Here is a 72,089-nt window from a genome sequence, read left to right as displayed (position 1 = left end):
GGACCAAGCCAGCATTAGCTAACCATAGTCATACTTTACCAATTCAATCTTTCAATATATATATATATGAGACGTTCCTCCCTGGAACGCTCGTCCAAAATCCAACATCATAAATTCAGTTCTCATAGTGTTCACACTTTAACTTATCATATTCCATCATCTTTTACATCATTAAGTTCAGGAGTCAAAAATAACGAACGCTCAATCCATTGAAGAAGTAGGACGAACGTCCAAATAAAGTTACTGGATACTCAGGGAAATATACAACAAACGTAATTTTCTATTTGGCCAGTTAGATGAACTGACTCGACTTGAAGTGTACTGGTACTTAGAAAATTATTTGTGATAAAAACTCGCACCAGATTTAATGCACAATGGAGGATCAAGAACACTTAGAATTATTTTTGAAGAAACTTGCATATGAAAACCACTGCCAGGAATTGAACGAATTTAAAGAAAATTGAATATTTATTACTTTGGACGAACGCTGTTTTATCAAATGATTATTCAATTAGAACGAACGCGAGGTATGAGACCAAGCGAGATTTAGAATGGACGCTCGTGATAAGACCGAACGCATTATTGAGAATGGACGTTCGACATAAGGCCGAACGCTATGAATGACGAATCGCTCGACATAAGGCCGAACAATATAAAGGACGAACGCTCGACATAAGGACGAACGTTCAACGGAAAGCCGAACGCTATTTAGGACGAACGCTTCGGTATAAGACCGAGCGTTACTTATTCATAAAGTTTTAAATATCTAAATATTGCTGAGCTAGACGAACGCTCAGACATGTAATTTGGTACGCTCGTTCATGAGCAGAATTCCTTCCAAATGAAAGAATCCCAATCTAAGTTACTTTACTGAAATGCCGAACGGTTTAAGACCGTACAGAGACGAACGTCATTTATCAGTGGAAAAGAATGAAATTTCAGATTCCTCAACCTTAGCAAAATTTTCCAGATTTACGATTTATAACTTTATAACTTTCATTCCAGATTTAATTCACCTTAAACATCATCCTCATACAGATTTCAACATTTGAATCATTCCAACTATACAATCATCATACTCCATTTATACAAGATCAGATCAACATGCATTTAATCAATAATCAAAAACAACATACATAATACATACAAGCAGTATTTGTCCATGACAGATTAAACCAACATCAGAAATCATATCAGATATCAGTAACCGTTCATAACAGCTCAAACATCAGACTTTACATACATGCAACTCAGATCACAAAATCAAGCAGTATGAATTAAACTTATAAGCTTCCCTTACCTGATCTAGCAGTGCACTTCCAAGGGCTTAGAGTTTCTCTCGTGCTCTCACGGCTTTCTATCAGAAATTCACTCAACCACTTCAACTTAATCTAACACACCAAAACCGTAAACAGATCAGACTTCTAACTCACGCATGCAACCAGAATTTTGGTTTGCAGGAACTAAATAGATGAAGGTGCAGAGACGAGAACTTACCAGTTCAGTTCTCAGTTCTGTTCGGTTCAGAAGAATGCTCACGGTGCAGAGAGGTTTCCTACGGTGTCTGAAATGAGATTGGAGGAGATGAAAGTGAGTTATCTTAGAGAGAATATGAAAGAGTTCAGGGAGAATGCAGAGAAGATGGAAGGCCAGAATTTCTTGAGGAAGAAGAAGATTGCATGGAAGGAAGAGAAGTGTTTTCAGAGAAATTGTTTTTCTCTTCCTCGTCAAACGATGGTGCACTCACATACTGCCACCTGATTTCCACTACAGCTTTTGGAAGCTTCCAACGTGACAGATGGCATTAGTGCATGCAGAGAGGAAAAGAGTGGAATTTGACGTGGCACAGTGCATTTAAAAGTGTGATCAGAGAATGGATTTGTATATATTAATTTATCAGGTTTTCACATTGATGCAATCAATAACCAACATATTTTAAATTATAATGCTGAATTTGGTTCTAGGTAAAATGTTTGGTGGATTACATTATAAACAACGACAAGGCCATTTTTTTTCCTGGCCTAACCTCAATAGTCCAAAGACATTAATGAGTTGCGATAACTAGTCTTCAAATACATCACAGAAAAAGTTAACCTGAAAGTTAATGATCAAGAGAATTTTAGGATTATTTCTATGGTAAAGGAAAGTATTTTGGTGGTTGAGTTTGTTTTCAACTAATACCAGACTTCATTAAAAAATATATTATAATACTAACTGTAACGTCCCAAAAATATACATCATGCATATATAATAAAGAGTCATCATACATAATATAAGAAAGCAGTCAAGAGTAATTTAAGGATTACAGTCATCCTTAGAATAGTGCGGAATTGACAACAAGAGTATTTAGAATTTCTCCATGAAAATCACAGAGAATTTAAAACTTAAAATACACACGAGTTATTCCAAACATTAAGAATTATGAAATAAGACTAGCTAATCTAGGCTGCAGCACTGCCGTCTTCATCAAGAGCTGCTTCCAAAGTATTCTCCTCGCCATCTGCTCCCATCCAAGTGGATGATCATCGCCAAAGAAACATACCCAAACAACACACAACACAAACAATGCAAGGGTGAGCTAGATATAAAAAACATGTTATACAATCCAACATGATATGCAAAAGTCACTCATACATGGTAAACTAACATCACAAGACTTGTTACATTAAACCCCGACTTGTTACTTTATAGACCGACTCGTCCGGACCAGAATGATTACCGAGCTATGGCGGGTTATGCACTCGTGGTGGCCTCTACTGCTTTGCAAAGCCATTGCCAATGGGTTCCACCCTACCACCCTCACGAGGTTAGTCCGTTTCGCGCCCTGGAGCATACTGGAAGCCTCCAAGACTAGGACCTCCTGCTACTCCTCACCACATGGATCAATCCTCTCTACTTGAGAATGAAAGACCATTGGAGCGTCAGGAAAACCCTCAAGAATGAGCTACCATGAAATCATTCTGTACACCCCAAATCACCACCATATATCCTCTCCTTGAGGATCATGGAATTACGTCCACCACCATGTATCCTCTCATGAGGATCATGGAATTACGTCCCTGAATCATATTGTTACTCCCGAATCACCAGATATCCATTTTATCACAGTAAATCCAACACACCTCATACATTCACATAAATCACTTCACAGTATATATTTTCCAAACCTTGCACGTAATTCAATTCAAGAGAAAATGAATTTAAAATCCAACATTTGCAGAATACTATTTGGACGAGCACTGTTCACCGAGCACAGTGGACGAACGTTACTGAACGAACACTACCTTCCAACCACTAGGCCGAACACTATTTGGACGTACGTTCGTTATCAATCACCAGGCCGAACGCTGTTGGACGAACGTTATCAAATCCTACACTATCAGGCCGAACGCTAAACCATCGAACACCAATACTAAATTCAACACTTGGACGAACGCGCAACGCTTGGAACCTAAGAATACTACTCAAGGCCGAACGCTCAACATTGCTATCCGAAAATACAATGTTAAGAACGATCGCTCAAACTCACTAATATTATAAGGCCGATCGTTAAAGATTTCAAATTATAATATCCAATTATGGCCGAACGCTCACAATCACAAATATCCATGAACGAACGCTTATGATCCAAACTAAGGAATCCAAATTAAAATCGAACGCTCAGAAGCGAGAATACCTTATCAAAACCGAACGTTCAACAGAATAAGACCGAACGCTCAAAATTCCAAAACTTAAAACTATCAAGCCAAGACCGAACGCTCACAATTAGAATCAAGGAAAGACCGAACGCTCACAATCAGAATTAAACCAAAACCGAACGCTCACAATGAGAATTAAACTATGACTGAACGGTCAAAATCCAATCCTAAGAATACCAACTAACGACCGAACGCTCACAATCACAATTAACCAAGGCCGAACGCTGACTAATACACCGAAACCGAACGTTTAGAGATCCAGACTTAATAGTATCAACTTAAGGTCGAACGATCAAGATTAAACTTAAGAATCCGTTAAGGACGAACGACTGCAATTTCTATTACCAAATACCGAACGCTCAAGATCACGTAAATATCAATTTAGGGACGAACGCCTAAAATTACTAATTCCTGTATACAGTTGGGACGAACGTCTAATATATCACTGCAAACGAACGAACGCTCGTTAACACAAAACCGAACGCTCATGCTATTTTGGCCGACCACTAATTGGTCGAGCCATTTGGACGAACGTCCAATTTGGCTCACCAAATTGGACGAACGCGCGATCTGCAGAATTCTGCAGAATCGCACCAGATTTTCGGAGAGAAACCAGAAACCCCATTTTCATCCCCTTCTTCCCAGATTTGCTTCAACAACAATATTCTACCATCACTCATACAGATTCATACACAACAAAGTCACTCTAAGTACGAAATTTGTTCATCAACGACACTATATTATAGATTTCACAACACACATACATGGTTCATAAAATCCAGAAAAAAGGATCTAGCTCCCCTTACCTCTTGAAGACCTCCTTGAATCTTGAATCTCTCTCCCAAGGTCTCCTTGAAATTCCAGAGCTCTCCTCTCACTCTTCAGATTTTTGCAGCAAAACTCCAATTCTTCTTTTCCCGAAATTGCAGCAAGCCTCTCCCTTCTCCAGATGCAGCATCCAACCCCTTCAATCCACGATTTCTACCTTTAAGAAGGAAGAAATGGTGCTCCCCATAGCCACTCCTCAGTGCTATGCCCACCAACAAAGGAGATGATGGTGTCTTTGGTGGCTGGAGCACTTTCAAAGTGGGAAGACCCCACCATCCACCAGCTGCTGTTGCCACTTGAAGCGCCCCCCACCACTACACGAACGTGCAGCCAGCCGCCCACTTCCATCGTGCAGCCGCCCCCTTCCACTTCCAGGAACGTGCCTCCCTTCCCCACCACTTCTCTGTTAGGTAGCCGCCCCTCCCACTTTCAAAAGAAAGTGGGACGTGCGGTCTTTACATTCTCCCCAACAACAAAAATTTTCGTCCTCGAAAATTAGGCTTTATCAGAACAAGTGTGGGTAGGTTTCTCTCATCTCGTCCTCTAACTCCCAGGTAGAGTCGCCCGTTCCACTGTTCCAGATAACTTTGACAAGTCTGACAGTTCTTCCTCTAAGTTGTTTGTTTTGACTCTCCTCAATCTTTATTGGTTGCACTTCAATTGACAAATCTTCTCTGACTTGCACATCGTCAACTTCAAGCACATGAGAAGGATCAGACATGTATTTTCTCAGTTGAGATACATGGAACACTGGATGCAAGTTTGCCAACCGAGGTGGCATGGTTATCTCATAAGCTACGGGTCCTACACGTCGTAGAATCTGGTAAGGACCAAGATATCTAGGAGATAGTTTCCTAGCACGAATGGCTCTTCCTACACCGGTAGTAGGAGTCACTCGTAGGAACACATGATCCCCAACTGCAAATTCTAACGGCTTGCGCCTCCGATCAGCATAGGACTTCTGTCTATTCTGAGACGCCCGCATCCTTTCTTGTATAAGCTTCACCTTCTCTGTAGTCTGCTGAACTATTTCTGGTCCCGTCAAAACTGCTTCTCCATCCTGAAACCAACAAAGAGGTGTTCTACAGTGCCTCCCATACAACGCTTCAAACGGTGCCATGCCGATACTAGTCTGATAGCTGTTGTTGTAAGTGAACTCAACTAGTGGCAATATCTCATCCCATACCCCTAGGTGATCCAAAATGCAAGTCCGCAACAAATCTTCAAGCGATTGGATTGTCCGCTCAGACTGTCCATCCGTTTGGGGATGATAAGCCGAGCTCATCTGAAGTCTGCTTCCCATCTCACTCTGAAGAGTTTGCCAAAACCTGGATGTGAACCTTGGGTCTCTATCTGATACAATACTCGAAGGTACCCCATGTAACCTCACTATTTCCTTAACATACAGTTGCGCCAACTTCGCCATAGACATCCTCAAATCGATTGCCAAGAAGTGGGCACTCTTGGTCAATCGGTCCACTATTACCCATATTGCATCATGTCTTCGAACAGTGCGTGGCAAATGGGTAACAAAGTCCATAGCGATGCTATCCCATTTCCATTCTGGAATTTCCAATGGCTGCAACAAACCTCCTGGTCTCTGATGCTCTATTTTAGCTTTCTGACAAGTTAAACAAGAGACAACAAACTGAGCTACATCTCTTTTCATACCGGACCACCAAAAAGACTCCTTCAGGTCTTGATACATTTTAGTCATGCCACGATGCATGCTAAAACGGCTTTTATGACCTTCCTCAAGGATTAACCTCTTCATTTCTGAATTGCTAGGGATACAGACTCTGCCTTTGAACCTTAAGATACCATCAGCCCCCAAGGCAAAATCCTTTCCCTGCTCAGTCCCAATCAAACTGGATGACGTTTGGAGCTCAACATCCTTCGACTGCTCTTCTTTAACACGCTTCAACAAGTCATTGGACACCACCAAATTACTGCATCTGATGCTGTCAGCTTCAAATTCTACCTGCAACCTCAAATCTCTGAAGCTTTCTACCAACTCTAACTCTCTGACCATTAAGGCTGAAATATGCACTGACTTCCTGCTCAATGCATCTGCCACCACATTAGCCTTCCCAGGGTGATAAAGGAGATCAAATTGAAAATCTTTAAGAAACTCCATCCATCGCCTTTGCCTCATATTAAGCTCCTTCTGATCAAAGAGGTATTTCAGGCTCTTATGATCACTGAACACCTGAAATTGCGTGCCATACAGATAGTGTCTCCAAATCTTCAAAGCAAATACCACAGGTGCCAACTCCAAGTCATGAGTGGGATAATTCTTCTCATGAACCTTAAGTTGTCTTGATGCATATGCCACTACCTTCTTCTCCTGCATCAGTACGCACCCTAATCCCTGATGAGAGGCATCACAAAAAACCTCAAAAGGTTTATCTGTGTCAGGGATAACCAAAACTGGTGCACTAGTCAATCTGTTCTTTAGCTCTTGGAAGCTAGTCTCACAACAGTCTGTCCAAACAAAAGGTTGATCCTTCCTAGTCAGTTTTGTTAACGGCGCCACAATCCGGGAAAAGCTCTCAATAAAACGACGATAGTAGCCCGCTAGACCCACAAAGCTCCTGATTTCTGTAACAGTCTTAGGTCTCTCCCATTGAAGTACTGCTTGCACCTTAGCGGGATCGACAACAATTCCTCCAGCTGAAATCACATGCCCAAGAAAAGGAACCTCTTCCATCCAAAATTCACACTTGGATAGCTTGGCATACAATCTTCTTTCCCTCAGCACTTCAAGCACTGCCCTAAGGTGATCTTCATGTTCTTCCCGAGTTTTAGAATAGACAAGTGTCGCAACCGGAATCGCGACGGGACAACGATCCGAAAAAGAAAACGCAGGGGTTTGAAAAAAAGATTTTTTGGGAGTCGCCACCATAGTTTATTCTGGAAAACTACGGAAAAATCATAAAATGATAAGGCATAGTCTGCGAAAATGAGATTCTAAATTCGGGAGTCGGTTACGTGTAGGGAAGGTATTAGCACCCTACAACGCCTGCCCTAGGGCAGTACCTTTAACTAAATATGCGAATGTGATGTGGTTTTCAAAATGTTTAACTATCCCCTAAAATAAAAATTCTAAAGAAACAAAATATTTTTTAGTTTTTTGTGCTCGACAAAGATTGACCTTGCTCCTACGTATTCTCATTCAGAATGAGAAATCAGGGTTACGTAGTTCTTGTAGAAAACTGCTTGAAAATTTGTTTGCAAATTGTTTGAAAGATTTGTTTGATTGATTATGGATAAATTTGGATTTTTGGGGAAATGAACCTGACAAGGACTAGCCTTGCTCCTACGTATCTCCACTTTTGATGGAGAATCAAGGATCACGTAGTTCTGGCCAGAAAGATTGTTTGTTGTTTGAAAATGTGGATGTTTTTGGTTTTTGAAGATTTTATATTTTTTTGGTATTTTTTGATGTAATATTTAAATTTTTGCGTAATGAGCACTAGGCTGATGCGTACGATCGCACGAGCACTCACACGGCTTTTTTCTCTTATTGTTTGCGTAATGAGCACTAGGCTGATGCGTACGATCGCACGAGCACTCACACGGCTTTGTTTGTTTTATTTTATTTTTTGTTTATATTTTTTATGAACAAACCCAACAAAATATAAGATGCAATATACAAGAGTGGAGTTATAACACAAAGGGCTACATAAAGAAATAAAAATTTAAGAACAAAGTGAGAGAAACAAACCAACAAGAATAGGGGGTGCAGAGATAAAAACCCGGAGTGCAGAGAGTAGATTTGAAGCTCCTTTGTCTGTCAGGGGTGTAAAAATGAAAACAGAAGGGCATCCTGAAACGTGTGTCAGATCCAATTCCCCTTTCCTTTTTCTTTCTTTTTTTTATTTTGTTTTCACATAATGGGCTTAAGCCCAAACAAAAACGGGGTGTGAAACATGAAACCGTGGGTGCAGATAAAGTTATTTTTTTTTGTTTAAGGGTTTGGATGGGTCTGAGTCCAGGGAATGGATGCGGGGGTGCGCGGGTGAGAAAACAGGGGGTGCGTGAAGGAGGAAAATGTTTTAGTATCATTATTTTGTTTTGATTTATTAGAGAGAGTTGGGTCGGAAAGAAATAAAAAAGAAAAGGCCCAAGGCCTTTCCATTCTTCAGCCAACATTCCTTGGGGTCTCCTTCATTCCACAATCTCAACTCAAAACAGAGACCTAGAGTCTTCTTCCAAAGTAGCCAACGGAGGTATCTCCACCCCGTCATGCACGCGCGCCACTGTCTCAGCCAGAAACGGCTGCCGCCAGCTGCGGCCCAAGCCGCCGCCAGTACGCCGACCACCCAGGAAGGGGTTCGTCTCCGATGTCTCTGTGCCGCGTCTGCCTAACTGGCCGCCGCCTCCTCCAAGCAGACCGTCGCGAGTTGCTTCTGGTCTCTCTCCCTCTCTTCTATCTATTTTCTGCTTCTGTGCTTGATTGTTTTGATTGGGTTACAATGTAGACAAAATGGTGATGCTTTCGGTGGTGGGTTTGTCCGAGTGGTTCTTGATGATTTCCAGTGAATACAAGTGAGTATTGTGAGGGGTGGAGAATTGAATTTTCAAGTTTTGATGTTGGGGAGATGAAGTGGAAGTTGGGTGGAAGGATGGTGATTGAAGATTGTGTGGTGGCCGTGAGGTCTGGATAAAATGATGATGGGTGTTGGCCCTGTTGACAGAGAATGGAGGAGGATTGAGTGTTGTGTGGAGATGATTCTGTGGAGTGAATGGGATAGGAGTATGTGTGGTGAATCCTGGTTTGGTGTTTGGCCGTGGAGTTGGGAGTGAAAAGGAAATGGTTTGCTGTGGTTACGGCTGAGAGGAGCCAGTGGCCCGCAAGGCTGTGGTGATGAGGTGTTGTGATGGCTGTGAGGATGAAGAATGAGATGAAGATGGAGATGGTAACGGGTGAGGGGCTCAGAGGGAGCCAATGCCCCTCGGCCCTCTTCCCCCTCCCTTTCCTCGTGTGAATTATGTAGGCTTCAGCACAGTAAGAGATGAGAGTGTCGGTAGCTATGATTGGAGGATGAGGAGTGTCGGTAGCTGCGATTGGAGGATGCAGAAATTATTGGGTTGGTGGAATAGTTGGAAGCATAATTGGATGGTTGGTGAAGTGGGAGAAGGTAGAAGTGGACCGTTGGCAGATTGTGGGAATCATTACTGGGGCCGTAGGGGAGACACGAGAGAGTGATCAGGACGATCGGTCAGGACGAGCGTTCAGGACGAACGGTATACGGCGGAGTGACCTGGACGAGCGGTAAAAGAGGAAAATGGGGTAAGGACGAACGATAGAATGACGAACGACCATGTAAAAAAATTATTACTGTTTGGGCGAACGCTAAAACAGGACCGAACGTTCACGAACGTTCAACAATAAACACTTTAAAACCGAACGTTCTACAACATCAAGACCGAACGTTCAACCACATTAAGACCGAACGTCCAATAGCAAGTAAACATGACCGAACGTTCACTAACAAATAGACCGAACGTTCAACCACAGACCGAATAGCTGAACAATTTAGGACGAGCGACCGAACGTCTTTGGGGTCGAATGGTTCGAGGCCGAGCGGCCGAACGCAATTGAGGTCGAACGTCCGTGAGGCTGAAAGTGTGGATACGTGAGACCAGTAAAGGACGAGCGTCTTGATATTGTCAACAACGAACGGTTACGCATGGTGGAGGACGAATGGTCGCTCAGAGTAGCGGACGAACGGTTGTGCAGAGTAGAAGACGAACGGTCGCTCAGAGAAGAGGACGAACGGCTCAGTCTCACAGCAAAAGGTCGAACGCTCTGTTCTTTTTTTTTATTTTATTATTTTGTTTTATTTTATTATTCATTATTTTTCATTTTTTTATTTTTTATTTTACACTCATGATGAAAATAAAATACAGCAAACCTATTAGTCCATCCGGACGAAATTGGGTGTTGACAACAAGTATGTCATCTATAAACACCACCACGAACTTGTCCAAGAAGGGTCTGAAAATTCGATTCATATAGTCCATGAATATGGCTGGAGCATTAGTCACACCAAAAGGCATAACCACATACTCATAGTGGCCATACCTGGATCTGAATGCTGTCTTCTGCACATCATCGTCTTTCACCAAAATTTGATGGTAACCCGACCTCAAATCAATCTTGGAGAATACCGTAGCCCCGTGTAATTGATCCATCAGATCATCAATCCTTGGTAAGGGATACTTGTTCTTGATCGTCAACTTATTTAGTTGTCGATAGTCAACGCACAACCTCGAGCTACCATCCTTCTTCTTTACTAGTAATACTGGCGCACCCCACGGCGAAGCACTCGGCTGGATAAACTTTTTCTCTAATAACTCTTCAATCTGCTTCTTCAACTCAACCAGCTCAGCTGGAGCCATCCGATAAGGGGCTATGGATACTGGTCCTGCTCCTGAGACCAGATCAATAAAGAACTCTACTTCTCGCGGAGGAGGTAAACCAGGAACTTCTTCAGGGAAAACATCCATGAAATCATTCACAACCAGAAGGTCTACACTCTGGTTCACAAGCGCTGAAGAATTTAAACTAGGAGTCCCGTCCTTATGGAACATGATTAGGAAACAGCTGGCACCCTCGAAGATGTCCTTCCTCAATACACCGAGCGATAATGACATGTCTTCATCTTCTTCGGGAAATATTAGCTTCTTACCACCGCAATCTAAAAGAATACGATTGGCTGCTAACCAATCCATTCCCAAAATTACCTCTAACTCCTGCAGAGGTAAGCAAATAAGGTTCACTCTGAACCTGCGACCCTCTACCTCAATAGGACACCTGGAGCACACATTAGATGTCCTGACTAACCCAGCTACTGGTGTAGACACCACCAGATCACACGGAAGCTCTCTGACAACTAAACCAAGCCTCTCCACACAAGCTTTAGACACAAAAGAATGTGTCGCCCCCGAATCAAACAACGTCACACACGAAGCTCCAAATAACAAACAACTGCTGACAATTAAATTACCTACGCTGGCTGCCTCAGTTCCGGTCAACGCATAGACTCTCCCTGCTGCCTGAGGTCTATGCCCATCCCTTGGCTTCGAATATCCTCTCCATGTCCCCGAACCAGTGATCAACTTCATCAGGGTTGCACTTGCCAGTAAATCTTGCTGGGCGATGTTGCAGAAAGCTCTCCAAGCTCCACTCTTGCGCAGGAATAACAACAGAAGAAACACTTGGAGGAGTCCTAGCATTAGTCATCATTTCCATGAACTCCCTCTGAGTGTTCTCGGAAGACACTCTTGCGTTCTCTGCCGATATCCTTGCGGCTTCAAGATTTTGTAATGCAAAGGTATTCTGTTGAACCAACGCAGCATTCTGCTGTTGCAACGTTTGGAGTACCGCATTCAGCATCTGATTAGAGTCAAGTTGATCGACTCGCGGAGGAGAACGATGAGGAGATGTAGGTGCCATCTTCTGTCCACACAGAGAGAAAGACCATTAGCTTGACTCAAACTAATACAACTTCCTATACGAGGTTAGAGTACGCAATCACAAACGAAGCACACTCACAACCTACAGGTTTCTAAGGAAGGAACTGCTCTGATACCATTAATGTAACGTCCCAAAAATATACATCATGCATATATAATAAAGACGTCATCATACATAATATAAGAAAGCAGTCAAGAGTAATTTAAGGATTACAGTCATCCTTAGAATAGTGTGGAATTGACAACAAGAGTATTTAGAATTTCTCCATGAAAATCACAGAGAATTTAAAACTTAAAATACACACGAGTTATTCCAAACATTAAGAATTATGAAATAAGACTAGCTAATCTAGGCTGCAGCACTGCAGCCTGTCGTCTTCATCAAGAGCTGCTTCCAAAGTATTCTCCTCGCCATCTGCTCCCATCCAAGTGGATGATTGTAAGACCCGTAAATTTTGGGAATGGTGGGGACATGGTGGGCACCACTTTTTCATTTATTGGGCTGCATTATTGAAGGGGCAGGGAGGAAGCTGAGAAAAGTGGGTGTCTTCATTTTGGCATGGGAGAGGGAGCGAGAAAGCAGCCAGAGGAAGGGAGCCTTCCTTCCTCCATTTCCAGCCGTCCAAAGAACACCATGGGAAGCTGTACCAACTTCGGAAGGGCTGAGAGGAGGAGCTGGGATGGGCATCTGGTGAGAATGGAGTCCTTGCAGTAAGATTTGGGAGAGGAAGTGAAGAATTATGGAGGATGCAAAGAGATCTTGATCTGCACGTCTGGAGGAAGATGGATCACAAATTTTACAAAGAAAGTCTTCAAGAGGTAAGGGGAGCTAGATCTTTTGTTTGATTGATTTTATATGCTTTGTATGATGCAAATATGGGAAGAAGGGGATGAAAATTTGAGGTTGTTCTTGGTTTCTGGGTTTTCTGGAAAACTTGTAGAAATTCTGCAGAAACGCCGTTCGTCCAATTTGATTTCAAATTGGACGTTCGTCCAAAATAGCTAACGTTGCTGAACGTTCGTCCAATTTTAGTGGGACGTTTTTGAACGTTCGGCCTTGGTCTCAAGACGAACGTCCATAGGTTGTAAGTATAGCGTTCGGCCTTGATTATTTTGGCATTCGGTCTTTATTGAGTAAAGTGATTTTAGCACGTTCGTACAATGGGCTTTGACCGTTCGTTGTTAAATTGTTATGCATAGGTTTCAATCTTGAGCGTTCGTTGGTAAATTGGTAACTGTAGCGTTCGGCTTAATTCGGTAGAATCAGGCTTGAATCTTAAAACGTCCGCTGTGTTGAAATAGTGATCATTGGCGTTCGTCCTCCAAATGGTGTCCGTCCTGATGTTGAACGATAGGTATTGGTTTAAGTCAGATTTTGAACGTTCGGCCTGATATTTGGAGATAACGTTCGTCCAGTTTATTTTGGTGACGTTCGGTCAAATGGTGTTCGGCCATTTACTTGTAAATGGCGTTCGTTCGTTTTGGTGAATAAGTAATTTTAGACGTTCGTTCTTATCTTAGTAGTTCAGGAAGCGAGCGTTAGATCTGGATAATAATTATTTTAAGTTGGTGATCGTTCATAACGAACGTTCGGTTTTGATGACGTTATGTTCAGATAGAATTCTCCATAAGCAGCGTTCGTCCAAGATAGTTTTGTGAGCGTTCGTCCAAGATAGTTTTGTGAGCGTTCGTCCTTGGTTTTGTTAGCGTTCGTCCTTGGTTTTGTGAGCGTTCGTCCTTGGTTTGTGAGCGTTCGGCCTGTTGATCTCATAGCGTTCGGCCAAATAGTGTTGAATCCAATATGACGTTCGGTTTTAGCGTTCCGCCTAATTGTGTTCAGGCGTTCAGTGTTAGCGTTCGGTCAGTTTTTGTTAGCGTTCGTCCAATTGGCATAGTGGCGTTCGGCTTATAACGCTCGGTGGAATAGTGTTCGTCCATCCAATGGTCTGCAAATGGTAACGGGTTCTAAGTTCCTTTGCTCTTGGATTGAATTATGTGTACCAATGTTTGGAATATATGCTGTAACGTGAAATATGTGAAAATATGTGAATGTATGAGATATGTTGGATTTGTTGTGATAATATGGTAGTATATGGTTATTCATGGCTTGGGTTAAGGTTCAAAGTAACAGTATGATTCATGGACGTAATTCCATGATCCTCAAGGAGAGGATACATGGTGGTGTTTTGGGGTTGTATAGAATGATTACATGGTAGCTCAGTTTTGGGGGTCATCCTGAATCTCCAATGGTCTTTCTTCTCATGTAGAGAGGATTGAACATGTGGTGAGGAGTAGCAGGAGGTCCTAGTCTTGGATGCTTCCAAGACTAGGACCTCCTGCTACTCCTCACCACATGGATCAATCCTCTCTACTTGAGAATGAAAGACCATTGGAGCGTCAGGAAAACCCCCAAGACTGAGCTACCATGAAATCATTCTGTACACCCTAAAGCACCACCATGTATCCTCTCCTTGAGGATCATGGAATTACGTCCACCACCATGTATCCTCTCATGAGGATCATGGAATTACGTCCATGAATCATATTGTTACTCCCGAATCACTAGATATCCATTTTATCACAGTAAATCCAACACACCTCATACATTCACATAAATCACTTCACAGTATATATTTTCCAAACCTTGCACGTAATTCAATTCAAGAGAAAATGAATTTAAAATCAAACATTTGCAGAATACTATTTGGACGAGCACTGTTCACCGAGCACAGTGGACGAACGTTACTGAACGAACACTACCTTCCAACCACTAGGCCGAACACTATTTGGACGTACGTTCGTTATCAATCAACAGGCCGAACGCTGTTGGACGAACGTTATCAAATCCTACACTATCAGGCCGAACGCTAAACCATCGAACACCAGTACTAAATTCAATACTTGGACGAACGCGCAACGCTTGGAACCTAAAAATACTACTCAAGGCCGAACGCTCAACATTGCTATACGAACAGGTTTAAACAAGTGACCTATTAAACCTATTTAGTGACCTATTTAAACACCGAACAGCGGAACCCTGCCTAGACTAGGCTCGTTTGCAGTGCGCGGACCAACTTCCGTTCTCGCCGTTGCCACACAGAGCGTAACAGCCACCGTCAAATCTCGCCGTCAGTCAGGTACTTTTCCTTTTCTCTCTCTCTGGTCATCAAAGTTCAAACCCTTTCAATGTTTGCGTTGTCATGTGTAGTGCCTTGCAGTGTCACCACTCACCACCCAATCCCTATTTTCTGTTAAACTCGTAAAAGTTGCTATGCTTTTCTAATTTAATCAATTCAACATTTACAACCAAGAAAAATGGAGTTTACGACAGCTTTGTATAAGCTTCAAACATTGAACATCTTGATAACCAATTACTCCTATACTATATCGTTCTCTCAATCAAACTTATAACCCTTCCTTGCCCTTTGTATCGATCTCACAAAAGCTCTTCTTAAAAATCCTGCACCTTGAACTTGCATACCACTCAACCATAAGATTGATCTATAGCATAACCGAGTCACTAAAATCATTGCTCTGTGTTATTAGTTTATTAAGTGGGAAGGGAACACTGTCCTTCTCATATATAATTGACCCAAATCTTTCTTCTGTAACTATTAAACTAAAAGCCTGCTCATTCTCCTTTAGAAATTTGTTGAAATTCGGGGAGTGCTAGAATAAAATAAAAATAATAACAGTATGCAGATTGAATTTGCTTCGAGAACCACCCCTTTACAATATCTTTCTGTCCGTGGTGTACTTTCCTCTTTTTCTTTGCTTGCAGTAAGATTAAGAGCAAACTTAAATGTTTAAAAGGGTAGGGACACGACCAGATTTATTTTCTTCAAATGCGTTGTTATTTTGTTGTTTGCTGATTTCTAATATTTATTTCTGCAATATTATTTACCTAGTGCCCCACTTATTGGGTAAATGTTTGTTGTTGTCTATATGATATTCATTCAAAGTTCAGATTGCTTGATTTTTTGTAACCTTGTTTTCATCCTAATCTTTACAGAGCAACTGGAGTTTGTTCGGTATGTTTTCAATTGAGCAGTGTTATTAATTCGAACTGCCCTCTCACTCATCTCACTGCATGACCCATAAACTACTTGAGCCAACACAAACTTTTAAATGGCTCAGATTCTGCAAAATCTCACCATTTTGTTTCAATAACTTTAGTAGAAAATATCATTTTTTTTGGAAGCCAAGAATATAAAGCAAAATAAAACAAAATCCAGCTGCTTATGTCTCATCTTTGTCTCCTTTTTGTCTCTGCCATAGATTGACCTGAGGATGGAATACGTCAGCCCAGAAGGACTTCGACTGGATGGTCGCAGACCTATGGAGGTACAACTATTATTTTTTTCTTGGGCTTTTTTTTTTCCTCCTTTTTTCTTCACTTAATATTCATTCCAAAAAAGGTTCCTTTAGATCTTTCAAGAATACTCATGAAGCGTATGAAATGCGGAGTATTAATAAATAATAATATCCTACATGAATTCTTACATAGTCATGAATTACTGAAGCTTTATGTTAATTAGTATATATAAGATCTGCAGATAGTTCTGCATATGGGTTATACATAGATGAGCCATGCCATGGGTAATGGAAATGTGTAAGGGAACATTTTGAACTGCAAAAAAACATATAAACATATTAGAAGCAGTCAATAACCTTAGTTCTGATAAACATTAAAACCTATCACTTAAAAGCTACAAATGTTGTAGTTTGCCAAATGATAAAAGTAAGAAAATGGAGGGTTCTAACCCTAAGGATGTCTAACCAACCTTTTTTAGTGAGATATATGAACTTGGTCCTATGACAAAATGAGCTAATTGAAAGCAGCATTTTAAGGTCTGGCCTATGGAATTCAGTCCTATTTAACAGCTGTGATTTGGACATGATTTTGGGATTCGACTATTTAAAATGAGGAGATGCACTTTAGAGGATAAGGTGAAGTTATTACTATTTATTAAAAATTTAGTATTTAAGAGTGTGATAAAATATATGTACATGTATAAGAAACTATGAAGTTATTAAAATCTCAATGACTATTACTGCAGTTTATCCTCTAAAGTGTTATTCCTTCACTGCAGAGGATCTAAATCTATGATTTTATATTTCTTTCTCTACTGATCTTTTGCCTTTAACTTTTTCTCCTCTCTTTATGGTATATTGTAGATGCGACAAATTCGTGCAGATGATTTGCTGTTTTTCTTTAGTAACTTCTCTGCATTTCAGGTGCAAAATAGAAGCCAAATAACCAACCATGCTCTGGTAGTTTTTTTTTTCTAAGTTATGTTGTCTGTATTTATATGAATTGTAACAAAAACTTAATTGTTGGTTATGTGCAATGTATGTCTATAGGTTGGGTGTGAGTACAGCATGGCTAATTTTAGCACTGGAGATCGCATGAGGAAATCAAAGGGTGACAGGTTTTGCTCATTTACTTGCTTTTGTTTAACTTCCTATTCTTTTTGACCTTTCACTTATTTTTTATATATTCGTAGTTTTATACTTATCAAAATGGTATTGGAGCATAGACTACTAGGATGATAGTGAATGTTGCATTAGTAGAATCTATCTTAAGAGTGCCTTGTAATTTGTAAATTGGACTTTTTGATCTTTTTACTGAGGTAAGAATTTAATAGCAATGGTGGTAATGCATGTTTAGACTTTTAGAGTATAAATTTTGATTATTAATTAGTAATATATATATATATATATATATATATATATATATATATATTGCATTTGTTCATGTGATACAGTATAATTTTTTTTTTAATCTTGCATTCATAATTTTCTATGTAACAACTATCTTGCTATCCACTAACGTATTGTAGTGTTTTTGGGGCTGGCTGCTCCATGCCTTTGATATAGCTGACTACAGGCTCAGCAATGGGTTATGTATCATAAAACAATGAAAAGCTTAACCCCATGCACCCTTTTACTGCCTTTTCTCATTTTTAATCTTTTTTGCAAGCTTTGACTTTTTTGAGTAATCTTTGGCCAAAACTCACTGAATAGTTTTGAATGGCTTAACCATCAATGTTTGCAGATATAAATGTTATCCTGTTTTGCTTTTCCTTCATAGTTTTAATATGGTTCTCATTGTAAGGTTCTCTTACAGAAGGATAATAGGATCACTTCTTATTTTTTACTACGTGATTTGAAGTTCTCATTCTACAGGAGATCAACTGAAATTTCCCTGGTTATTCGGCAAACCATGGAAGCATCTATATTGACACATCTATTGCCTCGATCTCAGGTTTTATTACACATTAAGAACTTATTTTGTCATGTGCTTTGCTTTCCCCTAGTCCTCCCTAATGTTTTACTTATTAAATTTGCAGATAGATATATATGTCCAAGTTCTCCAAGCAGATGGAGGTAACTAAGACTTGATAATGGGATCTTGTGATTCTCTTCTGTCATTGCCATTTTATTTTCTCTCTTTACTCATTTAATATGTACATTAATTTTGGGTGATGTTGACATGTCTTTTATAGGAACTAGATCTGCTTGTATAAATGCTGCAACTTTGGCCCTTGCCGATGCTGGGATCCCTATGCGTGATCTTGTAACATCCTGCAGTGCCGGATACCTTAACAGCACAAGTCTGCTTGGTATATATCTGTTTTTACTCTAAATTTGAACTGGCTAAATACAAGTGTGGTATGTCTGTTTTATTTCTGTCTACTTCTGATGCACGGGCTGCCCTAATTATTAAAGGTTTCTGAATGTGTACAGATTTGAACTATGTAGAAGACAATGCTGGAGGTCCTGATGTAACCCTAGGAATTCTGCCAAAGTTGGATAAAGTAACACTGCTTCAGGTTAATTCATGTCTTGTTATTTTCTCTGTATCTATTGTGTAGTCAACCAGGTAAATTAGTTCAACAGAAAGGAAAACTTTTTATTGCTCTCTCAGTCATTGGTACTCACGTAGTAAAGAGTCTGGTGGTGTTGAAGCTGTAATTCCTCTTCCTTCAAAAACTGTTCTTGTTATTAGAGATTTTGGAGAGAACAATAGAGTTTTAACCCTTGATTACTCGAGGGAATAGGTGCATGTTCGGAAATCCCCAAAAGAAGCTTATCTAAGCTCGCCTCAGATTTAACAACTTAATAGTTTGCTGTACACATGAATCTTTTTTCAAATATCAGTTGTTTTTTAATCAACAGATACTTCTTACGAAGGTTCCTGATAGAGTGATTTGCTGTTGTACCCTTTGATGGAGTTATGTCATGACAAATCTTCTTTTTAGTCTGAGTTAATGTTTGATCAAGTGTAACTTAATTTTCACTAGTATCATACTTGGTAACTCTTTATTTGGAATTCCAGTTCAGCATCTTTTACTTTTTTAGTTGCAGATCTTTTGTTGATACTTTAAATTTTGACTGAAGAAATATAGTTGATATATTCTTTCCGCCACCTTATTATAGGATGAAATTCATGTATGGTCCACAAAACAGAGAGGGAGGGTAACTTCATTTGGTGGGGCTGGCATAGATTTTTTCCAATGACAGTTTATCAGTCAGTTTATTGCTCCCATTCTTAGATTGATATTATGGAGTTAAATTTGTTTCGAACACGTGTGTAACATCCCAAAATACAGTAATTACCATATTACAGAATTAATTACAATTAACAGTAAACAATGCAGTCTTTATATACAGAAAAGATGTTCCAGAGCCGAACGGCTTCAGTACAAAAGAAACGCGCATAAACGCATACAAATGAAGCCTAGAACGAACAGCTAACTAAAAATAACGTACGCGCCAAAACAGAATCAGAGGTAATTAGGACGAACGACTTTACAAAATATTTAACCGAACGTCCAACTAAGCTAATATTCACATTCCTAATCTAACGAGCGCTCTAAGGCTCGGCCTTTACTTCCACTTCAACCAGATTTGCATCTTCCAAATTTCCTTCTTCCAGCATTTCTTCAAGAGATGCACCACCATCTGCTCACATCCACACGGATGATCATTGCAAGACAAGACGAACGTACATAGACAGGAGACAACACAATGGAAAATGCAAGGGTAAGCTTATATTATTTAATTCATACAATTAACACATACATTTAACACATCAATTCACACATACATCAGGTAACTTAATATAGAATAACATAGAGATATGTATATATATATGACAGACCGTCCGGACTGTATGAACCATGTAGTTACAAGCGTCCTTGCACCCGAGTGGTGTAGTAGCCGGGATATACCTAATCAGCTGCCACTCGAGGTTAATCCTTCGCCCATGCTAAGTGATGAACTAAGGACCTCCTGCCATTCCCACACATGACTACCCCCTTCTACGTGAAGATGAGTATCACGGAATATCAGGATGGACAGCGAGTCTTAACTTATCCATGTTCATACTTTACCAAATTTAATATTTAACTCATCTGAGACGTTCCTCCTTGGAACGCTCGTTCAAATTCCACAATCGTATAACCATTTAATATAGTGTTCGAACGTCTTAACATTTCATATTTTTAACATTTTCATTCTATGTTCCACTCTCTGAAAAAGACGAACGTTCAACTTTCTGAAGGAAGAGGACGAACGTTAAAAGCCAGATTTAAAAGAAACTCCTTTAAAACCATAAAGACTTCAGAATAATAAAGCCAACTCCAGAATATTTTTAAATACCAATAGATCAAATTAACTCAACTTGGATGAAGAGACATCCAGGAGAATACTTAACTATATAGGGAACCTTTTATTTGAAAGGGATTGGCTGCCAGTCAATAACCGAACGCGCCAACATCCATTTACTAAGTATTTGGACGAACGCTATTTACATTCGTTAAGGAATCAAAGATAAGGACGAGCGTTCAATCTAAGACCGAACACTTCATTAAAGCGAACGCTAGGTAAATGACCGAGCACCAAGTATGACGAACGCTTGGTGTATAAACCGAGCGCTATTTAGGACGAACGCTTCGGTATAAGACCGAGCGCTATTTAGGACGAACGCTCAATATAAGACCGAGCGCTACGTATTTAAAATTTTAACACATTTATGTACGACTGAGCTGAACCGAACGCTCAGACACATAGGGACGCTCGTTCTCGAGCAGAGTTCTTTCCAAATGAAAGAATTCCATTCTAAGTTATTTTAAGGAAAACCGAACGGTCTAAGACCGTACGGTGACGAGCGTCATTTATCATAGGGAATGATTTAAGTTTCAGGTTTTTCAACCCTAACAGATTTCCAGATTTCAACATTTCAATTCATACTGTATACTTCATATCATTTTCAAATTTATAAACTTTATAACTTCCATTTCCAAATTAATTCACCTTAAACATCATCATACAGATCTCATCATTTTAATCATTCCAACTATACAATAGTCATACTCCGTTCATACATATCCAAATTAACATGCATTTCAAACCACCAAAAACATATATAATTCATACAAGCAGTGCTCGTTCATGACAGATCAATCAGCATACGTTTTATACATCCAAATCATATCATACAACATGCAAGTATAAATTAAACATATAAGCTTCCCTTACCTGGATAGCAGTGTTCGCCCTAATGCAAGTTTATGGTGCTTCCTCTAACAGCGTTCTACTCCAAGGTTCACTCACTAAATTCCACTTAAGTTTCTTCCACTAAATCTAGCCAAAGGAATGTAGAAACGAATATCCAGAAACGATACCTAAGTTGGGAGACTTACCGTTTTCAGAACTGAGATTGGTTCGGTCCAAAATGAAGCTCACAGCGTAAGGATCGTTCCTACGGTTCTGAATGTTAAACGGAGAAGAGATGAATGAGTAACAGTAGAGAGAAGTTTTAAGGTTTCTAGAGAGAGGTTGGAGAAGATGAAAAGTTAAGTTCAGAGGTAGAAGATGAGTGGTGCAGGGGAGAGAAAGAGTTTTCGAAAATCTAGTTTTGTTTAACTCACGTTCGTTTGAACGAACGTCTCCCAAGCTGACACCTGCACACCAAACTCTGAATTGGAAGCTTCCAACGTGACAAGTGGCGTGTGTGCATGCACAGTTTGGTGCGTTTTTAATGTTTCAGAGGAATGATGTGGCTCGGCTTTCCGTGCACAACAGAGAGATGAAAAATTCAGAGTTGGGAGTGGGTTTTTAATTACCCGTAGCAGTGACGTGGAATGCGTATTAATGGTGATGTGACAGAGAATTTGCAGAGAAATTTCTAGGGTCTTATAACGTGCCACTATGTAAAGGCTGGTTGAGATTGTGAACCTTCAAAGTTTTAATCAGAAATTTACTACTATCATTATTATGAAAAGCATGCAATGCTTTTCTTTTCTCATCCAGCTTATTTCATTCGTTCACTCCCTGCCATATTCCGTAGTTTAGAATGGAAAAGCTCCTAGTTTAATTTTATTTGCACTAATTTCTGTTGTTACTGTCTATAGATGGATTCTAAACTACCAATTGACATTTTGGAAAATGTTATGCAACTAGCAATCGAAGGCTGCAAAGCAATAGCAAACTACATTCGAGAAGTAAGAACCTGCTGACACTTTTGTGATTATACTAAGAGGAGTCCAAACAAGTTTTACATTAATTTCACTGCTTAAATCCTGTTTCTTTGTTGGCTGGCAGATTTTGCTGGAGAACACAAAGCAACTGGAATATCGACGAGGTGTATAGTTTTTATAGCAGAAATGATGCTATGATTATTATTACCTGTGGTCACGGTTTTCCAGATTTGTAGGTCCGTTCTTTCAGCATTTGTGCTTTTTTTTGGTTATGGAGGAGAATTCTCTTGTATTTACGTGGAACAATTTTGTTTTTAGCATACGGTGCTGAATAAAACGGAAAATTGTTGTAGAATTCGTTTCTCATTTCTGTCACCTTATCACTATGAATAAAAGGTAGCAAAATTATGATTTATTTTGGGACCACTTTCTGAATTTCCACCAATCCCCCAAAATAAGACGTGTAGAATGGAACTAATGATCTGACACTTCAACGAATGAAGAATTAATGATTGAAGTTAGAATCAAAATAATCAGTGGGTTGGTTGAGTGTGTGTACATGGTGATTGCATCCTCAGAAAAAGCAATGACATCAGTATTGACAATTTAATTGCTAACTAATTTCAATGGTTAGTTTCCTAAATTTCCTTTTTGGGTACGATACAGTTTGATAAAGACAACTTTGGTGTTAAATGATTGTATTGCAGTTAAAGTCTTGATATAGCGAGTTAAACTGATTAATTATGTAAATATAAAAAGTAAATAATTTATAGTAATTTCTAAATCCTGGTAAATATAAAGTAGTTTAATTAAGTTAACATTTTTTTATTTCTTTTAAATACGTATGCTAGAGCGGAATACTGAAGTTTTTTGGTAGAGTTGAATACAGTAAGTTTGAAACATCACTAATACAGATTTAGAAGAAAAAAAAGTATTTGAAGTAATAATATTGTATGGAAAAATGTTAATTTTTCTGGGAAAAAAATTTCACAGAAAAAGTTAACCTGAAAGTTAATGATCAAGAGAATTTTAGGATTATTTCTATGGTAAAGGAAAGTATTTTGGTGGTTGAGTTTGTTTTCAACTAATACCAGACTTCATTAAAAAATATATTATAATACTAACTATTTATAAAAATAAGTTTGAAGTTATGAGAATTATGACTGGAGAGTGATATAACGAGAATATAATTGAACACAAAAATTTTACCTCTTAAAAGAAACCACTGGTAAATGATGAAAAAATTAAGATAATTATAAGTGCAGATGAACATATGAAGCTCAGTTGGAAAAAAGTAAATACCGATTCATAGTTTGAATAACCAACCGCAATGTCTCGAATCTCAGCAACTTCAACCTTTTAATGCACAGCCCATCGGTCCCATTTGTACAAAGCAGGAGAAGTGCTATTGCTTTTTGACGCACCACTTTTGACCCACTTTATTGAATACAGACATGAATTCAATTACATCACAGTCAACATCAGAATTCTTGACAATGTCATTCAATTGTAAACATCATTTATAATAAAAATATTGACTTCTAGATTACTTTAAAAGCCATTTATAGCATAATTCAGCCAACTAACCATGAAATAAAAACAGTGATAGTATACAAAATTTATGTGAAGGTTATTGAATTATGCACGTATCACTGTAAAATGGAAAATGCCAAAAAAAGATGCATGATCACATTGTCCACTAATCACTCGTTTTATCTCTGTCATGAGAGGCAGATCATAGCCGTAACCATCCAATATAAGCAAATTGGATCACCAAAGCTAAATTATCCATGCCGTGGAACATATCATCAAATCCATGGAGAGAATAAACTCGGCACCAACTCAACAAATCTAATGCTTAAAGAAGGAGCATCCATAGCAGAACAGAAGGAACCAACTGACTAATGACCTGGTAACACTTGAAAGCCATTCTCACAAAAAACATAGGCCTCTATAAAGCACTATTTCTAGCCTAAGATCATAACAACATAAAACCTGACACTCCTACTGAACAGCACTATTTCTAAAACTAGATGCTGCTACATTGCTGGATGTAGTAGCAGCATTAACTCAGACCCATTTTGTACAATTCCTCAAAGACCACTTCTGTCAAGACCAAGACGGTCACTGCAAAAACTTGATGGCACAACTGATAGCTGCAGCCGACCGGTCCATTCCTCTCCCGGCTTCAAGCTCACCGGTTTCTCTATCACCGCCCCGTCAACACAAAGCATCTGTTTGTACTCTTCATCACCAAAATCTACCATGGATTTTGATTTCTTTTCCCATGGATTCCACACAGCTGAACACACCATAAAAGTTAAGATGAAAAGGACTGATTTTATATTTTCTACAACTCGAAACCTTATCTACGTTTGTATTTTGTTTGTGGAAAAAATTTGCTACTTAGAGCTTACCAACATCAGGGAGACCTTCCTTCCTTATAACAAATGTTCGCTTCTTCTCATGATCTAGCACTGCAATTATGTTTGGAGAGCTAAGATAAACTCGATCCGCCTGCCATGAAGGAAGTATGGATATTAAAAACATCTTCATTAGCCTTCATTGTGTCAAAACCAAAAGACTTTAGTAGTGGATACTGTGTGTGATTGACAAAACTGCAGCATAGGCCAGGAATATAGTGCTCTATTTATCTCAACCTGAAGTAATAGCTTAAATTGCAGCATGGAACTATAAATGTCTACATTTTGTTAACATCAATATAACCTAGAAGGGTTTACCTCAGATTCAAATGTTATTGCATCTCCTTGTTCAGTAAATCGTTCTTTTTTGAAAAGGTTGTCTAGGTAGTCCAGTGTCTCCAGACCTTCAATCCTTATCTCACTATAAAAATTGTTAATGTGACGTTAATAATGATTGTCAATCTTAAAATAAAATTTCCTGTTCTAAAACAATCAAAAGAGAGGTAGTTCAAGTAAAAATATGTAAACAAGAATCTATATAGGTAACAAGCATTGCAAACAGTAGTTTGCTTCAAATGCTTACAAATTCTATAGGCTGTGTAAGAACTTTGTACTTTCATTACGACTGATCACTTGTTTACATATTTCCCGATAACTGACATGAATAAAACTCATAATTCCAGTATTCGGAGAAGAATCCACCTAATATATAGAGTATCCATGCTAGTTTCAAATGATTAGAGTGTAAGTTGTTATTAGTTTCTAAAGAAGAGAAACAGTCCTCTAAGATCTGCTTGAATGTTAAAATCCCACAATTTAAAGCATTCAGCAAATGCAGAAACTACACGTTTCAGAACAAAAACCAAATATATTTGTCTACTATAAATATTGAACAAGGAAGTACCATTAGTGCTAATAAAACTCCGATCAAGTGTTCAGCAATCAATTTACTATGGAAAAGAAAAATGATGGTTGGACATCATCCCACACACTCAGAAAAGGGAATGCAGACCAAGTACAACAAAGAATTATCCATACCTAATGTCAGAAACCAATAAGTATGTGTGATCCGCGAATGAGAAACTAAATGGCTTGCCATTTATATTCCTGACTCTAGATATCAAAGTCAGGTCCCCATCTGCTGCAAGAGACACCCGAAGACGGAATTCAAAACTGGTACAATTATTAAACAATAGTTAGATTACTACTGCTTGAAATTTACTGCCAAACACAGGAAAAAGTAATATCGAGTGCATATATGCCAGATTCAAATTATCAAACACATGGAGAGTGGATATCCCTGTTATACTGTCACATCATGCTATTCATACCTGTGTGGCCAGCACTTCATATCTTCTTCAGATGATTTTAGCACCAGGTCAATGAAGGATTTCCCACTGGAGTCATTCCCAGGAAGAGGAGGAGGGTTTTCATCAATTGCCCACATTCTATTTCTTGCAAAACCATGCTGCTCCAGCGATCCACAGTTTCCAAACTGTGAAACAAATTCAGCTCAAGATATGTAAGTATGCATGTTACAAGTTATATAAAATGAACGTAAAAAGGAATAAGCTTGCCTGTGGAAAACACATGGGAATTCCTCCTCGAATTGCTTTTGGAGCCTTGAAAATTGCCTACAGATAATGGAAAAGGAAACAAAACAGTTAGTTATTACTACTTGCCTCTTTAAAAAGTATAATTGATTAAAGTTCTGTGTTCCTACAAAAGCATCAGTTAAGAAGTTGGTTTTGCCGTCAAAGTTTTTCATTATACCAGTATTCAACCCCAGTGGTTCCAAACGACAAAAGCACTACAATGCACCATTCTTCCCTGTTTTTCTCTTGCATCGATGTGATTGATGGACAGCATAGAATACTATGATTCATCAAAATCCAAACTCTTCTTAAATTTATTGATTATTTGGGCAAATGCCCTTCACATGCCAGTTGCAATATAATGCAGATTATCCCAAAATGAAAATTTTCAGAAAGCAAGATTATGAAATATTGACATGTTTTCCTTATCAGCGCTGACAACTAACAAAATTCATATAATTTAAAATGTACAAATTGATTTTCAATCAAAATTGAAAGACATACCTTGCTGCTTGTGAATAGAAGTTCTTCCCCGTGCTCATTCCGCCATGAAGTGACCTGCGCCCCATGTAAGCTTACCTAATTTCGAGAAAAAACAGTTAATCTAAGTAATCGTAGTAATTAAATTACTCAAACTACAAATATCTTGACAGACCAAGTTATCCACATCAAGAATTCGCATTGGATGTCATAGTAAATTTTAAAATCATAACTTTACCAAATGTTAAAATCGACACCAGTTTTGCAATGAACAATTTCTCACCCGTGCCGAAGAACCCCTTGGGGTCCGAAGCAGAACTTGATCAATTCCATTCCAGTCCTTTGTAATTTCAGTTGCTGCTCTATAGTCCCATACGGCTGCAGAATGCCCCATTCAAATTAATGCAGATCCTAAATTTCTTCAGCAAAATCCTATTAAGCTTCTCAAATTCGGAACATGCAAATGCCAGGGGTCTCCACCTCACACCTATACCGTAACAAACACGTGAATTAGCCTCCTCGTCAGTTAAATCCAAAATCCCAACACCCAATTTCACTCAAAATTTCTTCTCACTGGTATGATTCAGATCTACGGAACAATAAACCTATTTAAACAAGAATCTGGAATGTGTGATAGAATTCCACGAAAACTCCAGAAAGCCAAGAGCAGAAACATTACACTGAACATTTAGCAATTGAATACCAATCTACCTGGTACACATCCAAACATGTCCTTAAAACTTGTCAGATTCACAGCAGAAAAAGACAATTAAACACTGAAAAAACATAATAACTATCAGTAAATAAATAAATCACGCACGCATACATACATATACATACACACACATACATATATTACAGCTGTAATAAAATTAAAATTTTCTTTAATATAAGCAGAATACAATAACCATAATTTCTTCAGGAAAATTCAAATTAAGGAAGAAAAACCAAACACTAATAAATCTCAAGAGAATACTGAATAATAAATCTCCCATTAACCAAACACTGGTAATAAGTTTACTTACTTCAACAATCCGGAATCAGGAATTCTAAGTCTAAACCGACACCAGGTCTTGGATGCAGAGAGAAGCAGCAGTAGGAGCCAGAATAATGCATGACCTCTGTGAAATGAGTTAAGAAAATTCACACATCCAATGACACGAGGCAGCACATGCTCATCAAGTACATAGATACATACATGACGAAGAAGAAGCGTTCAAAAAGTTGAAAGGTACCCTTTTCTTAGAAGTATGCATTCAAGACCATACTTGCAATTGAATCAAGAAAGTTCAGAACTTTCAACAACCCCAAGATTTGAAAAACCAAAAAAACTACAGCAAATGGTAGGTGGCAATGTTGTGTGAAGGCGAGATAAAACTTTTACAGAAGCTTAAGATAAGGAGCAAAAACCGGTCTTGTAAATTCTGTGTCTGTTGGCTGCTGAAGAGATCTAGTTCTTGGACGTGGAGATACGAAAAGTAAATGTACACATGTACAAACCGTTAAAAAATTTAAACATTTTTTAATGACAATTAAACTACATTAATTTTGTGTACAAGATTTAAAACCAGAATAAAATATACACCATTCCAGTACAGAGTTGAAAGCTACTTTTTCTTTGGACTGTGGTGGACAGAATCAAGAGTCACATACACAACACACAGCACAACACAATCGAAGGTGATGGATGAATCCATCTCAAGATGTAAACCAATAGAAAAAACAAAAAAAAAACACTTTTGTCTTAAACACAGAACACACAACACAGAGGCATCACATCACTTCAGCATACTATTATAAGGGCATGCGTAGATGTTCGGTATTTCTTCCAATGAGGTGTGCAAAATGGATTTGTCACCGCAATCCCGGGCTTATCTTTCAATTTCTCTTTCTTTTTTCTTTTAGCACGGAAACACTGACCATTTTCTTTCTTTTTAATATACTGAGACAGAGCACACAAAAAAAGAAATTGAAATTCCCACAATAAAAATAGGATGGTCACTTCTCGCCTTCAAAATTTGCCAAATTGTTTGATCCTGAAGCTTCCTGGGACAAGGTTTGTTCTTTCAGTACATCCTCATATATCCATTCCTGGACGAGAAGGAGAAGGCGTGGCGGTTGAGGAGGTTGATGTAGAGGGCATAGGCGGTTAAACCCGTCATTCCTAATTTCTCATACTTCCCTTCGGTGTGCAAGTTCAACCTGTCATCCTCGCCCTGCGACGAAGACACTTCCCTAAAGTCCCTCAAAAACCTGTGAATAGCATCGTTCACGTCTTCCACCCTTATGTTAGTGCCCCACACAAAGGTGGGCCTGGCGTCGTCCATGTCGTAGCCATCGCCGCCGTCAGACGAGGCCGCCGCGTCATATGTTGTGGATGTAGGTGTGACGGGAACGCGCCCACCTCCGCCGACGCCTTAGCGGGAGCGCGGCGCGGTTGGGGTGGCTTCGGAGGAGGCGAATCGAGATCAGCGCTCCGACGGAGTGGCGAATGCGGAGGGAGTGGAGGAGCGGCGGCGGCGGCGCCTACTTCCCGGAGAAGAGAAGGTGTTGCTGATGGGGCTGGAAAGGGAGTCGTCGGGGGAAGAAGGACCTATCAGAAAGAAGGTTTGAATAAATTAACAAATCAGAAAATTCGGAAAATGAAAACCGAAAGAAGAGACAGAGAGAGGAGCGGCACGAACCGTTGTTGAAATTCGGAGAAGAATCGGAAGCCATAGATTTGGTTGTCGGAGAAAATCAGATACAGAAGCAAGAGTGAGTGATATAGAAAGGGCGGTAACTCACCCGTCATCCTCACCCTTCATACATCCTTCGTATATCCTTCATAGAGGTCGATGTATTCAGGTCAGACTCTGCCACCTACAAATAAACTGATACGTGAGCATGTCTGCTGTTTAAAAAATTAACGCCGTTTATTGTATTTAAAAGAAAAGGTATTATTATTTAATTATGTTAAATTAGGAATTCAATTGATATTTTTAAAATTAAAAGATTCAATTAAAACGAACCCGTAAATACAGGGACTTCCGAACCTATTAAAAAAAAATATTAGCTGTACTGAACCGTTTTGGCCTACACAGAAAGATTCATTTTAATATTGGTAAAAGAAAAGAAAATAGAAGATCACATGAAAAAGGAAAGATTCATTTTAATATTGGTAAAAGAAAAGAAAATAGAAGATCATAGGAAAAGGATTTGTGGCTGTATTCAGCCTTTTGGTTTAAAATGTGAACTTTTAAAATAAAAAAAGTGATGATTAAAATGAAGTTAAAATAGTTTTAAATCAAATTCCAATATATTTACATATTTTTAATATTAAAAAAATTATTTTCGTACATTCTGATTTAAGGATTGAAAGTTATATTTTGTTTTACAAATTTATTGAAAGAATAATTACAAAACAAAGATTTTATATTACTTCAATAACCATAACATTGTTGATGCAATCAATAACCAACATATTTTAAATTATAATGCTGAATTTGGTTCTAGGTAAAATGTTTGGTGGATTACATTATAAACAACGACAAGGCCATTTTCTTTCCTGGCCTAACCTCAATAGTCCAAAGACATTAATGAGTTGCGATAACTAGTCTTCAAATACATCACAGAAAAAGTTAACCTGAAAGTTAATGATCAAGAGAATTTTAGGATTATTTCTATGGTAAAGGAAAGTATTTTGGTGGTTGAGTTTGTTTTCAACTAATACCAGACTTCATTAAAAAATATATTATAATACTAACTGTAACGTCCCAAAAATATACATCATGCATATATAATAAAGAGTCATCATACATAATATAAGAAAGCAGTCAAGAGTAATTTAAGGATTACAGTCATCCTTAGAATAGTGCGGAATTGACAACAAGAGTATTTAGAATTTCTCCATGAAAATCACAGAGAATTTAAAACTTAAAATACACACGAGTTATTCCAAACATTAAGAATTATGAAATAAGACTAGCTAATCTAGGCTGCAGCACTGCCGTCTTCATCAAGAGCTGCTTCCAAAGTATTCTCCTCGCTATCTGCTCCCATCCAAGTGGATGATCATCGCCAAAGAAACATACCCAAACAACACACAACACAAACAATGCAAGGGTGAGCTAGATATAAAAAACATGTTATACAATCCAACATGATATGCAAAAGTCACTCATACATGGTAAACTAACATCACAAGACTTGTTACATTAAACCCCGACTTGTTACTTTATAGACCGACTCGTCCGGACCAGAATGATTACCGAGCTATGGCGGGTTATGCACTCGTGGTGGCCTCTACTGCTTTGCAAAGCCATTGCCAATGGGTTCCACCCTACCACTCTCACGAGGTTAGTCCGTTTCGCGCCCTGGAGCATACTGGAAGCCTCCAAGACTAGGACCTCCTGCTACTCCTCATCACATGGATCAATCCTCTCTACTTGAGAATGAAAGACCATTGGAGCGTCAGGAAAACCCTCAAGAATGAGCTACCATGAAATCATTCTGTACACCCCAAATCACCACCATATATCCTCTCCTTGAGGATCATGGAATTACGTCCACCACCATGTATCCTCTCATGAGGATCATGGAATTACGTCCCTGAATCATATTGTTACTCCCGAATCACCAGATATCCATTTTATCACAGTAAATCCAACACACCTCATACATTCACATAAATCACTTCACAGTATATATTTTCCAAACCTTGCACGTAATTCAATTCAAGAGAAAATGAATTTAAAATCCAACATTTGCAGAATACTATTTGGACGAGCACTGTTCACCGAGCACAGTGGACGAACGTTACTGAACGAACACTACCTTCCAACCACTAGGCCGAACACTATTTGGACGTACGTTCGTTATCAATCACCAGGCCGAACGCTGTTGGACGAACGTTATCAAATCCTACACTATCAGGCCGAACGCTAAACCATCGAACACCAATACTAAATTCAACACTTGGACGAACGCGCAACGCTTGGAACCTAAGAATACTACTCAAGGCCGAACGCTCAACATTGCTATCCGAAAATACAATGTTAAGAACGATCGCTCAAACTCACTAATATTATAAGGCCGATCGTTAAAGATTTCAAATTATAATATCCAATTATGGCCGAACGCTCACAATCACAAATATCCATGAACGAACGCTTATGATCCAAACTAAGGAATCCAAATTAAAATCGAACGCTCAGAAGCGAGAATACCTTATCAAAACCGAACATTCAACAGAATAAGACCGAACGCTCAAAATTCCAAAACTTAAAACTATCAAGCCAAGACCGAACGCTCACAATTAGAATCAAGGAAAGACCGAACGCTCACAATCAGAATTAAACCAAAACCGAACGCTCACAATGAGAATTAAACTATGACTGAACGGTCAAAATCCAATCCTAAGAATACCAACTAACGGCCGAACACTGGTAACAAAACCGAGCGTCCTAAATACTCTTCAATTTATTTTAAATGGTTGGACACTCTAAGCTGAGCCGAACGCTCAAAACTAGCTCTACACACAAATAACGCTCGTTCTCAATCAGAATCCTCTCCAAATGAAAGAATTCTTATTCTAAGTTATTTTCCAGGGAAACCGAACGGTATAAGACCGTTCGATGACGAGCGTACATCATCAATCAGAAAAGATCAGATTTCCAGATTTTTCATTCACATTAACTTCAAAATTTTCATACGATCCATAACTTAGAATTTATCTTTAACACAAATCTCATACATTACAGAATTCATATTATCATTTCATCAATACAGAATCTTCCATTTTCCAGTTTCAAACGTATCATCATCAACATCCAGTTCCAAGTATTATCATTCCAAATCATACAGAAATTCAATCATATTCCAAATCATACATCTCATTCTCTGCATACGGTTCAAACAACATTCATAATATACATCCAGGGCAACCATGCTTATTCAGGCACACTCAAAATTCATATATTTCATACATTTTAGACAACCAGTACACTTCATTACTGTCATAGACATCAAACCAGAATTAAATTAAATTACTAAAGCTTCCCTTACCTGGTCTAGCAGTGAACTCCCTAAATGATTGCTTGCTAACTCGCCCAAATACAGTTTCCTACCCGCAACGTGCTTCCCAAGTGTTTCACTAAATCTATCTACAAGAAATGTGGAAGAACTCAGATTTTATTCCAACATGCAGCAGTACCAGCGTCTGCATGCAACTCAGAACGGAGCGTTTTAGGGTTTGGAAGCTTACCGGTTTAGATCTTACTTCTGTTCGGTGTAAAACGCTGCTCACGGTGCAGGGAAGGTTTCTACGGTATCTGAAATGGATTTGGAGTAGATGATGGTGAGTGATCTTAGAGAGAAGATGAAAGAGTTTAGAGAGAATGCGGAGAAGATGAAGGGTTGAGTTCGTGGAGAAGAAGGTGAATGCAGAGTGTGAGAGGAAGTGGTTTTCAGAGAAATTATTTTCTTCCCCCACGTCAAACGGTCATGCACCCTCAGATTGCCATCTGTAACCCACTACTAATTTCCGAAGGTTCTAAAACGACACTTGGCAGGCGTGTGTCAGGGTGTGCGTGTGTTCCCAGTGCAAGCAGAGAGTATGTAAGTGGGTTTTAATTGTCTGAACAGTGACGTGGACTGCACTGCAGATAGGTTTTTAATACTTTAAAATTTGATTTGATTTAAGTTGCAGTGTTAATTATCTAGGGTCTTACATTCTCCCTATCTACAAAAATTTTCGTCCTCGAAAATTTAGAATTTACCTGTGAATAGGTGTGGATACAAGTCCTTTATGGCGCTCTCCACTTCCCACGTTGAGTCACCAGTTTTAGCGTCCCACACCACCTTCACTAAACGAACGTCCTTTCCCTTGTGTAGCTTGGTGCGAATGTCTTCAATGCGAACTGGTTGTAGCTCCAACGTTCGGTCTTGGCGCAGTTGAATGTTCTCCAGCTCCAAAACATGAGAAGGATTGGCTATATACTTTCTGAGTTGAGATACATGGAAGACCGGATGCAGATTTGATAATTGAGGAGGCAACGCAAGTTCATAAGCTACTGGTCCAATCTTCTTTAAATTCTGATACGGTCCTATGAACTTGGGAGACAGCTTCTTTGGACGAACAATTCTTCCTACCCCAGTGATCGGATTCAGTCTCAAGAAGACATGATCACCTGCAGCGAACTCCAATGATCTTCTTCTCCTATCCGCATATGATTTCTGCCTGCTCAGGGACGTCTTCAATCTATATTGGATCAACTTAACCTTCTCGGTTGTTTGCTGGATGAGCTCAGGTCCAGTTAGCACGTTCTCTCCCTCCTGAAACCAGCAAAGTGGCGTTCTGCACTTCTTCCCATAGAGAGCTTCAAACGGCGCCATTCCAATGCTGGCCTGGAAGCTGTTGTTGTCGTAGGTGAACTCTACTAACAGTAAGACTTCATCCCAAACGCCCATGTGATCTAGAACACACGTCCTCGTAAATCAAGGGATACTAAAGGGTATACGGGAATACATAGTCCTTGCTTGCAATTCTTCCACTTCTCTCGTAATGTCGTCATTCTTCTCGTTCCAGACCACTCTCACCCATCTGATGGACTTTCTCTTGAAACACTTGGTTGGGGTATCTCCCATACGTACTGGTTGGATCTATACAATTTGGTATCCCTAAATATGAGCATCTTCTAGCTCTAGCACATTATACGAGTTTCCATTATACTTCCAGAGTGGTGATGCGTGAAAACTAGATGATTAGTTAATTGAGAAGGCAATGGTATCTTCATAAGCTACAGTCCCAATGCGTCTACAATCCAAGAACCTTCGGTAGCAGCTTCCTGGGACAAGCGACTTCGTCCCACACTCATGTCTTTAGCGATTCTTCAGTGTTGACTGGTTTCAACTATAACGAACGGTTACGTTTGGGTAAGGACTAAATGTTTATGGGAAGATAATAAATTACAGGGGAATCCTGAAATAAGGAACCAGTAGATGACTTTGAAAGGTTAACGGATTGGTAACATAATACCGAACGAGAGAAATTATCATTAGGAAGAGTCACAAGTTTTTCAAGAGGAAAAGAATTAATTTTGAAGTATTTTACTATTGAATTAGAGTGTGAGACGGATAAACAGAAGCAACAGAGGAGAGAAAACATGAAAGATTAATCTGAATATCCCGGAATAAATTGATTATCGAAAACTAAGACAGTATATATATATAAATAGCAAATTCAAGTAAAGGCATAAGTGCCGAACGTTAAAGAACGAACGAACCCTAGCAGTCAAAGGACCCGAACGTCCGTTCATAGCCGAACGCTAAAAAAATGTTTGGCCACAATTGGTCAAACGATTAATCACCAGAAACAAAATGAATAAAATTTAAAAGTTTTATTCCAACTGACAGTTACTGTTTGAAGAATTGAGTATAGGTCGAGTGATTGAAAGAGAGTATCAAATGTATCAGGTTTAGGCAGAGAACTGATTTTCTTGATCATTTGGAGAAACGAGACTTCATCTGGCCCCTAATTGAGTCAAAGTAGGCGTTCGTACGAATATGTGAACGTCAGAATCGATCTACTTACCTACTGTGGAGTTAAACCCATCATTATCGTTTAAGTTCTCCAACAGATGATCATAAAGCAAAATTTATTGGTCAGTCTACCTTTAGTACTCTAATAGTACCTCAACCTTATGACCGATCGATAAAGGCAATTGGCTTAAGTTCTAAGTAACCCTATCTTGTTGTCGTGCGGTCTCAGAAGTTCTGCCTTTACGTTTTGACATGCTACACTATAACACATAAACCTAGCTACTTCTGCTTATAAATCTCGTTACTAAATTGATCGTGATGACCTAGCAAGAATCCATCTCCCAAATCACTATAAAGAACAAAATTCTTTTAGCTGAATTTTCAAGACACCGCCCATTCGTACTTAAAATCTACTCATTATTCACTTTCGATCGGTTCAGCCGAACGCTCACTTTATACTTCCAACCGATGCTCCTAATAACGTTCGTATCATCACTTATAATGTTAAGTGCCTGAATCTCTGAACTAACCCAACTCTCGGTCTGTCACTGCTTACACGGTCTAGTATTGGCACTTTGCTCATCCAGTACTTCACACTTCGAACAATTCTACACACAACTCTTCTTATCCTTAACACTCCTAGCAATGCTCTCAAATGCTTCATTCTGATTCATCCTTATTGTATACTAGTAAAACGTGCGTACTACATAACGAAACGTTCCACTCACTTAACTGATCCTTGGGTTTCATCCACTCTGCAAAAGCTACTTTGTAAAAAGTTACTGATGTTAATCTAACACCTAGCATAAGTGTGAAAGAGACTCAAATTTTTCTCTGAGTAGATGGCCGTGATGCCGCTTCAGGAAAACTCACCAATCCAAGCATTTATTACTGTTCGGTTACCTTATTGCTACTGACCGGTCTAACTTAAAAGAAACCGAACGTCGGTACACCATTCTCGTGAAGTATTCTCCTAAGTTAGTCAATTCTAGAAAATTACACTCTCACTAAATACGCATCTATCTCACAATCGGATATTAAAACTAATCCAATTGCTGACATTTACATTATCAGACCGAACCGCTTCCTTATCACAATAAATAAAACGGTGTACAGTAGGGCAGTTCATATCGCAAGAAAGTGCAGGTGATGATCGTACCTGAGTTCGTTGCTTCAGCGTCCGTTAAGACATATACTCATCCCACTTGTGCTCGGCCACCTCTTCCTGGTTGACCTCTTCCAGCATTTGGTGGCCCTAACCCTGCTCGTCCCCCCATGCTGCACTCGTTCTTGACATGTCCGCGTCCCCCACATTGAAGGCAATATTTCGATTCCACCAGTTGAGGACACGATGATCGGAGGAGTGGTCCTCCACACTTGAAACATTTCACGGTCTTTTTCTGCCCAAACCAACCGTCCGTCCCCAACGATTGTGACTGAGACCCCCTAGAAATAGATGGCAATAATGGACGAACGTAAGGATTCATCCTTGGGTTAGTATTATTCCTAGTGATTTCTATGATCTCCATCAGCTGTCTTTGGGTAGCTTCAGAGTGTGCCCTCGCAGCCTCCAGACTCTGCAAGGCGACCGTGTTTTGCTGTATCAAAGCAGCGTTCTGCTGTTGAAGTGCCTCTATTATGGATTCCAATAGCCTGATGTGGTCTGATGCATCACGCTCGGCAGGCTGAGGAAGTGATCTTGGTGCCATTTGTTCTCTCTGATAAGCAGAGAAAATAATCATTAGATAAATTCGGACGGTTTGACACTCTCTTCAAATGAAATGTTGAATACGCAGCACAAACATAGCATGCTCATAACCTACAGCGTTCCTTAAGGAACAAAACTGCTCTGATACCAATAAATGTAACATCCCAATAAATAGTAATTACTATTAATCAGAACTAATCACATTTACAGAAATTACAGTGCAGTCTTAATATTTACAACAGCTGCTCAAAATAAAAACCGAACGTACAAAGTTATACAGCGTTCAGTTTTCTAACTACCAGGCTTCAAAAATCTGGACGAACGGCCTTACAAAATAAATAACCGAACGTCTCAAAATACAGCACATAAACGCTAGCAATTTCTAAAGAACGAACACTCTACTGTTCAGCTTTAACCTCTACTTCTACCAAGTTGGCATCCTCCAAATTTTCTTCTTCCAGCATTGCTTCAAGGGGTGCCTCACCATCTGCTCACATCCACAACGGATGATCATTGCATTGACAAGACGGACATACAAAAACAGTAGACAACACAAGGAAATTGCAAAGGTAAGCTTAGGTAATTTAATTCATACCACCAACATAAACTTTAACTTATAAAATCAATCGTACAAATCAATAACAGTACATACACAAAGCATATTATAACTCATCCAAATTCTCATAAATGACGACTGTCCGGACTGTATGAAGCCATGTATCTACAGGCGTTCTTGCACCCGGGTGGTGTAGTAACTGGGATGCCCTCAACAGCTGCCACCCGAGGTTAACCCTATCAGTCCAAAGTACTCAGTAGGACTAGGGCCTCCTGCCATTCCCACGCATGACCTACTCCCCTCTACATGAGGATGAGCACTCACGGAATATCAGGATGAACAGCCATCAGCAGCTTTACCATGGTCATACTACATAACTTCTAACATTCACATCATGGAGACGTTCCTCCTTGGAACGCTCATTCACAATTCACTTCAATAAAGTTCATTCAAATACCATTCGCACATATTAACCAGTTCTCTTATTCACATTTTCATTCTATGTTCCACTCTCTTAATTTAAAGAACGTCCATCTTTTAATAAACAAAGACGAACGAATTACAGTACACTGCAACCTCGTTCCTGAACAAAAGAAACGAACCCTCATCCATTCACGGACGTTAAGAACACTTAATAATTTAATTGAGATTAAGACTAAAAGGTCAGAATAATACTTAGGAAAATTCTAAGTATAAAGACTTGAGGTTAAATAAAAAGGACAAACACATTTTAAATATATTCAAAGAATAATCAGAGCATTATTAAATTCGGAAACGAACACTGCCAGTCAATGACCGAACGTTAATTCAGAATTTTGAACGAACGCTAGTTACGTTCGCTCACGAAGCAATAATAAGGACGAGCATTCAGTATAAACCGAACCCTCCTTAGGTCGTACGCCAGGTCAATGACCGAGCACCAAAATAGAACGAACGCGCATTTGAACGAACGTTCAGTATCAGACCGAACGCTAACTAGGACGAACGCTCAATCTAAGACCGAGAGCTCATTTGGACGAACGCTCAGTCTAATACAAAGCGCTGCTTATGACGAACACTGGTAACAAAACCGAGCGTCCTAAATACTCTTCAATTTATTTTAAATGGTTGGACACTCTAAGCTGAGCCGAACGCTCAGAACTAGCTCTACACACAAATAACGCTCGTTCTCAATCAGAATCCTCTCCAAATGAAAGAATTCTTATTCTAAGTTATTTTCCAGGGAAACCGAACGGTATAAGACCGTTCGATGACGAGCGTACATCATCAATCAGAAAAGATCAGATTTCCAGATTTTTCATTCACATTAACTTCAAAATTTTCATACGATCCATAACTTAGAATTTATCTTTAACACAAATCTCATACATTACAGAATTCATATTATCATTTCATCAATACAGAATCTTCCATTTTCCAGTTTCAAACGTATCATCATCAACATCCAGTTCCAAGTATTATCATTCCAAATCATACAGAAATTCAATCATATTCCAAATCATACATCTCATTCTCTGCATACGGTTCAAACAACATTCATAATATACATCCAGGGCAACCATGCTTATTCAGGCACACTCAAAATTCATATATTTCATACATTTTAGACAACCAGTACACTTCATTACTGTCATAGACATCAAACCAGTATTAAATTAAATTACTAAAGCTTCCCTTACCTGGTCTAGCAGTGAACTCCCTAAACGATTGCTTGCTAACTCGCCCAAATACAGTTTCCTACCCGCAACGTGCTTCCCAAGTGTTTCACTAAATCTATCTACAAGAAATGTGGAAGAACTCAGATTTTATTCCAACATGCAGCAGTACCAGCGTCTGCATGCAACTCAGAACGGAGCGTTTTAGGGTTTGGAAGCTTACCGGTTTAGATCTTACTTCTGTTCGGTGTAAAACGCTGCTCACGGTGCAGGGAAGGTTTCTACGGTATCTGAAATGGATTTGGAGTAGATGATGGTGAGTGATCTTAGAGAGAAGATGAAAGAGTTTAGAGAGAATGCGGAGAAGATGAAGGGTTGAGTTCGTGGAGAAGAAGGTGAATGCAGAGTGTGAGAGGAAGTGGTTTTCAGAGAAATTATTTTCTTCCCCCACGTCAAACGGTCATGCACCCTCAGATTGCCATCTGTAACCCACTACTAATTTCCGAAGGTTCTAAAACGACACTTGGCAGGCGTGTGTCAGGGTGTGCGTGTGTTCCCAGTGCAAGCAGAGAGTATGTAAGTGGGTTTTAATTGTCTGAACAGTGACGTGGACTGCACTGCAGATAGGTTTTTAATACTTTAAAATTTGATTTGATTTAAGTTGCAGTGTTAATTATCTAGGGTCTTACAAAATACAGGGACTTCCGAACCTATTAAAAAAAAATATTAGCTGCACTGAACCGTTTCGGCCTACATAGAAAGATTCATTTTAATATTGGTAAAAGAAAAGAAAATAGAAGATCACAGGAAAAAGGAAAGATTCATTTTAATATTGGTAAAAGAAAAGAAAATAGAAGATCATAGGAAAAGGATTTGTGGCTGTATTCAGCCTTTTGGTTTAAAATGTGAACTTTTAAAATAAAAAAAGTGATGATTAAAATGAAGTTTGTAACATCCCAATAAATAGTAATTACCATTAATCAGAACTAATCACATTTACAGAAATTACAGTGCAGTCTTAATATTTACAACAGCTGCTCAAAATTTAAAACTGAACGTACTACAATTACAGCGTTCAGGATCTATCAAAATTATAACAAATTCTGGATGGACAGTACTGCAAAACTATATACAGAACTTCCAAAATACAGTACAGAAAATCTAACAGCTACTACTAAACGAGCACTCTACTGCTCAGCTTTAACTTCAACTTCTACCAAGTTGGCTTCCTCCAAATTTTCTTCTTCCAGCATTGTTTCCAGAGGTGCCTCACCATCTGCTCACATCCACAACGGATGATCATTGCATTGACAAGACGGACATACAGAAACAGTAGACAACACAAGGAAAACGCAAGGGTAAGCTTAGGTAATTTAATTTATACAATCAACATATTTTAACATAGTAAATCAATCATACATTTCATACAACATTAGATATATTTTCTCGCATACAGTAACTTATCCAAATTCTCATAATTAAAGACTGTCCGGACTGTATGAAGCCATGTATCTACAGGCGTTCTTGCACCCGGGTGGTGTGGTAACTGGGATACACTCAACAGCTGCCACCCGAGGTTAACCCTATCAGTCCAAAGTACTCAGTAGGACTAGGGCCTCCTGCCATTCCCACGCATGACCTACTCCCCTCTACATGAGGATGAGCACTCACGGAATATCAGGATGAACAGCCATCAGCAGCTTTACCATGGTCATACTACACTACTTCCCATATTCACATCATGGAGACGTTCCTCCTTGGAACGCTCATTCACAATCCAATCCCATAAAATTCATTCACACTATCATTCACACATTATTAACTATTCCTCTTATTCAGATTTCCATTCTGTGTTCCACTCTCTTAATTTAAACAAAGTTTATCATTTAATAGATTCAGATGATTGTATTACAGTACACTGCTATCACGTTTCTGAACAAAAGAAACGCACCATTATTCATTCACGGACGTTGAAACAATTGACTAATTTAATTGAAATTGAGTCTAAAAGATCCAAATAATACTTAGGAAAATTCTAAGTATAAAGACTTGAGGTTAAATGAAAAGGACCATCACAGTTTAAATGATTTCAAATAAATAATCAGAGCATTAGTAAATTCGGAAACGAACACTGCCAGTCAAAGACCGAACGTTAATTAATAAATTGAACGAACGCTGTGAAGTTCGCTCACGAGCAATGATAAGGACGAGCGTTCAGTAGAAACTGAACCCTCCTTAGGACGAACGCTAGGTCAATGACCGAGCACCAAATAGAACGAACGCTCATCTGGACGGACGTTCGGTATCAGACCGAACGCTAACTAGGACGAACGCTCAATCTAAGACCGAGAGTTCCTTTGGACGAACGCTCAGTCTAATACTAAGCGCTGCTTATGACGAACGCTGGTAAACAAAACCGAGCGTCCTAACTATACTTCAATTTATTTTCAATCGTGGTACAAGCTAGGCCAAGCCGAACGCTCACACTTAACTCTTGACACCAATAACGCTCGTTCTTAATCAGAGTCCTTTCCAAATGAAAGAACCCTTATTCTAAAGGATATTGCAGAGAAACCGAACGGTATAAGACCGTTCGATAACGAGCGTACATGATCAATCAGAGAAGATCAAAATTTCCAGATTTTTCAAACACGATAATTTCACAGATTTCATATGATTTGAACTTTAATAATTTCACCTTCACCATAAATCTCATACATTACAGAATTCATATTAGAATCTCATCAATACAGTATTTTCCAGTTTCCCAGTTCAAACATCTCATCATTTACATACAGTTCAAAACAACATCATTCCACACCATACAGAATTTCAATCACATTCCAGAATATACATCTCATTCTCTGCATACAGCTCAACCAATAACATCATCAACATATAATTCCCAAGTTTATCAGTCATATACAATCAGTACAATAGACTCGTGCTTGCATACTCCAAAATTCATAGATTTCATACAATTCAAACATTCAGTACACTTCATTGCTGTCATAAACATCAAACAAGTATTAAATTAAATTACTCAAGCTTCCCTTACCTGATCTAGCAGTGCACTTCCAAATGCTTATGGTTTCTCTAGTGCTCTCACGGCTTTCTATCCAGAAATTCACCCCACGATTTCTACTTAATCTAAGATACCAAAATCACATACAGTTCAGACCTATAATTCATTCATGCAACCAGAATTTGGTTTGCAGAAACAGAAGAAGAGAACGTTAAGGGAAGAGAACTTACCAGCCACAGAATTCTAACTTGTTCGGTTCTAATGAAAGCTTTCAACACCGAGAATTATTCTACGGTTTCTGAAATGGAAGCAGAGATGTTGGTAGTGAGTGATCTTAGAGAGAAGATGAAAGAGTTTAGAGAGAAGGCAGAGATGAAGAAAGCTAGAGTTTCGTGAGGAAGAGGGTGATTGCACGCAGAGAATGGGAAGAGTTTTCCTGAAAATTCACTTCCTTCCTTCACAGAAACTAACTCCCATTCTCCACACACCACTTGTCTTCCACTAACATTCTCAGAGTGCTCCAACCGTGACACATGGCAGGCGCATGCAGTGGAAGTGTGAGTGCATTTTGACGTGTCACGGTGCATTAATTGATGATCAGAGAATGAATTAGTGTGTATTAATTTATCAGGTTCTCACATTCCCCCTAACTACAAAAATTTTCGTCCTCGAAAATTATAAAGCTTACCAGGGAATAGGTGAGGGTACAATTCCTTCACAGCCTCTTCCACCTCCCATGTTGAATCACCAGTCTTTGCATTCCACACCACTTTCACGAGACGAACATCCTTTCCTTTGTAGAGTCTGGTGCGGCTGTCTTCCACACAAACAGGTTGCATCTCCAGTGTCCTGTCTGGGCGAATTTGGATGTCTTCTAACTCCAGTACATGTGATGGATCAGCTATATATTTCCGGAGTTGTGAAACATGAAAGACTGGATGAAGGTTGGACAGTTGAGGTGGTAAAGCCAGTTCATACGCAACTGATCCAATCCTCTTCAGAATTTGATATGGTCCAACGTATTTGGGAGAAAGCTTCTTTGGACGAAGGACTCTTCCCACTCCAGTGATTGGATTCAACCTCAGAAACACGTGATCTCCAGCAGCAAACTCTAAGGGCCTTCTTCTCTTATCAGCATACGATTTCTGTCTGCTTTGAGATGTTTTCAAACGTTCCTGTATCAGTTTCACCTTCTCAGTTGTTTGCTGGATCAAGTCAGGTCCGGTTAACACATTCTCGCCTTCTTGGAACCAACACAAAGGAGTCCTACACTTCCTTCCATAAAGAGCTTCAAACGGTGCCATTCCTATGCTTGCTTGAAAGCTGTTATTATATGTGAATTCAACAAGCGGCAGAACTTCATCCCATACTCCCATATGATCTATAACACACGTCCTCAACAAGTCTTCAAGAGTCTGGATGGTTCGCTCAGATTGTCCATCCGTCTGAGGGTGATAAGCAGAACTCATTTGCAGTTTGCTTCCCAATTCTCCTTGCAATGACTGCCAAAAACGAGATGTGAATCTCGTGTCTCGATCTGATATAATGCTTGAAGGAACTCCATGCAATCTAACAATCTCCTTAATGTACAATTTGGCCAAGTTTTTCATGGACATCTTTAAATTAACAGCCAGGAAATGGGCGCTCTTAGTCAATCTATCCACAATCACCCAAATTGAATCATGGTTTCGGACTGTACGTGGCAGATGAGTCACAAAATCCATGGAGATGCTGTCCCACTTCCATTCTGGAATTTCCAATGGCTGCAGCAATCCCCCTGGTCTTTGATGTTCAGCCTTGGCTCTTTGACAGGTTAAGCAAGAGGACACAAAACGTGCAATGTCACTCTTCATACCAGGCCACCAGAAGGATAAACGAAGGTCTTGATACATCTTAGTCATGCCAGGATGCATGCTAAGACGGCTGTGATGTCCCTCCTCCATTATAATCCGCTTCAGCTCACTGTCATTTGGAACGCACGTTCTTCCCATATATCGCAGTAGACCGTCCGTTCCAGCATTGAACCCCTTAGCCTGATCTGTACCAAGCACGCTCAAGATTTTCACCAATCCTTCATCCTCACGTTGCTTCATCCGAATTCTATCAAACACATCACTGGAAATTCTAAGATTACAGCATCTGATAACGTCCGTTCCCAAGTCGAACTGCAACCTTAGATCTCTAAAGCTTTCCACCAAATTCAGCTCCTTCACCATCATTGCAGAGACCCTTACGGCCTTCCTACTCAAAGCATCAGCCACCACATTAGCTTTTCCAGGATGATACAACAGTTCGAATTCATAATCCTTCAAGAATTCAAGCCACCTCCTTTGCCTCATATTTAATTCCTTTTGATCAAAGAGGTACTTGAGACTCTTGTGATCACTAAACACTTGGAACGTTGCACCATACAGATAATGCCTCCAGATCTTTAATGCAAACACGACTGCTGCTAGCTCCAAGTCGTGTGTGGGGTAATTCTTCTCATGAATTTTCAGCTGTCTGGAAGCATAAGCCACTGCCCTCCTTTCCTGCATCAGTACACAGCCCAAACCTTGATATGATGCATCACAATACACTTCAAAAGGTTTGGCTGTATCTGGAATGACCAACACAGGAGCGCTTGTTAATTTCTTCTTCAATTCCTGGAAGCTCTCCTCACATCTATCTGTCCAAGCAAACGGCTGGTCCTTCCTGGTGAGGTAAGTCAGAGGGGCTACTATCTTAGAAAATCCCTCAATGAATCTCCTATAATAGCCCGCGAGTCCCACAAAGCTTCTAACCTCTGTGACCGAACGGGGACTCTCCCAATCCAGCACTGCTTTCACCTTGGCTGGATCTACTGCAATACCACCAGCAGAAACAACATGCCCCAAGAATTGGATCTCCTTCATCCAAAATTCACACTTTGAACGTTTGGCATACAACTCTTTCTCCCTCAACACGCTCAAGACGATCCTCAAATGTTCTTCATGTTCGTCAAAGCTCTTGGAGTAAATGAGGATGTCATCAATAAATACCACCACAAATTTATCAAGGTACGGTCTGAAAATTCTGTTCATGTAATCCATGAAGATTGCAGGTGCGTTTGTCACTCCAAAGGGCATCACCACATACTCATAATGGCCATAGCGAGACCGAAATGCAGTCTTCTGAATGTCCTCCTCTTTTACTCTAATTTGATGATAGCCCGAACGTAAATCAATCTTAGAAAACACACACGCACCATGCAACTGATCCAGCATGTCATCTATCCTTGGGAGAGGATACTTGTTCTTGATGGTCAGCTTATTAAGTTGCCTATAATCAATGCATAGCCGAGAGCTGCCATCCTTCTTCTTACCCAACAACACTGGCGCTCCCCATGGTGAAGCACTTGGACGGATGAACCTCTTGTCCATCAATTCTTCAATCTGCTTCTTGAGCTCGGCCAATTCAGCTGGTGCCATTCTATATGGTTGAACCGAGATGGGTGCAGCAGTGGTTACCAGATCGATTGTGAATTCTACCTCACGGATGGGAGGTAGACCAGGGACTTCATCCGGAAAGACGTCCGGAAACTCATCTACTACAGTTCGTCCTTTACTACTCTCAATATTGGACGAACGTTCTCTCTCGTTGCCTTCATACGTCATGATAAGGAAGCAACTTGCTCCTTCCATGATGTCCTCCTTTAGTTGACCGAGAGTGAGTGACAATTCTTCATCTTCTTCATCTGGAAAGACTAACTCCTTCTTCCCACAATCAATGAGGATCCGATTGGTAGCCAACCAATCCATCCCCAAAATTACTTCTAAATCTTGAAGGGGTAAGCAAATGAGATTAACCTTATATCTACGCCCCTCAACTTCTATAGGACATCTTACACAAACTGTAGACGTCTTGATCCCACCAGCCGCTGGGGTTGACACCACCAGGTCAAACTGTAATTCACTCTCCACTATTCCCAGTTTCTCAACACACGCCTTCGAGATGAAGGAATGAGTTGCCCCCGAGTCATACAGTACACAACAAGGCTTTCCATACAACATGCAAGTGCTGGTGATGAGTGTACCTGAACGAGCAGCTTCAGCACCAGTGATTGCGTACACCCTTCCTGTGGCTTGCGCACGTCCACCTCTCCCTTGTTGGGTTCTCCCAGCGTTCGGCGGCCTCATTGCCGCACGTCCTCCCATATTGCACTCGTTCTCCAAGTGGCCATTCTGTCTGCAACGAGTACAATATTTTCCTCCTGGCAACTGTGGACAAGCCCACCGATAGTGTGGTCCTCCACACTGATAACAGGTTAAGCTTCTCGGCTGTCCAGATTGGCCAACAGTGACCAAAGCTTGTGATCCGCCAGAGGATTGAGTGGGACGAGTATATGGGGACCTTCTCACATTTGATGCACCTCTGGACAAAACCGGACCCCTACTCACTTGTTGTTTCTTATGTTGTTCGGCCTCAGCAATGTTCTTCTCAAGCACCTTTGCTCTCTCAACCATAGCGGGGAAGGATCTGATACACAGGCAGGATATTAATACTTTCATATCACTCCTCAACCCGTTCTCAAACTTCCTGCATTGCCATTCTTCGCTGGTAGCCATGGTATTGAAACGGACAAGATGTTTGAATTTGTTGGTGTATTCTGAGACGGACATACTGCCTTGCACCAATTGAAGGAACTCCACCTCCTTAGCAAAACGCACACTGTCTGGGAAATATTCTTCATAGAATTTAGTCCTGAAAACCTCCCAAGAAATTGGACTTTGGGCTTCGGTCAACATCATCTTCACACTTGACCACCAATGGCTAGCTTCTCCTGTCAACAAATATTCTGTAAATGCCAACCGATTGTCATTTGGACACCTCTTTGCATCATAGATCCGCTCCATATCCCTCAACCATTGATCCGCTTCATCCGGAAGCCCTTTGCCATTGAACTTGGCAGGATGGTGTTGCAAGAAGCTTTCCAAACTCCATTCTGCATGAGGTGCAGCATGAGAAGAAGAGGCTCCTGGTGTGCCTCTTGCAGCAGACAGCATGTCCATCAACTGTCGCTGCGTTGCTTCAGAGCTGACCCGTGAAGCCTCCAAACTATTCAGTGCTTCCTGGTTTTGCCTCATTAAGGCAGCGTTCTGTTCTATCAAAGTGGTGTTCTGTTGTTGAAGCCTGTCAATGACCGTCTCCAACATTCTGGTATTGTTAGAATTGTCAGCCTCGTTTGGCTGAGGTGGGGGAGGAAGTCTAGGCGCCATTCGTTTTCTGGACCAGAGAAAACGTACGTTAGCTATGTTCAAGAGTTAAAAATAATAACTCATCAACACACAATAAGCACACAACGAAAGTATAATGTACTCATAACCCTACATGTCCTTAAAAGAACAAAACTGCTCTGATACCAATAAATGTAACATCCCAATAAATAGTAATTACCATTAATCAGAACTAATCACATTTACAGAAATTACAGTGCAGTCTTAATATTTACAACAGCTGCTCAAAATTTAAAACTGAACGTACTACAATTACAGCGTTCAGGATCTATCAAAATTATAACAAATTATGGATGGACAGTACTGCAAAACTATATACAGAACTTCCAAAATACAGTACAGAAAATCTAACAGCTACTACTAAACGAGCACTCTACTGCTCAGCTTTAACTTCAACTTCTACCAAGTTGGCATCCTCCAAATTTTCTTCTTCCAGCATTGTTTCCAGAGGTGCCTCACCATCTGCTCACATCCACAACGGATGATCATTGCATTGACAAGACGGACATACAGAAACAGTAGACAACACAAGGAAAACGCAAGGGTAAGCTTAGGTAATTTAATTTATACAATCAACATATTTTAACATAGTAAATCAATCATACATTTCATACAACATTAGATATATTTTCTCGCATACAGTAACTTATCCAAATTCTCATAATTAAAGACTGTCCGGACTGTATGAAGCCATGTATCTACAGGCGTTCTTGCACCCGGGTGGTGTGGTAACTGGGATACACTCAACAGCTGCCACCCGAGGTTAACCCTATCAGTCCAAAGTACTCAGTAGGACTAGGGCCTCCTGCCATTCCCACGCATGACCTACTCCCCTCTACATGAGGATGAGCACTCACGGAATATCAGGATGAACAGCCATCAGCAGCTTTACCATGGTCATACTACACTACTTCCCATATTCACATCATGGAGACGTTCCTCCTTGGAACGCTCATTCACAATCCAATCCCATAAAATTCATTCACACTATCATTCACACATTATTAACTATTCCTCTTATTCAGATTTCCATTCTGTGTTCCACTCTCTTAATTTAAACAAAGTTTATCATTTAATAGATTCAGATGATTGTATTACAGTACACTGCTATCACGTTTCTGAACAAAAGAAACGCACCATTATTCATTCACGGACGTTGAAACAATTGACTAATTTAATTGAAATTGAGTCTAAAAGATCCAAATAATACTTAGGAAAATTATAAGTATAAAGACTTGAGGTTAAATGAAAAGGACCATCACAGTTTAAATGATTTCAAATAAATAATCAGAGCATTAGTAAATTCGGAAACGAACACTGCCAGTCAAAGACCGAACGTTAATTAATAAATTGAACGAACGCTGTGAAGTTCGCTCACGAGCAATGATAAGGACGAGCGTTCAGTAGAAACTGAACCCTCCTTAGGACGAACGCTAGGTCAATGACCGAGCACCAAATAGAACGAACGCTCATCTGGACGGACGTTCGGTATCAGACCGAACGCTAACTAGGACGAACGCTCAATCTAAGACCGAGAGTTCCTTTGGACGAACGCTCAGTCTAATACTAAGCGCTGCTTATGACGAACGCTGGTAAACAAAACCGAGCGTCCTAACTATACTTCAATTTATTTTCAATCGTGGTACAAGCTAGGCCAAGCCGAACGCTCACACTTAACTCTTGACACCAATAACGCTCGTTCTTAATCAGAGTCCTTTCCAAATGAAAGAACCCTTATTCTAAAGGATATTGCAGAGAAACCGAACGGTATAAGACCGTTCGATAACGAGCGTACATGATCAATCAGAGAAGATCAAAATTTCCAGATTTTTCAAACACGATAATTTCACAGATTTCATATGATTTGAACTTTAATAATTTCACCTTCACCATAAATCTCATACATTACAGAATTCATATTAGAATCTCATCAATACAGTATTTTCCAGTTTCCCAGTTCAAACATCTCATCATTTACATACAGTTCAAAACAACATCATTCCACACCATACAGAATTTCAATCACATTCCAGAATATACATCTCATTCTCTGCATACAGCTCAACCAATAACATCATCAACATATAATTCCCAAGTTTATCAGTCATATACAATCAGTACAATAGACTCGTGCTTGCATACTCCAAAATTCATAGATTTCATACAATTCAAACATTCAGTACACTTCATTGCTGTCATAAACATCAAACAAGTATTAAATTAAATTACTCAAGCTTCCCTTACCTGATCTAGCAGTGCACTTCCAAATGCTTATGGTTTCTCTAGTGCTCTCACGGCTTTCTATCCAGAAATTCACCCCACGATTTCTACTTAATCTAAGATACCAAAATCACATACAGTTCAGACCTATAATTCATTCATGCAACCAGAATTTGGTTTGCAGAAACAGAAGAAGAGAACGTTAAGGGAAGAGAACTTACCAGCCACAGAATTCTAACTTGTTCGGTTCTAATGAAAGCTTTCAACACCGAGAATTATTCTACGGTTTCTGAAATGGAAGCAGAGATGTTGGTAGTGAGTGATCTTAGAGAGAAGATGAAAGAGTTTAGAGAGAAGGCAGAGATGAAGAAAGCTAGAGTTTCGTGAGGAAGAGGGTGATTGCACGCAGAGAATGGGAAGAGTTTTCCTGAAAATTCACTTCCTTCCTTCACAGAAACTAACTCCCATTCTCCACACACCACTTGTCTTCCACTAACATTCTCAGAGTGCTCCAACCGTGACACATGGCAGGCGCATGCAGTGGAAGTGTGAGTGCATTTTGACGTGTCACGGTGCATTAATTGATGATCAGAGAATGAATTAGTGTGTATTAATTTATCAGGTTCTCACAAAGTTAAAATAGTTTTAAATCAAATTCCAATATATTTACATATTTTTAATATTAAAAAAATTATTTTCGTACATTCTGATTTAAGGATTGAAAGTTATATTTTGTTTTACAAATTTATTGAAAGAATAATTACAAAACAAAGATTTTATATTACTTCAATAACCATAACATTGTTGATGCAATCAATAACCAACATATTTTAAATTATAATGCTGAATTTGGTTCTAGGTAAAATGTTTGGTGGATTACATTATAAACAACGACAAGGCCATTTTCTTTCCTGGCCTAACCTCAATAGTCCAAAGACATTAATGAGTTGCGATAACTAGTCTTCAAATACATCACAGAAAAAGTTAACCTGAAAGTTAATGATCAAGAGAATTTTAGGATTATTTCTATGGTAAAGGAAAGTATTTTGGTGGTTGAGTTTGTTTTCAACTAATACCAGACTTCATTAAAAAATATATTATAATACTAACTGTAACGTCCCAAAAATATACATCATGCATATATAATAAAGAGTCATCATACATAATATAAGAAAGCAGTCAAGAGTAATTTAAGGATTACAGTCATCCTTAGAATAGTGCGGAATTGACAACAAGAGTATTTAGAATTTCTCCATGAAAATCACAGAGAATTTAAAACTTAAAATACACACGAGTTATTCCAAACATTAAGAATTATGAAATAAGACTAGCTAATCTAGGCTGCAGCACTGCCGTCTTCATCAAGAGCTGCTTCCAAAGTATTCTCCTCGCCATCTGCTCCCATCCAAGTGGATGATCATCGCCAAAGAAACATACCCAAACAACACACAACACAAACAATGCAAGGGTGAGCTAGATATAAAAAACATGTTATACAATCCAACATGATATGCAAAAGTCACTCATACATGGTAAACTAACATCACAAGACTTGTTACATTAAACCCCGACTTGTTACTTTATAGACCGACTCGTCCGGACCAGAATGATTACCGAGCTATGGCGGGTTATGCACTCGTGGTGGCCTCTACTGCTTTGCAAAGCCATTGCCAATGGGTTCCACCCTACCACTCTCACGAGGTTAGTCCGTTTCGCGCCCTGGAGCATACTGGAAGCCTCCAAGACTAGGACCTCCTGCTACTCCTCATCACATGGATCAATCCTCTCTACTTGAGAATGAAAGACCATTGGAGCGTCAGGAAAACCCTCAAGAATGAGCTACCATGAAATCATTCTGTACACCCCAAATCACCACCATATATCCTCTCCTTGAGGATCATGGAATTACGTCCACCACCATGTATCCTCTCATGAGGATCATGGAATTACGTCCCTGAATCATATTGTTAGTCCCGAATCACCAGATATCCATTTTATCACAGTAAATCCAACACACCTCATACATTCACATAAATCACTTCACAGTATATATTTTCCAAACCTTGCACGTAATTCAATTCAAGAGAAAATGAATTTAAAATCCAACATTTGTAGAATACTATTTGGACGAGCACTGTTCACCGAGCACAGTGGACGAACGTTACTGAACGAACACTACCTTCCAACCACTAGGCCGAACACTATTTGGACGTACGTTCGTTATCAATCACCAGGCCGAACGCTGTTGGACGAACGTTATCAAATCCTACACTATCAGGCCGAACGCTAAACCATCGAACACCAATACTAAATTCAACACTTGGACGAACGCGCAACGCTTGGAACCTAAGAATACTACTCAAGGCCGAACGCTCAACATTGCTATCCGAAAATACAATGTTAAGAACGATCGCTCAAACTCACTAATATTATAAGGCCGATCGTTAAAGATTTCAAATTATAATATCCAATTATGGCCGAACGCTCACAATCACAAATATCCATGAACGAACGCTTATGATCCAAACTAAGGAATCCAAATTAAAATCGAACGCTCAGAAGCGAGAATACCTTATCAAAACCGAACATTCAACAGAATAAGACCGAACGCTCAAAATTCCAAAACTTAAAACTATCAAGCCAAGACCGAACGCTCACAATTAGAATCAAGGAAAGACCGAACGCTCACAATCAGAATTAAACCAAAACTGAACGCTCACAATGAGAATTAAACTATGACTGAACGGTCAAAATCCAATCCTAAGAATACCAACTAACGGCCGAACACTGGTAACAAAACCGAGCGTCCTAAATACTCTTCAATTTATTTTAAATGGTTGGACACTCTAAGCTGAGCCGAACGCTCAAAACTAGCTCTACACACAAATAACGCTCGTTCTCAATCAGAATCCTCTCCAAATGAAAGAATTCTTATTCTAAGTTATTTTCCAGGGAAACCGAACGGTATAAGACCGTTCGATGACGAGCGTACATCATCAATCAGAAAAGATCAGATTTCCAGATTTTTCATTCACATTAACTTCAAAATTTTCATACGATCCATAACTTAGAATTTATCTTTAACACAAATCTCATACATTACAGAATTCATATTATCATTTCATCAATACAGAATCTTCCATTTTCCAGTTTCAAACGTATCATCATCAACATCCAGTTCCAAGTATTATCATTCCAAATCATACAGAAATTCAATCATATTCCAAATCATACATCTCATTCTCTGCATACGGTTCAAACAACATTCATAATATACATCCAGGGCAACCATGCTTATTCAGGCACACTCAAAATTCATATATTTCATACATTTTAGACAACCAGTACACTTCATTACTGTCATAGACATCAAACCAGAATTAAATTAAATTACTAAAGCTTCCCTTACCTGGTCTAGCAGTGAACTCCCTAAACGATTGCTTGCTAACTCGCCCAAATACAGTTTCCTACCCGCAACGTGCTTCCCAAGTGTTTCACTAAATCTATCTACAAGAAATGTGGAAGAACTCAGATTTTATTCCAACATGCAGCAGTACCAGCGTCTGCATGCAACTCAGAACGGAGCGTTTTAGGGTTTGGAAGCTTACCGGTTTAGATCTTACTTCTGTTCGGTGTAAAACGCTGCTCACGGTGCAGGGAAGGTTTCTACGGTATCTGAAATGGATTTGGAGTAGATGATGGTGAGTGATCTTAGAGAGAAGATGAAAGAGTTTAGAGAGAATGCGGAGAAGATGAAGGGTTGAGTTCGTGGAGAAGAAGGTGAATGCAGAGTGTGAGAGGAAGTGGTTTTCAGAGAAATTATTTTCTTCCCCCACGTCAAACGGTCATGCACCCTCAGATTGCCATCTGTAACCCACTACTAATTTCCGAAGGTTCTAAAACGACACTTGGCAGGCGTGTGTCAGGGTGTGCGTGTGTTCCCAGTGCAAGCAGAGAGTATGTAAGTGGGTTTTAATTGTCTGAACAGTGACGTGGACTGCACTGCAGATAGGTTTTTAATACTTTAAAATTTGATTTGATTTAAGTTGCAGTGTTAATTATCTAGGGTCTTACATTCTCCCTATCTACAAAAATTTTCGTCCTCGAAAATTTAGAATTTACCTGTGAATAGGTGTGGATACAAGTCCTTTATGGCGCTCTCCACTTCCCACGTTGAGTCACCAGTTTTAGCGTCCCACACCACCTTCACTAAACGAACGTCCTTTCCCTTGTGTAGCTTGGTGCGAATGTCTTCAATGCGAACTGGTTGTAGCTCCAACGTTCGGTCTTGGCGCAGTTGAATGTTCTCCAGCTCCAAAACATGAGAAGGATTGGCTATATACTTTCTGAGTTGAGATACATGGAAGACCGGATGCAGATTTGATAATTGAGGAGGCAACGCAAGTTCATAAGCTACTGGTCCAATCTTCTTTAAATTCTGATACGGTCCTATGAACTTGGGAGACAGCTTCTTTGGACGAACAATTCTTCCTACCCCAGTGATCGGATTCAGTCTCAAGAAGACATGATCACCTGCAGCGAACTCCAATGATCTTCTTCTCCTATCTGCATATGATTTCTGCCTGCTCAGGGACGTCTTCAATCTATATTGGATCAACTTAACCTTCTCGGTTGTTTGCTGGATGAGCTCAGGTCCAGTTAGCACGTTCTCTCCCTCCTGAAACCAGCAAAGTGGCGTTCTGCACTTCTTCCCATAGAGAGCTTCAAACGGCGCCATTCCAATGCTGGCCTGGAAGCTGTTGTTGTCGTAGGTGAACTCTACTAACAGTAAGACTTCATCCCAAACGCCCATGTGATCTAGAACACACGTCCTCGTAAATCAAGGGATACTAAAGGGTATACGGGAATACATAGTCCTTGCTTGCAATTCTTCCACTTCTCTCGTAATGTCGTCATTCTTCTCGTTCCAGACCACTCTCACCCATCTGATGGACTTTCTCTTGAAACACTTGGTTGGGGTATCTCCCATACGTACTGGTTGGATCTATACAATTTGGTATCCCTAAATATGAGCATCTTCTAGCTCTAGCACATTATACGAGTTTCCATTATACTTCCAGAGTGGTGATGCGTGAAAACTAGATGATTAGTTAATTGAGAAGGCAATGGTATCTTCATAAGCTACAGTCCCAATGCGTCTACAATCCAAGAACCTTCGGTAGCAGCTTCCTGGGACAAGCGACTTCGTCCCACACTCATGTCTTTAGCGATTCTTCAGTGTTGACTGGTTTCAACTATAACGAACGGTTACGTTTGGGTAAGGACTAAATGTTTATGGGAAGATAATAAATTACAGGGGAATCCTGAAATAAGGAACCAGTAGATGACTTTGAAAGGTTAACGGATTGGTAACATAATACCGAACGAGAGAAATTATCATTAGGAAGAGTCACAAGTTTTTCAAGAGGAAAAGAATTAATTTTGAAGTATTTTACTATTGAATTAGAGTGTGAGACGGATAAACAGAAGCAACAGAGGAGAGAAAACATGAAAGATTAATCTGAATATCCCGGAATAAATTGATTATCGAAAACTAAGACAGTATATATATATAAATAGCAAATTCAAGTAAAGGCATAAGTGCCGAACGTTAAAGAACGAACGAACCCTAGCAGTCAAAGGACCCGAACGTCCGTTCATAGCCGAACGCTAAAAAAATGTTTGGCCACAATTGGTCAAACGATTAATCACCAGAAACAAAATGAATAAAATTTAAAAGTTTTATTCCAACTGACAGTTACTGTTTGAAGAATTGAGTATAGGTCGAGTGATTGAAAGAGAGTATCAAATGTATCAGGTTTAGGCAGAGAACTGATTTTCTTGATCATTTGGAGAAACGAGACTTCATCTGGCCCCTAATTGAGTCAAAGTAGGCGTTCGTACGAATATGTGAACGTCAGAATCGATCTACTTACCTACTGTGGAGTTAAACCCATCATTATCGTTTAAGTTCTCCAACAGATGATCATAAAGCAAAATTTATTGGTCAGTCTACCTTTAGTACTCTAATAGTACCTCAACCTTATGACCGATCGATAAAGGCAATTGGCTTAAGTTCTAAGTAACCCTATCTTGTTGTCGTGCGGTCTCAGAAGTTCTGCCTTTACGTTTTGACATGCTACACTATAACACATAAACCTAGCTACTTCTGCTTATAAATCCGTTACTAAATTGATCGTGATGACCTAGCAAGAATCCATCTCCCAAATCACTATAAAGAACAAAATTCTTTTAGCTGAATTTTCAAGACACCGCCCATTCGTACTTAAAATCTACTCATTATTCACTTTCGATCGGTTCAGCCGAACGCTCACTTTATACTTCCAACCGATGCTCCTAATAACGTTCGTATCATCACTTATAATGTTAAGTGCCTGAATCTCTGAACTAACCCAACTCTCGGTCTGTCACTGCTTACACGGTCTAGTATTGGCACTTTGCTCATCCAGTACTTCACACTTCGAACAATTCTACACACAACTCTTCTTATCCTTAACACTCCTAGCAATGCTCTCAAATGCTTCATTCTGATTCATCCTTATTGTATACTAGTAAAACGTGCGTACTACATAACGAAACGTTCCACTCACTTAACTGATCCTTGGGTTTCATCCACTCTGCAAAAGCTACTTTGTAAAAAGTTACTGATGTTAATCTAACACCTAGCATAAGTGTGAAAGAGACTCAAATTTTTCTCTGAGTAGATGGCCGTGATGCCGCTTCAGGAAAACTCACCAATCCAAGCATTTATTACTGTTCGGTTACCTTATTGCTACTGACCGGTCTAACTTAAAAGAAACCGAACGTCGGTACACCATTCTCGTGAAGTATTCTCCTAAGTTAGTCAATTCTAGAAAATTACACTCTCACTAAATACGCATCTATCTCACAATCGGATATTAAAACTAATCCAATTGCTGACATTTACATTATCAGACCGAACCGCTTCCTTATCACAATAAATAAAACGGTGTACAGTAGGGCAGTTCATATCGCAAGAAAGTGCAGGTGATGATCGTACCTGAGTTCGTTGCTTCAGCGTCCGTTAAGACATATACTCATCCCACTTGTGCTCGGCCACCTCTTCCTGGTTGACCTCTTCCAGCATTTGGTGGCCCTAACCCTGCTCGTCCCCCCATGCTGCACTCGTTCTTGACATGTCCGCGTCCCCCACATTGAAGGCAATATTTCGATTCCACCAGTTGAGGACACGATGATCGGAGGAGTGGTCCTCCACACTTGAAACATTTCACGGTCTTTTTCTGCCCAAACCAACCGTCCGTCCCCAACGATTGTGACTGAGACCCCCTAGAAATAGATGGCAATAATGGACGAACGTAAGGATTCATCCTTGGGTTAGTATTATTCCTAGTGATTTCTATGATCTCCATCAGCTGTCTTTGGGTAGCTTCAGAGTGTGCCCTCGCAGCCTCCAGACTCTGCAAGGCGACCGTGTTTTGCTGTATCAAAGCAGCGTTCTGCTGTTGAAGTGCCTCTATTATGGATTCCAATAGCCTGATGTGGTCTGATGCATCACGCTCGGCAGGCTGAGGAAGTGATCTTGGTGCCATTTGTTCTCTCTGATAAGCAGAGAAAATAATCATTAGATAAATTCGGACGGTTTGACACTCTCTTCAAATGAAATGTTGAATACGCAGCACAAACATAGCATGCTCATAACCTACAGCGTTCCTTAAGGAACAAAACTGCTCTGATACCAATAAATGTAACATCCCAATAAATAGTAATTACTATTAATCAGAACTAATCACATTTACAGAAATTACAGTGCAGTCTTAATATTTACAACAGCTGCTCAAAATAAAAACCGAACGTACAAAGTTATACAGCGTTCAGTTTTCTAACTACCAGGCTTCAAAAATCTGGACGAACGGCCTTACAAAATAAATAACCGAACGTCTCAAAATACAGCACATAAACGCTAGCAATTTCTAAAGAACGAACACTCTACTGTTCAGCTTTAACCTCTACTTCTACCAAGTTGGCATCCTCCAAATTTTCTTCTTCCAGCATTGCTTCAAGGGGTGCCTCACCATCTGCTCACATCCACAACGGATGATCATTGCATTGACAAGACGGACATACAAAAACAGTAGACAACACAAGGAAATTGCAAGGTAAGCTTAGGTAATTTAATTCATACCACCAACATAAACTTTAACTTATAAAATCAATCGTACAAATCAATAACAGTACATACACAAAGCATATTATAACTCATCCAAATTCTCATAAATGACGACTGTCCGGACTGTATGAAGCCATGTATCTACAGGCGTTCTTGCACCCGGGTGGTGTAGTAACTGGGATGCCCTCAACAGCTGCCACCCGAGGTTAACCCTATCAGTCCAAAGTACTCAGTAGGACTAGGGCCTCCTGCCATTCCCACGCATGACCTACTCCCCTCTACATGAGGATGAGCACTCACGGAATATCAGGATGAACAGCCATCAGCAGCTTTACCATGGTCATACTACATAACTTCTAACATTCACATCATGGAGACGTTCCTCCTTGGAACGCTCATTCACAATTCACTTCAATAAAGTTCATTCAAATACCATTCGCACATATTAACCAGTTCTCTTATTCACATTTTCATTCTATGTTCCACTCTCTTAATTTAAAGAACGTCCATCTTTTAATAAACAAAGACGAACGAATTACAGTACACTGCAACCTCGTTCCTGAACAAAAGAAACGAACCCTCATCCATTCACGGACGTTAAGAACACTTAATAATTTAATTGAGATTAAGACTAAAAGGTCAGAATAATACTTAGGAAAATTCTAAGTATAAAGACTTGAGGTTAAATAAAAAGGACAAACACATTTTAAATATATTCAAAGAATAATCAGAGCATTATTAAATTCGGAAACGAACACTGCCAGTCAATGACCGAACGTTAATTCAGAATTTTGAACGAACGCTAGTTACGTTCGCTCACGAAGCAATAATAAGGACGAGCATTCAGTATAAACCGAACCCTCCTTAGGTCGTACGCCAGGTCAATGACCGAGCACCAAAATAGAACGAACGCGCATTTGAACGAACGTTCAGTATCAGACCGAACGCTAACTAGGACGAACGCTCAATCTAAGACCGAGAGCTCATTTGGACGAACGCTCAGTCTAATACAAAGCGCTGCTTATGACGAACACTGGTAACAAAACCGAGCGTCCTAAATACTCTTCAATTTATTTTAAATGGTTGGACACTCTAAGCTGAGCCGAACGCTCAAACTAGCTCTACACACAAATAACGCTCGTTCTCAATCAGAATCCTCTCCAAATGAAAGAATTCTTATTCTAAGTTATTTTCCAGGGAAACCGAACGGTATAAGACCGTTCGATGACGAGCGTACATCATCAATCAGAAAAGATCAGATTTCCAGATTTTTCATTCACATTAACTTCAAAATTTTCATACGATCCATAACTTAGAATTTATCTTTAACACAAATCTCATACATTACAGAATTCATATTATCATTTCATCAATACAGAATCTTCCATTTTCCAGTTTCAAACGTATCATCATCAACATCCAGTTCCAAGTATTATCATTCCAAATCATACAGAAATTCAATCATATTCCAAATCATACATCTCATTCTCTGCATACGGTTCAAACAACATTCATAATATACATCCAGGGCAACCATGCTTATTCAGGCACACTCAAAATTCATATATTTCATACATTTTAGACAACCAGTACACTTCATTACTGTCATAGACATCAAACCAGTATTAAATTAAATTACTAAAGCTTCCCTTACCTGGTCTAGCAGTGAACTCCCTAAACGATTGCTTGCTAACTCGCCCAAATACAGTTTCCTACCCGCAACGTGCTTCCCAAGTGTTTCACTAAATCTATCTACAAGAAATGTGGAAGAACTCAGATTTTATTCCAACATGCAGCAGTACCAGCGTCTGCATGCAACTCAGAACGGAGCGTTTTAGGGTTTGGAAGCTTACCGGTTTAGATCTTACTTCTGTTCGGTGTAAAACGCTGCTCACGGTGCAGGGAAGGTTTCTACGGTATCTGAAATGGATTTGGAGTAGATGATGGTGAGTGATCTTAGAGAGAAGATGAAAGAGTTTAGAGAGAATGCGGAGAAGATGAAGGGTTGAGTTCGTGGAGAAGAAGGTGAATGCAGAGTGTGAGAGGAAGTGGTTTTCAGAGAAATTATTTTCTTCCCCCACGTCAAACGGTCATGCACCCTCAGATTGCCATCTGTAACCCACTACTAATTTCCGAAGGTTCTAAAACGACACTTGGCAGGCGTGTGTCAGGGTGTGCGTGTGTTCCCAGTGCAAGCAGAGAGTATGTAAGTGGGTTTTAATTGTCTGAACAGTGACGTGGACTGCACTGCAGATAGGTTTTTAATACTTTAAAATTTGATTTGATTTAAGTTGCAGTGTTAATTATCTAGGGTCTTACAAAATACAGGGACTTCCGAACCTATTAAAAAAAAATATAGCTGCACTGAACCGTTTCGGCCTACATAGAAAGATTCATTTTAATATTGGTAAAAGAAAAGAAAATAGAAGATCACAGGAAAAAGGAAAGATTCATTTTAATATTGGTAAAAGAAAAGAAAATAGAAGATCATAGGAAAAGGATTTGTGGCTGTATTCAGCCTTTTGGTTTAAAATGTGAACTTTTAAAATAAAAAATGATGATTAAAATGAAGTTTGTAACATCCCAATAAATAGTAATTACCATTAATCAGAACTAATCACATTTACAGAAATTACAGTGCAGTCTTAATATTTACAACAGCTGCTCAAAATTTAAAACTGAACGTACTACAATTACAGCGTTCAGGATCTATCAAAATTATAACAAATTCTGGATGGACAGTACTGCAAAACTATATACAGAACTTCCAAAATACAGTACAGAAAATCTAACAGCTACTACTAAACGAGCACTCTACTGCTCAGCTTTAACTTCAACTTCTACCAAGTTGGCTTCCTCCAAATTTTCTTCTTCCAGCATTGTTTCCAGAGGTGCCTCACCATCTGCTCACATCCACAACGGATGATCATTGCATTGACAAGACGGACATACAGAAACAGTAGACAACACAAGGAAAACGCAAGGGTAAGCTTAGGTAATTTAATTTATACAATCAACATATTTTAACATAGTAAATCAATCATACATTTCATACAACATTAGATATATTTTCTCGCATACAGTAACTTATCCAAATTCTCATAATTAAAGACTGTCCGGACTGTATGAAGCCATGTATCTACAGGCGTTCTTGCACCCGGGTGGTGTGGTAACTGGGATACACTCAACAGTGCCACCCGAGGTTAACCCTATCAGTCCAAAGTACTCAGTAGGACTAGGGCCTCCTGCCATTCCCACGCATGACCTACTCCCCTCTACATGAGGATGAGCACTCACGGAATATCAGGATGAACAGCCATCAGCAGCTTTACCATGGTCATACTACACTACTTCCCATATTCACATCATGGAGACGTTCCTCCTTGGAACGCTCATTCACAATCCAATCCCATAAAATTCATTCACACTATCATTCACACATTATTAACTATTCCTCTTATTCAGATTTCCATTCTGTGTTCCACTCTCTTAATTTAAACAAAGTTTATCATTTAATAGATTCAGATGATTGTATTACAGTACACTGCTATCACGTTTCTGAACAAAAGAAACGCACCATTATTCATTCACGGACGTTGAAACAATTGACTAATTTAATTGAAATTGAGTCTAAAAGATCCAAATAATACTTAGGAAAATTCTAAGTATAAAGACTTGAGGTTAAATGAAAAGGACCATCACAGTTTAAATGATTTCAAATAAATAATCAGAGCATTAGTAAATTCGGAAACGAACACTGCCAGTCAAAGACCGAACGTTAATTAATAAATTGAACGAACGCTGTGAAGTTCGCTCACGAGCAATGATAAGGACGAGCGTTCAGTAGAAACTGAACCCTCCTTAGGACGAACGCTAGGTCAATGACCGAGCACCAAATAGAACGAACGCTCATCTGGACGGACGTTCGGTATCAGACCGAACGCTAACTAGGACGAACGCTCAATCTAAGACCGAGAGTTCCTTTGGACGAACGCTCAGTCTAATACTAAGCGCTGCTTATGACGAACGCTGGTAAACAAAACCGAGCGTCCTAACTATACTTCAATTTATTTTCAATCGTGGTACAAGCTAGGCCAAGCCGAACGCTCACACTTAACTCTTGACACCAATAACGCTCGTTCTTAATCAGAGTCCTTTCCAAATGAAAGAACCCTTATTCTAAAGGATATTGCAGAGAAACCGAACGGTATAAGACCGTTCGATAACGAGCGTACATGATCAATCAGAGAAGATCAAAATTTCCAGATTTTTCAAACACGATAATTTCACAGATTTCATATGATTTGAACTTTAATAATTTCACCTTCACCATAAATCTCATACATTACAGAATTCATATTAGAATCTCATCAATACAGTATTTTCCAGTTTCCCAGTTCAAACATCTCATCATTTACATACAGTTCAAAACAACATCATTCCACACCATACAGAATTTCAATCACATTCCAGAATATACATCTCATTCTCTGCATACAGCTCAACCAATAACATCATCAACATATAATTCCCAAGTTTATCAGTCATATACAATCAGTACAATAGACTCGTGCTTGCATACTCCAAAATTCATAGATTTCATACAATTCAAACATTCAGTACACTTCATTGCTGTCATAAACATCAAACAAGTATTAAATTAAATTACTCAAGCTTCCCTTACCTGATCTAGCAGTGCACTTCCAAATGCTTATGGTTTCTCTAGTGCTCTCACGGCTTTCTATCCAGAAATTCACCCCACGATTTCTACTTAATCTAAGATACCAAAATCACATACAGTTCAGACCTATAATTCATTCATGCAACCAGAATTTGGTTTGCAGAAACAGAAGAAGAGAACGTTAAGGGAAGAGAACTTACCAGCCACAGAATTCTAACTTGTTCGGTTCTAATGAAAGCTTTCAACACCGAGAATTATTCTACGGTTTCTGAAATGGAAGCAGAGATGTTGGTAGTGAGTGATCTTAGAGAGAAGATGAAAGAGTTTAGAGAGAAGGCAGAGATGAAGAAAGCTAGAGTTTCGTGAGGAAGAGGGTGATTGCACGCAGAGAATGGGAAGAGTTTTCCTGAAAATTCACTTCCTTCCTTCACAGAAACTAACTCCCATTCTCCACACACCACTTGTCTTCCACTAACATTCTCAGAGTGCTCCAACCGTGACACATGGCAGGCGCATGCAGTGGAAGTGTGAGTGCATTTTGACGTGTCACGGTGCATTAATTGATGATCAGAGAATGAATTAGTGTGTATTAATTTATCAGGTTCTCACATTCCCCCTAACTACAAAAATTTTCGTCCTCGAAAATTATAAAGCTTACCAGGGAATAGGTGAGGGTACAATTCCTTCACAGCCTCTTCCACCTCCCATGTTGAATCACCAGTCTTTGCATTCCACACCACTTTCACGAGACGAACATCCTTTCCTTTGTAGAGTCTGGTGCGGCTGTCTTCCACACAAACAGGTTGCATCTCCAGTGTCCTGTCTGGGCGAATTTGGATGTCTTCTAACTCCAGTACATGTGATGGATCAGCTATATATTTCCGGAGTTGTGAAACATGAAAGACTGGATGAAGGTTGGACAGTTGAGGTGGTAAAGCCAGTTCATACGCAACTGATCCAATCCTCTTCAGAATTTGATATGGTCCAACGTATTTGGGAGAAAGCTTCTTTGGACGAAGGACTCTTCCCACTCCAGTGATTGGATTCAACCTCAGAAACACGTGATCTCCAGCAGCAAACTCTAAGGGCCTTCTTCTCTTATCAGCATACGATTTCTGTCTGCTTTGAGATGTTTTCAAACGTTCCTGTATCAGTTTCACCTTCTCAGTTGTTTGCTGGATCAAGTCAGGTCCGGTTAACACATTCTCGCCTTCTTGGAACCAACACAAAGGAGTCCTACACTTCCTTCCATAAAGAGCTTCAAACGGTGCCATTCCTATGCTTGCTTGAAAGCTGTTATTATATGTGAATTCAACAAGCGGCAGAACTTCATCCCATACTCCCATATGATCTATAACACACGTCCTCAACAAGTCTTCAAGAGTCTGGATGGTTCGCTCAGATTGTCCATCCGTCTGAGGGTGATAAGCAGAACTCATTTGCAGTTTGCTTCCCAATTCTCCTTGCAATGACTGCCAAAAACGAGATGTGAATCTCGTGTCTCGATCTGATATAATGCTTGAAGGAACTCCATGCAATCTAACAATCTCCTTAATGTACAATTTGGCCAAGTTTTTCATGGACATCTTTAAATTAACAGCCAGGAAATGGGCGCTCTTAGTCAATCTATCCACAATCACCCAAATTGAATCATGGTTTCGGACTGTACGTGGCAGATGAGTCACAAAATCCATGGAGATGCTGTCCCACTTCCATTCTGGAATTTCCAATGGCTGCAGCAATCCCCCTGGTCTTTGATGTTCAGCCTTGGCTCTTTGACAGGTTAAGCAAGAGGACACAAAACGTGCAATGTCACTCTTCATACCAGGCCACCAGAAGGATAAACGAAGGTCTTGATACATCTTAGTCATGCCAGGATGCATGCTAAGACGGCTGTGATGTCCCTCCTCCATTATAATCCGCTTCAGCTCACTGTCATTTGGAACGCACGTTCTTCCCATATATCGCAGTAGACCGTCCGTTCCAGCATTGAACCCCTTAGCCTGATCTGTACCAAGCACGCTCAAGATTTTCACCAATCCTTCATCCTCACGTTGCTTCATCCGAATTCTATCAAACACATCACTGGAAATTCTAAGATTACAGCATCTGATAACGTCCGTTCCCAAGTCGAACTGCAACCTTAGATCTCTAAAGCTTTCCACCAAATTCAGCTCCTTCACCATCATTGCAGAGACCCTTACGGCCTTCCTACTCAAAGCATCAGCCACCACATTAGCTTTTCCAGGATGATACAACAGTTCGAATTCATAATCCTTCAAGAATTCAAGCCACCTCCTTTGCCTCATATTTAATTCCTTTTGATCAAAGAGGTACTTGAGACTCTTGTGATCACTAAACACTTGGAACGTTGCACCATACAGATAATGCCTCCAGATCTTTAATGCAAACACGACTGCTGCTAGCTCCAAGTCGTGTGTGGGGTAATTCTTCTCATGAATTTTCAGCTGTCTGGAAGCATAAGCCACTGCCCTCCTTTCCTGCATCAGTACACAGCCCAAACCTTGATATGATGCATCACAATACACTTCAAAAGGTTTGGCTGTATCTGGAATGACCAACACAGGAGCGCTTGTTAATTTCTTCTTCAATTCCTGGAAGCTCTCCTCACATCTATCTGTCCAAGCAAACGGCTGGTCCTTCCTGGTGAGGTAAGTCAGAGGGGCTACTATCTTAGAAAATCCCTCAATGAATCTCCTATAATAGCCCGCGAGTCCCACAAAGCTTCTAACCTCTGTGACCGAACGGGGACTCTCCCAATCCAGCACTGCTTTCACCTTGGCTGGATCTACTGCAATACCACCAGCAGAAACAACATGCCCCAAGAATTGGATCTCCTTCATCCAAAATTCACACTTTGAACGTTTGGCATACAACTCTTTCTCCCTCAACACGCTCAAGACGATCCTCAAATGTTCTTCATGTTCGTCAAAGCTCTTGGAGTAAATGAGGATGTCATCAATAAATACCACCACAAATTTATCAAGGTACGGTCTGAAAATTCTGTTCATGTAATCCATGAAGATTGCAGGTGCGTTTGTCACTCCAAAGGGCATCACCACATACTCATAATGGCCATAGCGAGACCGAAATGCAGTCTTCTGAATGTCCTCCTCTTTTACTCTAATTTGATGATAGCCCGAACGTAAATCAATCTTAGAAAACACACACGCACCATGCAACTGATCCAGCATGTCATCTATCCTTGGGAGAGGATACTTGTTCTTGATGGTCAGCTTATTAAGTTGCCTATAATCAATGCATAGCCGAGAGCTGCCATCCTTCTTCTTACCCAACAACACTGGCGCTCCCCATGGTGAAGCACTTGGACGGATGAACCTCTTGTCCATCAATTCTTCAATCTGCTTCTTGAGCTCGGCCAATTCAGCTGGTGCCATTCTATATGGTTGAACCGAGATGGGTGCAGCAGTGGTTACCAGATCGATTGTGAATTCTACCTCACGGATGGGAGGTAGACCAGGGACTTCATCCGGAAAGACGTCCGGAAACTCATCTACTACAGTTCGTCCTTTACTACTCTCAATATTGGACGAACGTTCTCTCTCGTTGCCTTCATACGTCATGATAAGGAAGCAACTTGCTCCTTCCATGATGTCCTCCTTTAGTTGACCGAGAGTGAGTGACAATTCTTCATCTTCTTCATCTGGAAAGACTAACTCCTTCTTCCCACAATCAATGAGGATCCGATTGGTAGCCAACCAATCCATCCCCAAAATTACTTCTAAATCTTGAAGGGGTAAGCAAATGAGATTAACCTTATATCTACGCCCCTCAACTTCTATAGGACATCTTACACAAACTGTAGACGTCTTGATCCCACCAGCCGCTGGGGTTGACACCACCAGGTCAAACTGTAATTCACTCTCCACTATTCCCAGTTTCTCAACACACGCCTTCGAGATGAAGGAATGAGTTGCCCCCGAGTCATACAGTACACAACAAGGCTTTCCATACAACATGCAAGTGCTGGTGATGAGTGTACCTGAACGAGCAGCTTCAGCACCAGTGATTGCGTACACCCTTCCTGTGGCTTGCGCACGTCCACCTCTCCCTTGTTGGGTTCTCCCAGCGTTCGGCGGCCTCATTGCCGCACGTCCTCCCATATTGCACTCGTTCTCCAAGTGGCCATTCTGTCTGCAACGAGTACAATATTTTCCTCCTGGCAACTGTGGACAAGCCCACCGATAGTGTGGTCCTCCACACTGATAACAGGTTAAGCTTCTCGGCTGTCCAGATTGGCCAACAGTGACCAAAGCTTGTGATCCGCCAGAGGATTGAGTGGGACGAGTATATGGGGACCTTCTCACATTTGATGCACCTCTGGACAAAACCGGACCCCTACTCACTTGTTGTTTCTTATGTTGTTCGGCCTCAGCAATGTTCTTCTCAAGCACCTTTGCTCTCTCAACCATAGCGGGGAAGGATCTGATACACAGGCAGGATATTAATACTTTCATATCACTCCTCAACCCGTTCTCAAACTTCCTGCATTGCCATTCTTCGCTGGTAGCCATGGTATTGAAACGGACAAGATGTTTGAATTTGTTGGTGTATTCTGAGACGGACATACTGCCTTGCACCAATTGAAGGAACTCCACCTCCTTAGCAAAACGCACACTGTCTGGGAAATATTCTTCATAGAATTTAGTCCTGAAAACCTCCCAAGAAATTGGACTTTGGGCTTCGGTCAACATCATCTTCACACTTGACCACCAATGGCTAGCTTCTCCTGTCAACAAATATTCTGTAAATGCCAACCGATTGTCATTTGGACACCTCTTTGCATCATAGATCCGCTCCATATCCCTCAACCATTGATCCGCTTCATCCGGAAGCCCTTTGCCATTGAACTTGGCAGGATGGTGTTGCAAGAAGCTTTCCAAACTCCATTCTGCATGAGGTGCAGCATGAGAAGAAGAGGCTCCTGGTGTGCCTCTTGCAGTAGACAGCATGTCCATCAACTGTCGCTGCGTTGCTTCAGAGCTGACCCGTGAAGCCTCCAAACTATTCAGTGCTTCCTGGTTTTGCCTCATTAAGGCAGCGTTCTGTTCTATCAAAGTGGTGTTCTGTTGTTGAAGCCTGTCAATGACCGTCTCCAACATTCTGGTATTGTTAGAATTGTCAGCCTCGTTTGGCTGAGGTGGGGGAGGAAGTCTAGGCGCCATTCGTTTTCTGGACCAGAGAAAACGTACGTTAGCTATGTTCAAGAGTTAAAAATAATAACTCATCAACACACAATAAGCACACAACGAAAGTATAATGTACTCATAACCCTACATGTCCTTAAAAGAACAAAACTGCTCTGATACCAATAAATGTAACATCCCAATAAATAGTAATTACCATTAATCAGAACTAATCACATTTACAGAAATTACAGTGCAGTCTTAATATTTACAACAGCTGCTCAAAATTTAAAACTGAACGTACTACAATTACAGCGTTCAGGATCTATCAAAATTATAACAAATTATGGATGGACAGTACTGCAAAACTATATACAGAACTTCCAAAATACAGTACAGAAAATCTAACAGCTACTACTAAACGAGCACTCTACTGCTCAGCTTTAACTTCAACTTCTACCAAGTTGGCATCCTCCAAATTTTCTTCTTCCAGCATTGTTTCCAGAGGTGCCTCACCATCTGCTCACATCCACAACGGATGATCATTGCATTGACAAGACGGACATACAGAAACAGTAGACAACACAAGGAAAACGCAAGGGTAAGCTTAGGTAATTTAATTTATACAATCAACATATTTTAACATAGTAAATCAATCATACATTTCATACAACATTAGATATATTTTCTCGCATACAGTAACTTATCCAAATTCTCATAATTAAAGACTGTCCGGACTGTATGAAGCCATGTATCTACAGGCGTTCTTGCACCCGGGTGGTGTGGTAACTGGGATACACTCAACAGCTGCCACCCGAGGTTAACCCTATCAGTCCAAAGTACTCAGTAGGACTAGGGCCTCCTGCCATTCCCACGCATGACCTACTCCCCTCTACATGAGGATGAGCACTCACGGAATATCAGGATGAACAGCCATCAGCAGCTTTACCATGGTCATACTACACTACTTCCCATATTCACATCATGGAGACGTTCCTCCTTGGAACGCTCATTCACAATCCAATCCCATAAAATTCATTCACACTATCATTCACACATTATTAACTATTCCTCTTATTCAGATTTCCATTCTGTGTTCCACTCTCTTAATTTAAACAAAGTTTATCATTTAATAGATTCAGATGATTGTATTACAGTACACTGCTATCACGTTTCTGAACAAAAGAAACGCACCATTATTCATTCACGGACGTTGAAACAATTGACTAATTTAATTGAAATTGAGTCTAAAAGATCCAAATAATACTTAGGAAAATTATAAGTATAAAGACTTGAGGTTAAATGAAAAGGACCATCACAGTTTAAATGATTTCAAATAAATAATCAGAGCATTAGTAAATTCGGAAACGAACACTGCCAGTCAAAGACCGAACGTTAATTAATAAATTGAACGAACGCTGTGAAGTTCGCTCACGAGCAATGATAAGGACGAGCGTTCAGTAGAAACTGAACCCTCCTTAGGACGAACGCTAGGTCAATGACCGAGCACCAAATAGAACGAACGCTCATCTGGACGGACGTTCGGTATCAGACCGAACGCTAACTAGGACGAACGCTCAATCTAAGACCGAGAGTTCCTTTGGACGAACGCTCAGTCTAATACTAAGCGCTGCTTATGACGAACGCTGGTAAACAAAACCGAGCGTCCTAACTATACTTCAATTTATTTTCAATCGTGGTACAAGCTAGGCCAAGCCGAACGCTCACACTTAACTCTTGACACCAATAACGCTCGTTCTTAATCAGAGTCCTTTCCAAATGAAAGAACCCTTATTCTAAAGGATATTGCAGAGAAACCGAACGGTATAAGACCGTTCGATAACGAGCGTACATGATCAATCAGAGAAGATCAAAATTTCCAGATTTTTCAAACACGATAATTTCACAGATTTCATATGATTTGAACTTTAATAATTTCACCTTCACCATAAATCTCATACATTACAGAATTCATATTAGAATCTCATCAATACAGTATTTTCCAGTTTCCCAGTTCAAACATCTCATCATTTACATACAGTTCAAAACAACATCATTCCACACCATACAGAATTTCAATCACATTCCAGAATATACATCTCATTCTCTGCATACAGCTCAACCAATAACATCATCAACATATAATTCCCAAGTTTATCAGTCATATACAATCAGTACAATAGACTCGTGCTTGCATACTCCAAAATTCATAGATTTCATACAATTCAAACATTCAGTACACTTCATTGCTGTCATAAACATCAAACAAGTATTAAATTAAATTACTCAAGCTTCCCTTACCTGATCTAGCAGTGCACTTCCAAATGCTTATGGTTTCTCTAGTGCTCTCACGGCTTTCTATCCAGAAATTCACCCCACGATTTCTACTTAATCTAAGATACCAAAATCACATACAGTTCAGACCTATAATTCATTCATGCAACCAGAATTTGGTTTGCAGAAACAGAAGAAGAGAACGTTAAGGGAAGAGAACTTACCAGCCACAGAATTCTAACTTGTTCGGTTCTAATGAAAGCTTTCAACACCGAGAATTATTCTACGGTTTCTGAAATGGAAGCAGAGATGTTGGTAGTGAGTGATCTTAGAGAGAAGATGAAAGAGTTTAGAGAGAAGGCAGAGATGAAGAAAGCTAGAGTTTCGTGAGGAAGAGGGTGATTGCACGCAGAGAATGGGAAGAGTTTTCCTGAAAATTCACTTCCTTCCTTCACAGAAACTAACTCCCATTCTCCACACACCACTTGTCTTCCACTAACATTCTCAGAGTGCTCCAACCGTGACACATGGCAGGCGCATGCAGTGGAAGTGTGAGTGCATTTTGACGTGTCACGGTGCATTAATTGATGATCAGAGAATGAATTAGTGTGTATTAATTTATCAGGTTCTCACAAAGTTAAAATAGTTTTAAATCAAATTCCAATATATTTACATATTTTTAATATTAAAAAAATTATTTTCGTACATTCTGATTTAAGGATTGAAAGTTATATTTTGTTTTACAAATTTATTGAAAGAATAATTACAAAACAAAGATTTTATATTACTTCAATAACCATAACATTGTTGATGCAATCAATAACCAACATATTTTAAATTATAATGCTGAATTTGGTTCTAGGTAAAATGTTTGGTGGATTACATTATAAACAACGACAAGGCCATTTTCTTTCCTGGCCTAACCTCAATAGTCCAAAGACATTAATGAGTTGCGATAACTAGTCTTCAAATACATCACAGAAAAAGTTAACCTGAAAGTTAATGATCAAGAGAATTTTAGGATTATTTCTATGGTAAAGGAAAGTATTTTGGTGGTTGAGTTTGTTTTCAACTAATACCAGACTTCATTAAAAAATATATTATAATACTAACTGTAACGTCCCAAAAATATACATCATGCATATATAATAAAGAGTCATCATACATAATATAAGAAAGCAGTCAAGAGTAATTTAAGGATTACAGTCATCCTTAGAATAGTGCGGAATTGACAACAAGAGTATTTAGAATTTCTCCATGAAAATCACAGAGAATTTAAAACTTAAAATACACACGAGTTATTCCAAACATTAAGAATTATGAAATAAGACTAGCTAATCTAGGCTGCAGCACTGCCGTCTTCATCAAGAGCTGCTTCCAAAGTATTCTCCTCGCCATCTGCTCCCATCCAAGTGGATGATCATCGCCAAAGAAACATACCCAAACAACACACAACACAAACAATGCAAGGGTGAGCTAGATATAAAAAACATGTTATACAATCCAACATGATATGCAAAAGTCACTCATACATGGTAAACTAACATCACAAGACTTGTTACATTAAACCCCGACTTGTTACTTTATAGACCGACTCGTCCGGACCAGAATGATTACCGAGCTATGGCGGGTTATGCACTCGTGGTGGCCTCTACTGCTTTGCAAAGCCATTGCCAATGGGTTCCACCCTACCACTCTCACGAGGTTAGTCCGTTTCGCGCCCTGGAGCATACTGGAAGCCTCCAAGACTAGGACCTCCTGCTACTCCTCATCACATGGATCAATCCTCTCTACTTGAGAATGAAAGACCATTGGAGCGTCAGGAAAACCCTCAAGAATGAGCTACCATGAAATCATTCTG

At 39.8% G+C, this 72,089-nt stretch overlaps 4 protein-coding genes across 10 annotated transcripts; 1 reads left to right on the top strand and 3 right to left on the bottom strand.

Moving 5' to 3' along the window:
• Positions 1 to 4,361: 4,361 nt before the first annotated feature.
• LOC148202289 (uncharacterized) lies at positions 4,362 to 5,646 on the bottom strand. Its single transcript, XM_088108217.1, is given in 1 exon segment — positions 4,362 to 5,646. A coding segment is annotated over 1 exon segment (714 nt). The 3' UTR covers positions 4,362 to 4,932.
• A 6,924-nt stretch (positions 5,647 to 12,570) lies between these two features.
• Positions 12,571 to 22,670, top strand: LOC148202288 (exosome complex component RRP41 homolog). The gene is made up of 10 exons (XM_088109582.1): positions 12,571 to 12,702; positions 16,290 to 16,355; positions 17,190 to 17,285; positions 17,376 to 17,443; positions 18,201 to 18,279; positions 18,365 to 18,401; positions 18,521 to 18,637; positions 18,762 to 18,847; positions 22,433 to 22,522; positions 22,623 to 22,670. The coding sequence occupies exons 1-10, from the start codon at positions 12,571 to 12,573 to the stop codon at positions 22,668 to 22,670; spliced, it is 819 nt and encodes a 272-aa protein (XP_087965708.1).
• Positions 22,671 to 24,081: 1,411 nt separating this feature from the next.
• On the bottom strand, positions 24,082 to 29,945 carry LOC148202287 (putative glucose-6-phosphate 1-epimerase). 7 transcript variants are annotated; one of them, XM_088109920.1, is made up of 11 exons: positions 29,681 to 29,945; positions 29,006 to 29,589; positions 27,708 to 28,117; positions 27,280 to 27,483; positions 27,021 to 27,095; positions 26,499 to 26,555; positions 26,253 to 26,416; positions 25,960 to 26,094; positions 25,240 to 25,342; positions 24,916 to 25,015; positions 24,082 to 24,800 (listed from the first exon to the last, which is right to left on the bottom strand). In XM_088109920.1, exons 4-11 carry the CDS (start codon positions 27,388 to 27,390, stop codon positions 24,592 to 24,594), a joined length of 954 nt encoding a protein of 317 aa, XP_087966046.1. In that variant the 5' UTR covers positions 27,391 to 27,483; positions 27,708 to 28,117; positions 29,006 to 29,589; positions 29,681 to 29,945; the 3' UTR covers positions 24,082 to 24,591. The 7 variants fall into 7 exon arrangements, with proteins under 7 accessions (XP_087966046.1, XP_087966045.1, XP_087966044.1 ...); XM_088109919.1 differs by having other exon boundaries at positions 27,280 to 27,707; positions 28,022 to 28,117; XM_088109918.1 differs by having other exon boundaries at positions 28,022 to 28,117; positions 29,681 to 29,944.
• On the bottom strand, positions 29,465 to 34,852 carry LOC148202286 (uncharacterized). The gene is made up of 3 exons (XM_088109581.1): positions 34,779 to 34,852; positions 33,755 to 34,215; positions 29,465 to 29,589 (listed from the first exon to the last, which is right to left on the bottom strand). The coding sequence occupies exons 1-3, from the start codon at positions 34,850 to 34,852 to the stop codon at positions 29,465 to 29,467; spliced, it is 660 nt and encodes a 219-aa protein (XP_087965707.1).
• Positions 34,853 to 72,089: the final 37,237 nt, after the last annotated feature.

The sequence above is a fragment of the Vigna umbellata genome, chromosome 3 (genome assembly GCF_029865625.1).
Source record: "Vigna umbellata cultivar VRB3 chromosome 3, Vumbellata_1.0, whole genome shotgun sequence".
NCBI classification, from domain to species: domain Eukaryota; kingdom Viridiplantae; phylum Streptophyta; class Magnoliopsida; order Fabales; family Fabaceae; genus Vigna; species Vigna umbellata.
Note: the sequence above shows the minus strand (reverse complement) of the source record. Positions and strands in the feature narration are given on the sequence as shown.

Excerpts from the sequence above, each read along its gene's own strand:
- LOC148202288 (XM_088109582.1), top strand. The coding sequence starts at position 12,571 with ATGGGAGAGGGAGCGAGAAAGCAGCCAGAGGAAGGGAGCCTTCCTTCC. Across the intron at positions 12,703-16,289 it reads GGAGCTGGGATGGGCATCTG|ATTGACCTGAGGATGGAATA; the intron begins GTGAGAATGGAG and ends TCTCTGCCATAG. Across the intron at positions 18,402-18,520 it reads AGTTCTCCAAGCAGATGGAG|GAACTAGATCTGCTTGTATA; the intron begins GTAACTAAGACT and ends TGTCTTTTATAG.
- LOC148202287 (XM_088109917.1), bottom strand. The coding sequence starts at position 27,390 with ATGGGGCATTCTGCAGCCGTATGGGACTATAGAGCAGCAACTGAAATT. Across the intron at positions 26,417-26,498 it reads TTCCCATGTGTTTTCCACAG|TTTGGAAACTGTGGATCGCT; the intron begins GCAAGCTTATTC and ends TTTGTTTCACAG. Across the intron at positions 25,016-25,239 it reads CAATAACATTTGAATCTGAG|GCGGATCGAGTTTATCTTAG; the intron begins GTAAACCCTTCT and ends CCTTCATGGCAG.
- LOC148202286 (XM_088109581.1), bottom strand. The coding sequence starts at position 34,852 with ATGAGTGTGGGACGAAGTCGCTTGTCCCAGGAAGCTGCTACCGAAGGT. Across the intron at positions 34,216-34,778 it reads ATTGTAGACGCATTGGGACT|GCAGAAATCATATGCGGATA; the intron begins GTAGCTTATGAA and ends GTCCCTGAGCAG. Across the intron at positions 29,590-33,754 it reads GTATCCACACCTATTCACAG|GTCCTTCTTCCCCCGACGAC; the intron begins GTAAATTCTAAA and ends TCTTTCTGATAG.